The following is a 63,459-nucleotide window of genomic DNA, read 5'->3' on the forward strand; positions in this document are numbered from 1 at the left end:
CACTGAATTCCCCATCAAAGCCCCCGCGGGTTCTCTGCCCTCTGCCCCCGCGGAGTCGGGCCGGGGGTCCTGGGGGTCAGGGGGTCAGGGGCCGGGCCGGGCGACCCCCGCGGCGGGGGGCGTTCGTTCAGGGATAAAGGGGCTTTATGGCCGGAGCCCCCGCGCCGGATGCCTTCGCTATGGAGACGGTGGTGACGGTGACCCCCAGACCCCCCACCCGGGACCCCCCCATCCTCACGGAGGGACCCTCCGCGCCCCCGGCTCCGTCCCCAGCCAGCCGGGAGCGGCAGACACCGCTTAATTAGCCCGTTAATCACCGTTAGCGGGGTAATGAGGGGCTCCCCGAGCCCGGCTGTCTCGGCGCGACCCCCGCCCGCGGGGGGGGCACCGGGGGGGAGGAGATGGGATGGGAATGTTGGGGGGGGGGAGCTGGAGCCGGGCTGGGACCCCCGAGTGATGCAGGTGGGGGTCTGCACCCCGTGAGCCCCACGGCTGGGGGGGACAGGGATGGGGACAGGAATCCCACACAGCCCCATGTCTTGGTCCAGGTGTCGATGGCACAGCCACCCCTGCAACCCCAGGGGGGATGGGATCCCCCCCAAACCCCACAGGGCAGGAGCCCCCACAGCCCCACAGCTGGATCCCATGGGGTCAGAAACCCCCACAACTGGGTCCATAGGACCAGGGACTCCCACATTCCCCCAGCTGGATTCCATGGGGGCAGCCCACATCCTCAGGAGCATCCCAGGGACAGGATCCCCACCCCCTTAACTGAATCCCATGGGACCAGGAGCCCCCACAGCCAGATCCCATGGGGTCAAGACCTCCCACATTCCCCCAGCTGGATTCCATGGGGCCAGCAGTTCCCACATCCCTCCAAGTGGGTCCTATGGGGCCAGGAACTCCCATAAAATGACCCCACAGGGTCAAGAGGCCCCATATCCCCCCCAAGTGGGTAAGGAGACCCCACAACTGGATCCCATGGGGTCAAGAGCTCCCACATTCCCCCAGCTGGATTCCATGGGGCCAGGAACCCCCAGATCCTGAGGGATGAGGGTCCCTGTGTCCCACCCCCAGACAGACCCCCACGGCTGCACCGCGGCCCCACCGAGACCCCCCTGCCCCACTGGGGGTCCCAACCCCAGCATGGGGGGTGGTCCCACAGCAGATCCAGCCCCATGAGCAGCTGTGACGTGTCAGAGGGGTGGGACAAGACCCCCCCAAAGACCAATGTCCTGTCAGAGGGGGGGGTACAATGCGTGACGTCAGAGGGTGTGGCAGACCCTGCCCCAAAGATGCCTTGAGGAGGGGGCTCCAGCCCTGCCCAGCCCATTGGGCCCAGCGCAGCCCAGCAGGGCCGGGGGGGCCGCGCGGGGGGTGATTAATGGGGGGCCATCGCTCACTGTCGGGCGGGGCGGGGCCCCCCCCGCGCTAACGAGCGGCAGGAATAATGAGCGGTGTCACTCGGCGGCCGCCCGTGATGGGAAGTCATTACAGGCGTCACCGCCGGGACTCCCGCTCATGAATCAACCGCTCTGCTATGAAATTAAAATCCAATCGCCCCCCGCCGCCCCCCCGGGAGGGCTCTCAGCACGGGGGGCCCGCTCTGCCCCCTGCCAGGGCCACCCCAAGGACGGGGCCTGGGGGGTTCTGCCATCCCTGGGGTCGCCCTTGGGGGTTCCACCCCCCACCAAAATCCACGTGGAGGAGTGGATTTTGCTTTATTTTTGCTTTATTCCCCCAAATCCACCCCCGCCCACCCACACAGCGGCACCCCCGGGGTGTGAACGGGGGGTCTGGGGGGCAGGAGCCCCCCGTGGGGTCACAGGGAGATGCCCATCAGGTTGACGGGGCGCCCTCCGTAGCGCTTGGAGATGTCGGCCTCGATCTGCAACGACACACCAGGGGGCTCAGGGCGGGCTGGGGGCGAACAGGGGGGTCCTGAGGGGCTCCCCCCTCCTCCCTCACCAGCTTCTGGAGCTCCTTGGTCTTCTCCATCAGCCGGTCCAGCTTGGGCTCCAGGGCCGCCTGCTCTGCCAGGGCCTCCCGGCGCTTCTGGGCCATCACCTCCTTCTTGGCCAGGAGCAGCTCCGCCTGCTTCAGCTTCTGCCTCAGCAGCTCCGACACCCGCTCCACGTACCTGGGGGGCACAGCCAGCACTCAGCCCCCTGGGCACCCTGGGGACACTCCCAGCCCCCTGGGGACACCCCAGGGACACCCCCAGTCCCCCCAGACACCCTGGGGACACCCCCAGCCCGGCACACCTCTAGATCCACTCCAGTGCCATCCCCACCTCGGGACACCTCCCCTTCCTCCTCCAATCCCCCCCCAGCCCCCGTCCCCAGGCGGGGGTACCTGGGCGAGGCGAGGATCATGCAGAGGTGCTGGACGCTGCGGGAGCAGAGCTGTGCCAGCAGGTCCCGGGCCGTGCCCAGCAGGGCACCCACGTGGGCGCTGGTCTGGCCCTGCAGCAGGGCCGGGGCCAGCTGGAGCTGGCTCATGGCCACGATGTCGGCCTCGTCCTCCATCTCCGCCAGGCGCTGGGCCAGGAACAGCTCCAGCTGTGGGAACGGGATCGCTGCGGGGCCAGCCCTGCTGCATCCACCCCACACCCACCTCCAGCCCTGCCCCAACCCCACTGCCACCCCACACCCACCTCCATGGGCCCATTCCACCCCACACCCACCTCCATGAGCCCATGCCACCCCACACCCACCTCCATGGGCCCATTCCACCCCACACCCACCTCCATGAGCTCGTCGATGAACTGGTTCCGTGTCTCCGGGTATTCCAGCACTGTCAGGGCGTCAGAGCCACGGGCAACGCCCTCCTCGGGCACTGGGGGGCAAGGGGGGCTGGGATGAGACCCCCATGGCTCGGTTTGGTCCCAATTCCCCCCCATCTCAGCCCCACCCCACAGGGGGCTCAGGACCCGCCCCGTCCCTGCCCACCCAGCACCCAAAGGCCCCGTCCAGCTCCACGTCCTGCCCTCTGCTCCATCCCCAAAGCCCTCTGTGCACCCCCAGGGGCACTGGGCGGGGGGCACAAGGTGTGGTGGGCACTGCCTGGCCCCCTCTGTGCACCCCCCAGCCCTGCTCACCCTCAGCTCCAGCCTCCAGCACCGTGATCTGCACCTGCTCGTCCCCTCCGTCCCCCCAGTCAATGCCACCCTCCTGCAGGGACACAAAGGTGACCTGGGAGGGGGGCCAGGACGCCCCAAGGCCCCCGGAGCAGGGCAGTGCCACCCGGGGATGGGGTCACACACCTGAGGACCGGGCTCCACCGTGATCCCCCAGTCGATCTCCTCGCCCCCCTCGGCAGCTCCTCCGTCCCCTCCCGGGGGGGAATCCAGCGGGAAATCCCCCCAGTCAATCTGTGGGAAGGACCCCGCTGAAACCCGGAACAGCTGGGCCCCAGTGAGGCCCCACAGAGGAGTTTGGGGGTGGGGGAAGGGGGTCCCCCCAGAAAGGCCTCACCGTGTCCTCCCGGGGCGGCTCCGGGGGCTCCTCCCGCAGCTCCGGCCGCTCCACCCGGCGCGGCTCCCGGCCCGTGCGCCACTCGTGCACCGTGCAGTTCCCACGGGCACACACGTGGCTCAGGAGCGGCACCACCGCCTCCCCGGGGCTGGGACACCATGGGGGGGTCAGGGGGGATCATCCTGAGGCACCACCTCCCCGGCCGACGGGGTCAGGGGGATCATCCTGAGGCACCACCCCCTCCCCGGGGCTGGGGACACCAAGGGGACAGGGGGGATCATCCTGAGGCACCACCCCCTCCCCGGGGCTGGGACACCATGGGGGGATCATCCTGAGGCACCACCCCCTCCCCGGGGCTGGGGACACCATGGGGGGATCATCCTGAGGCACCACCGCCTCCCCGGGGCTGGGGACCCTCAAGGGTTTGTCCCCGGGGGTCTGTCCCCCTGTCCCTGTGCCCACCTGTCACACACGAAGCCCACGCAGGCCCGGTACAGCTCGATGGCCTCCGCCAGGCCCCCCACGGCGGCGCCCACGCGGGACAGCAGCGAGGGCAGGTCCTGCACCAGGGCCAGCAGCTCCTGCCGCACGTTGTCACCCTGGGGCGCCGGGGCACGGGTCAGCTGGGGACAGCACCCCTCGGGGGGCTTCACCCTCTGCTCACAGGGACACAGCGGGGTGTGGGGACACCACGGGGACACTGCTCCCAGTCTGAGCCCCCCCAGCACAGATATGGGGGTGGGGGCTGGTTTGGGATGGGAGGGGCCTGTTCTGGGCGGTGGGGGGCTGTTTGCAGGGTTTGGGGGCTGTTTTTTGGGAGGTGGGAGCTGTTTTGGGGGAGATGGGGTTGTTTAGGAGGGTTTGGGGCTCTTTTGGGGTGGGAGCTATTTTTGAAGGGTTTGGGGGCTGTTTGGGGTGGGTCAGGGGCTGTTTGGGGTGGGTCAGGGGCTGTTTGGGGGTGGGTTAGGGGCTGTTTTCGGGGCTCTCAGCCCCCCAGGCACTCACAGTGATTCCATACTGTTTGCAGGAGGCCAGGAATCGCTCCCTGAGCTCGGCTGCTCCCACCTGACACTCCTCTTCCCGCCGGGAAAAGTCCTGCTGGGCCTGCTGGCACCTCCCGAGCTGCCTCCGCAGGGAGGGGATCTCGTAGCTGATGCTGCGCCCCAGGAGGCTGGACAGCTCGGCTGGGGGCACCCGGGGGTGGGGGTCACCCTGGGGGCCTGGGGCGTCCCACACCCCTCAGGGCTCCCATCCCGCTGGGATTTGGCATTCCAGCACGTCCTGTCCTTCCCCCATCCCGGTTTGGAGAGCACCCCCACCCCCAACACCCACCACGGCTCCCCAGGACCCCCAGAGCCCCAGGCCCCAGTCCCCTGCCTTACCCAGATAGGTGTTCTCCTTCTCATAGAGGGCCACGATCTCCTGCCAGTCCTGGGGGCAGGAAGGAGGAAAAGGAGGAAAAGGAGGAGGAGGAGGGTGAGGAGGAGGGGGGTGAGGAGGAGGAGGAGGGGGGTGAGGAAGGCTGAGCCCCCCCTGCCCTGGTCTCACCTTCATCCTCTGGGACGAGTAACGGCCAAAGAGGTTCTTGGTGGAGGCCTCGGTGCCCTTGAGGATCTCCACGATCCTCAGGCAGTGAAAGTAGTGCAGGTCTGGGGGAGGGAGGGTGGGATCACCCCAGGGAGTCTGGGGGTGTGTCACCCCCTCCCAGCTCAGACCCAGGGCCACCAATTCCCATCTCCTGGCTCAGGGGACACCAAACCACCCCCAAAGCCCTGGGAAGGGGCTCCCAGCCCGTCTCCCGGCTCTCCCGAGGGGTCCAGCCCCCTGCTGCCACTCACAGGATCCCTCCAGGAGCTGTTTGATCTCCTGGTTCTCGGGCATGTCCCGGATGGCCAGGTCGATCCTCTGCCGGATGAGCTGCACCTGGCTCTGCCACCTCAGGCTGCAGTGGCGCCTGTCCACGAGCCAGTCTGGGGACAGGGGCACAGCAAGGCGGGGATGAATTCCCAGCTCCTTCCCAGGCGTGGAGGTGAAAGGGAGGGGCCGAACACCGGGGTGAATCCCCCGCTGCCCTCCCCAGCTCCGGGGGGCACATCTCGGGAGTCCCCAAACCCCGGGATGACCCCCCCGCGCCGTACCCAGGAGTTTGCTGGTCTGGATGTCGATGGGCACGTTCCGGTAGTCCTGGGGAGGGGCCTGCGGGGGGGACACGGCGGGAGCGGGGCTGGAGGGGCCCGACCGGCACCGGGATCGGCACCGGGATCGGCACCGGGAGCGGCACCGGGAGCGGGGCCAGAGGGGGCACCCCCCGCTCCAGGGCCCGGGCACGGCCCGTCCCCGCTGCCCCGGGCCTGGGGCCCTGCCCCGCTCCCCGAAGGCGGCCCTGGCCCCGCTCCCGGCCCCTTTCCCGTTCCCATCCCGCTCCCGGCCCGATCCCGCACCTCCATGTCGCCATCAGCGCCACTTCCGCCTCGCCCCGCCCCAGCCAATCCCCGGCCTCGGCGCCCGCGCCTCTACCAATCAAAGCGCGTTCTCTGCGAAGGGCCCGCCTTCCCACCAATCAGAAGGAGGCGCCCCGGCGGGAGCGCCACGTGCAGGCGTCGCGATTGGCTGGAGCGGGGAAGGGGCGGGGCCAATGGGGCGGGGATCCCGATCCCGGTCCCGATCCCGGTCCCGATCCGATCCCGGTCCCGGTCCCGGAGGAGCCGCAGACAGAGCCGGGAATCCCCCAGGGAGCCCCCACAGCCGCCCTTCACGGTCCGTGCGCGGCTCCCAAGCACACCCCAGACCCAGGAGGGGTCCCCAGTTTTCCCCAGAGCTGATCCCGGATCCTTCGGGGATCCCTTGGGAAGCACTGGATGCCCCAGCACAGGACCAAGATCCCCTTGAGATCCCCAGGAGCCAGGGCAGAGCCCAGTGCTGGGGATCTCTGGTGAGCTGTTCTAGAGCAGATCCCAGATCCCTCAGGGACCACTGGATGTCCCAACAAGGGACCCGGGATCAGCTCTAACTCCTCCCCACGGATCCACGAGGGATCTGGGACCAGTTCCAGATTCTCCACAGGGATCCAGAAGGGACCTGGGATCAGTTCTATCCCCCCCTCAAGGGGTCTCAAAGGACCTGGGCTGCCCGACCCCCTCCGTGTGCCGCTCACCGGGGCCACCGGGGCGGCGACACCGGAGCCCCCACGGCCAGCCCGGTGCGGTGGCGGCCACCCAGAGCCACCCGGAGCCACCCGGGGCCACCCGGGGCCACCCCAGGCCACCCAGGGCCACCCGGGCGGCGCTGGCACCGCTCCCCGTCATGAATATTCAGCCGTGCCTGGCCCGGCCCCGCTGTTTGCTCCGGCGGGAGGGGTTTGGGCGCGGGTTCACCTTGACGGGAACACCGGGACGGCGGCAGGTGAGCGGCACCTGCCCGGGACCGCCGGCCGGGACCCCCCGGGACACCCCCGGGACCCCCGTGGAGGGGGGTGGGAGCAGCAGGTACAGGACGGGGTGTCCGAGGTGGGGACGGGATGTGAGAACCCCGGGGACACTCCGGGGACAGCAGGCGGGGTTGGTCCCACCTGGCTCTGGCACAGGGGGTCCGTGGGGGGACACGGGGGCCACCACCCCGCTGGTGGCCCTGATTTTGGTGACCTCGTCGTCATTTCCAGCGTGGACAAGGGGGTTATCCCCCCGAATTGATGCCAGGGGGTGAGCCCGGGGAGGGGCCGGGCAGGGGGCGGTGGTGGCCCAGCCCCACGCGTGGGGGGACACGGAGCTGCGCCGACCCCCGGGACGGACACAGAGCGCCGGGAATCCCGTCCCTGTCCCTGCCCGCGGCCAGGGAAGCCTTTGGCTCCTCCACCTTCCTGGGTTCCTGCCCTGGAGCTACGCGCGGCTCCCAGAGCCTTCCTGGATCGCTGGAGCCTTCCTGGAGCGTTCCCGGAACATTCCCAAGCTCTTCCAGCGCTCCTGCCCGTCCCCTCTAGCGAGAGGCAACCCCAACCCCGGGGGGTGACCCCGGCCCCTCCCCAGCTCCCACCTGCTCCCAGTTCCTGTTCCTGTTTGCTCTCTGGGCTCCCTCCCTGCCCCGCTACACGTGGCTCACAAGGCACCTCCCGGGCGCTGCCAGCGGCCTTTTCCCGGCGCTCCGGAATTCCCAAGCCATGGAGCATCCCCTCCTGGTACCCGCGGGGTGCTCCCCCATCCCCGATCCCACACAGATCCCCCCGGGGAAGCACCTCAAGCAAAGCCGGCACCGGCTTCCATCCCTCTGGAATCACATCCCGGGGGGTCCAAGGAACCCCCCCGAATTCCCGTTCCAGGATGGCCGACAGCCACGGCTGGTGGAAGCTGACGTTCCTGAGGAAGCGCCAGGCAGCGCCCACCGTGCTCTACGAGACCCCCGACGGCCCCGCGGCCCCCGGCGGGGACCCCCAGGAGGGCACCGGCCCCGAGGGACCCCCCGGCTTCGCCGCCCGCCTGGAGAAGATCGTGGACAAGAGCACCAAGGGGAAGCACGTCAAGGTCTCCCACTCGGGGCGCTTCAAGGAGAAGAAGAAAGTGAGGGCCACGCTGGCGGAGCACCCGAACCTCTGCGGGGCTGCCGAGAAGGAGGAGAAGTGACCCGGCGGGGATGGCACCCGCCCGCCGCCCCGGGAATGCCGATCCCGGCAGGAGGCAGGACTCGGGATGGGGTTTGTCCCAGGGATGGATAATCACGGACCGTGGATGGCTGAGCCCGACCCTCCCAGGCTGACTGGCTCGTCCTGGGATGAGGACACTCCTCCAAAGCCCCCCCAGCTCTGCCCCCAGCGCATTCCCAATCCCGAGCCCCCCCTCGTCCCCCAGTCCCCGGGGGCTGCGTGGCAGAGCCACCCGCGCCGTGACCTGGCCAAGTCACCCCCAAAACGCGGGATGTGACACTTCCCTGCCTCCACGGCGGGCTCCGGGGGGAGCCGCGTTCCTCAGGGAATCGCTCCCTGCTGCTGGAAGGGGGGAGCCGACCCCGGGGGGCTCCCGGGGGTTGCTGGGGGCGTTGGGAGCTCCGGTACCTGCTGCTAATTAAGTGCTGTTAATAAACCAGGGAGAGCTCAGCACATCCCCGGGCCCGGCCTGGCAGGGTGGGAGGGCTCGGGATCCCTGCAGGACCCCCGTGGGAGCGGAGCCATCCCGGGGAATCCCTGACCCCGTGGAGCAGGGACACGGGGGGGTGCCCGGGGTGCCCTCCCTGCCCCGCAGGGCGCGGCTGTGCCCGAACTCCGCAGGCTCCAAGCTCTGACAAAAGCCCGGAGGGTGCCAAGTTCCCGATTCCCGGCACGGGGGCAGTGCCAGGGCCACCCCCTCGGCAGTGTTTGCTCTCCACCTGCTCTTTGTCCCGGGAAGGGAGGGACGAGGCAGAGGAGGGAGGAGCCCGTGGGATCGTTAACGCCCATCCCGAGGGGAGCCTGGGCTCGGGTCCTGCTCCTCCTGCCGGGAATTTGGAGGTCTCCAGAACCTTTGAAGGGGTTTTTTTGGGGGGGAGTGGAGGGTTTGAGGTCCTTCAGGTTTGGGGTTTTGGGGCTCCTTAGGGTGGTTTGAAGATCTCCAGATGATTTTTAAGGGTGATCTGAGATTCTCCAGGGACTATTCTGAGGGGTTTGGGGGCTATTTAGGGGTGGTTTGATGTTCTCCAGCTCCATTTTGGGCTGGGTTTAGTGGTTTTTACCCCATTTTGGGGTCCCTGACCCCTCTTTTCCCAGTGATACCCACATGGGGGAGCGACACCTCTTGGCACGATCCAGAGGCTGGGATGGCAAACACGGAGCAGGGAAGGTTATCAGGGACTGGTTTCCCTGGGATGTGACCTAGGGCCGGCATTCCCGGCTGTTCCAGGAGAGCCCGGCCCCGTGTGGGTAAAAATTAACCCAAAACCTCCGGGACATCCGGCTGTCATTTTTCCAAGCTCAGCTGGAGGAGGGGACAGGGCGAGGGTTGTGGAGGATGAGGGGGGGTTCCCACAGTGCTGGGACAGAGCCTGGGGTGACACCGTGGTGACATTAATGAAACAAGTCAATTAAACAAGAGCAAGAATACAGCGGGAATTGAGCACATTCCATGATTCCGGTTAAAACGATTCCAGTTAAAACACGATTCCAGTTAAAACACGGATGGTGGCAGTGGCAGGACTGGGGAGGGGGGGTATCACTGGGGTCACAATTGGGGTCTCTCCACGACCATTAACACGATTAATCAACCCCCAGCAGCACCGTGGGGAGCGGATGCAGACGAGAGGGCGACGAAGGTCCCACAAGGCATTCCCGGAGCTCGGGATGCGATTCCCAGCGCCCCCCGGGGGGCCGGGAGGATGGGGGGGTGGCATTCCAGGAGGATGAGCGGGATCCTCAGGGGGAGAGGCGCTCGTAGACCCAGTCCCCGTGGCCGGGGTGGGTCATGGCCCCGAGCGGGGCCGAGCGGTCCCGGAGCCTCCGGAACACGATCCGGTCGTGCAGCCGGTTGGTCTGGCCCTGCCAGAACTCCACCACCTCGGGCTCCAGGACGTACCCACCCCTGGCAGGGGCACGCGGGGCTTTAGGGGGGCTCAGGGGGGGATGGACCCCCCACCCCCAGCCCCGCGGGACTCACCAGTACTGCGGTTTGGGCACTGCCTTGTCCCGGAATTTCTCCTCCAGCTCCGCGTTCCTCTTCCTCAGGTCCTGCGGGAGCGGGGAGGGGTGAGGGGGGCGGAGGAGGACGGGGCAGCCCCTGGTGATCCCTCGGGAAGGGCGGGCTCACCTCGCGGTCGGGGATGACGGAGCTCTGCCTGCTCACCACGGCCCCGATCTGGCTGCTCCGGGGCCGGGAGCTGAAGTAGCGCTCGGATTCCTCCTCCGGGAGCCGCCTCACCGAGCCCTCCACCCGCACCTGGGGCGGGAACGGCGGCTCAGACCCGGGGAACGGCTCCGAGGGGGCTCCCGAGTGTGGGAACACCCCATTCCCCCCAAAACACAGGCACCACCATCACCCCGGCTCCAGCCAGCAGCTCCAAGGGGGCTCCTGAGCATGGAAACAGCCCATTCCCTGACCTTCCCACCCCATCCCTGACCTTCCCACCCCATCCCTGACCTTCCTCCCCCATTCCCTGACCTTCCCACCCCATCCCTGACCTTCCCACCCCATCCCTGACCTTCCCATCCCATCCCTGACCTTCCCATCCCAACCCTGACCTTTCCACCCCATTCCCTGACCTTCCCACCCCCCATCACATCTCCCCCTCAGGGGCTGGGAGCCATCCCAGTGTGACCTCCCCCATGCTCCGTGTGACCCCCAGGGTCCCCCACCACCATTCCAAGGGTCCCTCTGTGCTCCCCCCACGTCCCAGGGGATCCCCCCTCACCTGCCGGCTGAGGGGCTCCCAGTAGAAGACGAGGGAAGCGAAGGGATTGGACTCCTGGGGGGAAGGGGAGGGAGCTGTCAGCGCTCCCACATCATTCCCAGCTCCAGAAATCCAGGATACCCCGGGATCTGCTGCAGCAGGAGCTGCCCCCACGGGGCGGGCACGGCCTTGACCCCAAACGGGGCTGTTTGGGTCACAGGGACAGTGCAGAGGGGCTGGCAAGGAGCTGCCACCCTGGGGAACCCCCAGAGCCCCCTCAGAGCTCCCCCAGCACCCCCAGAGCTCCCTCAGAGACCACCCAGCACCCTCAGCACCCCCAAACCCACTCAGCACCCCCAGTGTCACCCCAGCACCCCCAAAGCCCACCCAAAACCCCCAGAGCCCCCCAGCACCTCCAAAGCCCACCCAGCACCCTCAGAGCCCCCCAGCACTCCCAGAGCCCCCAGCACCCTCAGAGCCCTCCAGCACCCCAGAGCCCCAGAGCCCCCAAGCCCTCACCAGCTCCCTGCCCTTCCTGCTCTCGTGGTTGGTGAAGAAGCGGAACCCGTCCTGGCCGAAGCCCTTCAGCAGCACCATCCTGGCCGAGGGCTTCCCGTCCCTGGGATGGGCACAGGGAGGGGGGTGAGCACAGGACAGACTCCCCTCAACCCCCCGTGTCACCCCCAGCCCCCGGTGTCACCTGGAGCAGGTGGCCAAGCACATGGCATTGACCTCGCCGATGTCCGGGCACTCCAGGGCCTCCTGGAACCAGGCTCGGAATTGTTCTATGGGATCGAGGGACACCAGGTGCTGCTCCTCGAAGGCCTGGGGGACACGGGGGACAGGGTGAGGCACGGGGGGACACGCCCTGGGCTGGGGGGACACCGGGGGGGGTCCCACTGGGTGCAGGGGAGGGGGTGACACCGACACGGGGGGAGCTGTGAGGGGATGGAGGGGGAACCCCAGGGCTTTGGGGACAGTCTGGGGGGTCACCAGGGCTTTGGGGACACTCTGGGGGGTCACCAGGGCTTTGGGGACAAGTTTAGGGGTCACTCAAAGTCTTGGGGCAGCTTAGGGGGTCAGCCCAGGCCTTGGGGACAGCTCGGGGTGGGGGGCCTGGTCCTGGGGTCACTGCCAGCACGGTGGGAGGGTCCTGAGGGCCTTGGGGACATCCTGGGGGGGCGTCACCCTGGCTGGGAGCGGTCCCCGTGCCTTGGGGACACCCTGGGGGGGGTGACCGAGGAGGGAATACCCCGGCTGGGGGGTGTTCCCCGGGCCCTGGGGACACCGTGAGGGGTGCCCCCGGCCCAGGCCCCCCGTGTCACCCCTGTCGCACCCCCGTGTCCCCCGGCCCACCTCGGTGTCCCCCCGGTAGTCCTTGCGCAGCCCCTGCAGATCCATCGCGACACAACGCGGAGGGGAGGCCCCCCCCGCACTGGGGGCGTGGTCAGCACAGACCACGCCTCCTCCCATGCGGCCAATAGAGAGCGGTGGAGCTCGGAGGGCTGGAAAGCGATTGGAGGAGAGGGAGGGGGCGGGGCGAGAGGACCCGGAAGAGGCGGCCGGGGTTGAAGGGGGCTCTTAAAGGGACAGAGACCGCGGGGGGGACGACAGGGGGCTGGGGGACACCAGGATTTGGGGACACCGGGCAGAGGAAACCTTGGGGACAAACCCACACTCCTGGCCTGGCAGTTCATGGGAGCAGCAGCTCCAGGGACGTTTTCCCGTAAATAAATCAATTTCCACCAGTATTTGGGATTCCTGGCAATAAACCCCACTTTCCTCCTGCCCTCAACTCCCTCCCACATCCCACCAGATCCAGAACATCCCCAGCCCAGGAAAGAACGGAGCCTCGGTGGCACAGCAAGGATTTGCCTCTGGTGACTAAATTTATTTAGCAAGGAAAAAGCTCCTGGGCTGTCTCCAGGTACAGTTCAGAAAACAGGAACAGATCCGATCACATAATCCAGGGAAAACACCCTCGGGCTCGTTACAACTAAAAAATAAAGTGGATTTTTTCGTCTGTTTGTTTAATTTAAAAGCTCCAAAGCAATATAATCTATGATACAATGTACACTGTACACAGAAGGGGGCACGGGGAAAGGAGTCCCAAAATTCCAAAGGAAAACGTTTCCACGTTGCTTGGGAATTAAAAAGTCGGGAGAGAGAAATTTTTAAGAGGGGGGGGAAGGAAAAAAAAACAAAACAAAACAAAAACAACAAAAAGCAGAAAATTTGAGTTTTGGGAGAGAAAAAGAAACAGAACAAAACAACAAAATAAAGCCTTGAGTTTTTGGGAAATCTGAGGAGGAAGAGGGGGTTAAATAGAGATTAGAAAAGCACTCATGATCCACAGGGTGGGAATCGGGAGCGTAAGGCAACGATCTCCATAGAAAAGGGGGACCTTCCAAAGGGGGCATAGAGATATTTATAGCTATTTATAGATTTAAATACAAAGGAGGAATGTGCTGTGGGGCCTCTCCCCCGTGCCCTGGCTCCTGGGGGGGCTCCTGGGGGACATCCCAGGGAGGGCTCCCGGCCCTGCTGGGCCACCCCCCGACCCCGGGGGCGTCCCTGGCACCTCTGGGGGCTTTGGGGACGTCCCTCGGGGTCCCCCGTCCTGGGGGGGCTCTGGAGTGCTCCTGGGCCTGGCCGTGGGGTGGGGGGTGGGGGGTGGGACCCCCCCTCAAGGCCCTACAAGTTCTTGGTGACCAGGTGGGTCTTGTAGTGCTTGGTCAGGTGGTCGGAGCGCATGAAGCGTTTCTGGCACTGGGCACACTCGAACCTCTTGTCACCTGTGGGCAGAGGGGACACTCAGGGGGTGGCACTGGGATGCTGTGCCTGGCTCCCCGTGCCAGGGCAGGACAGTGGGGACATCCCCAGGGCAGGACCCCCTGATCCCCCCTGCCCCCTCCCGTGACACCTCCATCACCAGGACAACCCCAAAGCAGCAGAGACCCCCCAAATCCTCCCAGGCCCTCCTGGGAACTCCAACCACTTGGGGGGGGCTGGGGCAGGGTTTGGAGGGTGGCCCAGGGGTGCTATCCCAGGATTTTGGGGGTCCCCTGACCCATGTGTGTGTCCCAGGATTCGGGGCTATCCCAGGGCTGACCCATGTGTATCCCAGGATTTGGGGTTACCCCAGGATCTGGGGGTTATCCCAGGCTTTGGGGTTATCCCAGGCTCTGGGGGCTATCCCAGGCTTTGGGGCTATCCCAGGGCTGACCCGTGTGTGTCCCAGGATCTGCGGGTTATCCCAGGATCTGGGTTCTATCCCAGGATTTGGGGCTATCCCAGGCTTTGGGGCTATCCCAGGGCTGACCCATGTGTGTCCCAGGATTTGAGGGTTATCCCAGGCTTTGGGGTTATCCCAGGCTTTGGGGCTATCCCAGGCTTTGGGGCTATCCCAGGCTTTGGGGTTATCCCAGGCTTTGGGGTTATCCCAGGATTTTGGGGTTATCCCAGGCTTTGGGGTTATCCCAGGATCTGGGGGCTATCCCAGGCATTGGGGTTATCCCAGGGCTGACCCATGTGTGTCCCAGGATTTGGGGCTATCCCAGGCTTTGGGGCTATCCCAGGCTTTGGGGCTATCCCAGGATCTGGGGGTTATTCCAGGATTTGGGGTTATCCCAGGATTTGGGGGCTATCCCAGGATTTGGGTTATCCCAGGCTTTGGGGTTATCCCAGGGCTGACCCGTGTGTGTCCCAGGATCTGGGGGTTATCCCAGGATTTGGGGCTATCCCAGGCTTTGGGGTTATCCCAGGATCTGGGGGTTATCCCAGTGCTGACCCGTGTGTGTCCGCGCGTGCCGCTGCAGTTCGTCGGAGCGCGTGAAGCGCTTCCCGCAGAACACCCAGTTGCACACGAAGGGCCTCTCCCCCGTGTGCAGCCTCACGTGGGCCCTCAGCAGCGACGTCTTCCGGAAGGTTCTGCCGCACTCGGGGATGTGGCAGATGTGCTTCTTCTTGCCCGGATCCCCCGGCCTGCGGAGCAAGGCAGGGAAGAGAAGGAAGGGAATGTCGGTGATCTCAGCTCCCAGCGCCTCTGAGCTCCAGTTCCCAGGGATCTGCTGCTTCCCACTCACCTCTTCTCCCCATCCTTGCAGTTGGGGCAGGTACAGGCCATCCTCCTCCTCTTCTCCCCCGGCTGGATCTCTCCAGACAGCGCCTGCTCCATCTGGAGCTGGATCTGGGTGGGGCTCAGCCCGCTGATGGTCAGGTTGTTGCCGGACACGTTCTGCACCGTCAGCTGCTGCTGGCCTGGGGGAGGAAAAGGGGGATGAGCAGCCAGCCACGCTCCTTCCAGGGCTCCTGCCAAACCCTCTGCAGGGGCTGGCTGGAGGGAAGATCCCCCAGGAGCACGGGACACCCCAAAACTCACCCCACCCCGCCCCACATGCAGCACAGCCACAGCTCCACCCCACCCCGCCCTCCCACTCCCCTCCGGGTAAGTCCCTTTTTCCTGAATATACTGTGCGGTTTTTCAAAGTTTTCGGTTCGACCCTTCCAGGAAAAAACGGGCTCTCAGAGGAGGAAATAAAAAAAGAAACTTTGAAAAAACGTGCAATATATTGAGCAAAAGAACGGGACTTACCCCGGGCCCTCAGGGGCCGCTCCAGGCCCCGGCGCTCGCGGACGAGGCGGCACCCGGAGAGCCGCGGCGGGCGCTGGAAAGAAGAAGACGGGATCGGCGTCAGCAAAGCGGGATCGCTGCTCCCAGGGTGGCAGCAGCAGCAGGAGGAGCGGGAGGAGGGAAAGGAGGAGTGGGATTTGGCAGCAGAGCAAAGCAGAGGGGCGATGCCGGACAGGGGAGCGCCGGGCCGGGGGCTGGAGCAGCTCTCTGGTGGCTCTGGAGGTGGGAATGTCCTCGCTGAGACCCGACTCAGCTCCTTACACAGCCAGCAGGTCCTACCAGTCCCCTCCACATCTGCCCACGGCATCTCCCCCATCCCAATTAAATCCCCCCCTGGAAGCCAATCCTGGGGGAACGGCGGCCAAAGGCGGAGCGGGAAACCACGGCAGGCCGGGTTTTCTGCTGACACGGGCTTTAGTGGAGCAAGAAGGAACAGCTTCCCAGTGCCAAACCGAGGTGCTGCTGGCACAGGAGCCGCGGCCAGGCAGCAGGTCTGGCTGGATCGGGAGGGAGATGGAATTCCCACAGACACAGCTCCCTCCCCTCAGCTCCCCGGGGAGCTCTGGGGGCAGGAGCAGGGACACGGTGGCTGCAGGGACATCACTGTCCTGGAATGGGGGCCTGAGGTGCACCAGGGCTCTCTGTGGCTCCTGGGCCACGTCTGGCTGCTTTTGGCTCAAGGGAAGATCCCAGGAGGTGAATTCACTCCCTGGGAATGGTGATCCCTCGTTATGGAGCTGGAAGGACAGGACTGTGGGAATTCCCTCTGCTGGGTCAGCTGCTGGAGCCCAAACCAGCAGCCATCGCTCCCAGAGGACGCAGGGAGATGTCCCAGCACTGAGATTGGGATTTGGAAGCGTGATCCATGGCAGGGGAGGCTGCAGGAGGGGTAATCCCATTGCACCACATCCCTCTGCCAGGCTGGGTCCTGGCTCTCCAGGAAAAAAAAAAAAAGACCTCCAAAAAAAAACCTCAAAAAAAAGACACCTTAAAAAAAAAACCAAGAAAAAAAGACACCTCAAAAAAAAAGAAATTCATAAAAAGACACCCCAAAAGAAAGACCTCTCAAGGCCTTGGGAACAGCTCAGTGTTCCCATGCAGAGCTCCGAGGGGATGGAGCTGGGCTGGGATCCTGGGAAGCCTCCGATGCTCCTGCTCCTCTGCCACCCGCCCTCCCTGACCCAGCCAACCAGGATGGGCTTGGGACCACCCAAAATCCACCCCAGGAATCACTCAGGGAGCCACGGGAGCTGCTGACGTGGCACAGCCACCTCCAGCCTCGGGATGTGCTCCAGGAGGGGGTTCCCACCGCGTGTCCCTGTCCCTCCTTCCCAGCCCGCTCCGGGGCGGATCCCAGCCCACCTCCGGCGTTGGTGATGGTGACGGGCACGCCCTGCACCTGCACCCCGTTGATGTTGATGGTCTGCATGGCCTGGGCAGCAGCTGCCAGCTGGGCAGCGTTCAGGCTCAGGATGCCCCCGGCCGGGGCGATTTTGGGCAGCGGGCGCTCCTTGCGGGTTTGGGGTTTCCGGGAGCCCCCCGGGCCGGGGCTGCGGGACACGGGGCTGCTGCACGACGATCCCGACGGAGCCACGGCCATGGCCGAGGCCTCCTGGAGCACCACGGTCTGCAGCTCCCCTGAGGGGGTCTTGAAGTAGACCTGAGGGGGGCAGAGAAGGGGGGTGAGGTTGGGAATGGTTCCTCTTCCCCCCACACATCCACACCCACACCCCCCAACCCCAGGGATCATGGAATCATGGATGGTTTGGGTTGGAAGGGATCTTAAAGCTCATCCAGTCCCACCCACCCAGGGACATCTTCCCCCAATCCAGGCTGCTCAGAGCTCCATCCAACCAGGCCTTCAACACTTCCAGGGATGGGGCAGCCAAAACTACTCTGGGTTGGAAGGGATCTTAAAGCTCATCCAGTCCCACCCCCTGCCACGGGCAGCGACACCTTCCCCCATCCCAGGCTGCTCTGAGCTCCATCCAACCAGGCCTGGGACATTTCCAGGGACGGGAATCCTGCGATGAGCCCAAAACCTTTTAGATCCTCCTTCAGAACCCTCAAAAAAACCCCTTCAGTTCCTCCTCCTTCGAAACCCTCACGAAACCCTTCAGCTCCTCCATCAAAACCCCTTCAGCTCCTCCATCAAAGCCCTTTAGTCCCCAAACCCCGAGGCCGAGGGGAAGGGCAGCGGGCGGAGCGGCCCCTCGGGAGGGGGTACCTGGGTGGGCGTGGGCTCCGCCGCCTGGATCTGGAAGTTCTGGGAGGATTTCTGGGGCACGGTGGGCAGCGTGGCCGAGGCCGCCTGCACCACGCGCAGGGCCTGCTGCGGGATCTGCACCACCTGCGACTCCTGCTTGGGCTGCTGCACCACCTGCACCTGCTGCACCACGGCGGGCTGCCCCGCGCCGGGGCTCTGCACGATCAGCAGGTTGCTGCCGGCCTGGATGATGTTCTCGGCCGTCGTCTCGATCAGCACCGTCTCCACCTGCTCGGCCACGGCCACGGCGGGCGGCTGGGCGGGGGAGGCCGCCTTTTTGCGGGGCTTTTTGCCCGCCTTGGAAGGGCTGTCCGCGAGCAGCTGGGCCGGGGCGCCCTGCTCGGGGCACACCACGCCGCTGCCCGCCAGGCTCAGGGTCACGTTGCCACCACCCGGGAGCTTCACCACGCCGGCCGCGCCCGGCGCCGCCGCCTTCTGAGCCGGGGCCGGTTTGATGGGCACGGGCTTGTGAGAGGAGGAGGAGGAGGAGGACGAGGAGGAGGACGAGGAGGAGGAGGAGCAGGAGGAGGTGGAGGTGGAGGAAGGCGCCAGGATGGCCTGGTTGGTGCCGGGGATGATCTGGATCTGGTTGGCCAGGTTGGGCTGCACCTGGATGGCCTGAGCCCCGCCGGGCACCGCCTGGTACTGCAGGCTGGAGGAGGAGGAGGAGGACGAGGAGGGCGAGGAGGAGGACGAGGAGGACGAGCGGGAGCCCTTGCTGAGCACGGCCGGGTTCTGGATGGCGAAGACCAGCTGCCCCCCCGGGTAGGAGGTGCCCACCTGGGAGCCCTGGATCTGGAAGAGGTTCCCTTTGGAGGACAGGATGCCGATGCTGCTCTTGGCGGCGCCCAGGGGCAGCGGGGCGGGTTTGATGGGCACCAGCTTGCGGGGCGTGGGCTGGGGGGGAGCCGGGGGCGTCACGGCGGCCTCCACGGCGGGGGGGCCGATCTTGCTACATGTGGCTGCCAGGAGGGCCAGGGGAGAGGGCTGGGAGTCCTGGGAACGGGGAAAACAGGGACGTTAGGGACGGGACGTCGTGCCAAACGCCCCGAAATCCACCCGCCCCCGTCACACCCCCTCAGCTCGGATTCCAAGACCACCTCGCGATATGGACCTGAGGGATCCTCCAGGGAAACAGAGAGGAGCCCTGCGCTCACCTGGGTGCCGGAGGCCGCGGGCTGCAGGTACTCGCTGGGGCTGACGGCAGCAGTGGCGGCCATGCTGGCCCTGGAGCTGCTGGGAGAGCACATGGATCAGCACAGGGATCAGCACAGGGATCAGCACATGGATCAGCACATGGATCAGCACATGGATCAGCACATGGATCACCACATGGATCACCACAGGGATCAGCACAGGGATCACCACATGGATCAGCACATGGATCAGCACATGGATCAGCACATGGATCAGCCCAGGGAGCCCATCCTGAGGCTCCCCAATCCCAGGGGATGCTCCTGGGATCCCTCCTGCACTCCCCAGGCCTGTGGAAGGGCCGTGTCCAAGGGGCTGCACCAGCCCCTCCCCATCTGCCCAAGGGAATTCCCAAAGAGCATTCCCAGCATGTTTTCTTCATTTTCCAGACCCTCATTTTCCTGCATCCCACTCCTGAAGCCACCCCCTTCCCCTAAAAATAAAAGGGGATCCTTCAAAGCAGCAGCAGGTTGGTGCCCACAGAGCCAAAATCCACCCTGGTTTTCCAGCTCTGGGAATCCAAAAGGACAAGAGTTTTCGGGAAAGATTCCTGTTTTGTTTTGTTTTTTTTTTTTTAACACAGTTTCTTTTTAAAGGTTTAAACCAAAGGAAAGAGGCCCCCAAATCCTCCCAGACTGGCTGAATCTTTTGCTCTGGATTTGAAGAGGTCTCAGCTTTGACGTTTCCCTCGGAGAATTCCCCATCCAGCAGCTGCTCCAGAAAAAAATTCCCTGGATAAGGTGGCAGGGAGGACCTGGAGCCTGGGAATGTGGAGCCTTCCCTGGGCCAGCACCAGCTCCAAGGCTCCTCTCCCACAGCACAGGAATCCCTGGGAAGAGCCAGGTGGGAGTCCCAGGCTCCTGGAATGGCCTCACTCCTTGGCAGAGGAATTCTCGTTCCCTTGTACCCTCCTGGGGATGATGGAATGGGAGCCCAGCGCTGGCCTGGGATGAAAGGGAAGGATTTTCCCGGAAAAGGGGGAGCTTTCATCCCAGAAAAGCCGGGAGCTTGCAGGGCTGCACCCTCCCTTTGAGCAGGATTAGGGATTAGCAGCAGGGCAGGGACACAGCCCGGCCCAGATCCCATGATCCTGGAGAAAGAACGAGGGACAGGATCCAGGGGGATCCCCCCGTGCAGGGAATCTTGGAATAATCTGGGATTTGGGAGGAGTCAGTTTAAATCCTGGGACACCACAGGATTCCAGGAACTTCCCGACATCCAGAGGTCGATTTTTGAAATTCCCGGGTGTTTTGAGGAGGAACAAGAGGGGAAGTTGGAATGGAGGGAGCCAGGATGGTTGTGAGCAGCTCCTGGCTCTGGAAAGGGTTTCCCAGGAGGGGATCGAGGGGATCAAAGCCACCCCAGCCCCCTCCCTGGGAAATTCCAGGGGCACCAATCTGGGTTTTCCTGAGCGGCCCAGACCCTGCTGTGCTGCCCAGCCCGGGAATCCCAGCGTGGGATCCTGCCCAGATCCCACCAGGGGGATGAATTCCCCCCCTGAACCAAGACCTGACCCCCCCATCACCAGAGACCCCCTCGCTGGTCCCGAGACCCCCAGCCCGGGGACCCCCAGAACTGCCCCTCCCACCCCCGGGGACCCCCCGAGCATCCCGGGCATCCTCGGCCCGGGGACCCCGGACCTGACACACCCCCTCCATCCCCGGGTGACCCCACGACCCCGCACCCCCTCCCCATCCCGGGCCCCTCCGGCCCCTCCGGGCGGGTCCCGGGAGGCGGGTCCGAGGGCCCGGGCCCGCCCCCGACCGGGCCGACGGCGCCGGAAGCGCGGCCCTCCCGGCCGGGCCCTGGGTCTGGGCGGGCCGCGGGTCCCGCCGGGGGTTGCCGGACCCCACCGCAGCCCCCCCGGCCGCCCCCCGGCCCCGCCCGGCCCGCACTGACCGGGGGGGCGGCGGCGGCTCCGACCCGCTCACGGCGCCATCTTCGTCCTGCGGGCACCGCCCTGCGCGCCCCGCCCCGCCGCGGCCTCGCAGCCAATCCCCGCCCGGTGCTCCACAGGGCTGCCCAATCGGAGCGGAGATGGCGGTCGGCCGGCCAATCCGCTGCGGGCCGCGGGTTGATGGGCAGCTCCGCTGTGCAATGGGACGCGGAGCGCAGGGTGACGGACGGAGGCGGGAAGCCAATGGAAGGGAGGGTTTTGATTGACAGGTCACGGAGCCAATGGGGTCAAGCCCAGGCCGTGCCGGGCCGCTGGTTGAGTGACAGCAAGCGAGGGGGGCACAACTTCCTCGTGGGCGGGACCAGACCGAAAGACGCCTCTCGATTGGTCGAAGGCACTTGATTGACAGCAAGATCGGGCAATGGAAGGCGCGAGGATGCAGAACAGCGCCTGTGATTGGTTGGAGGCTGGGGGGGAGCTGTTCGGGGCTGATGACGTCACGGGGTCCCCCCGAGGGTGGGGGGAGTCCCGGGGAACCCCCGGGGGCGGCCTGGACCCCCCTTTCCCCATCACCGATCCCGGGGGGCACCCCCAGACCCCGCGCCCAGCACCGACCCCTCGGGGAGCGCCTCAATCCCATCAGAGACCCCTCAGGACCCCGGACCCCCCCACCCAGCACCGACCCCTCAGGGGACCCCCAAACCTCATCACCGGCCCCTGGGGCACCCCCAGACCCCCTCACCCATCACAGACCTCTCGGGACCCCCCCACTCATCACTGACCCCTTGGGACCCCCCCACTCATCACTGACCCCTCGCAGGATTTGAGGGGGGCCCGGGGGATCCCCAAATGGGTGACGCCCAGCAGTGGCTCCTGAAGGACCCCCAACTCCCCCCGTGGGGATCCAGTCACAAAGATTTGGGGTTCTTGGAGGGTTTTGGGGTGTTCCATCCCCTTCAGGGCTCCAGAGGGCTTGGGGGGGTCCCCAGCCCCTCACAGAGGTTGGGGTGCTCGGGGGGCGAATTCAGGGTGCCAGAGGGGGGTCAGGGGTGCCCAGTTCCCACCTCCACATCTCTCCCCCCGTCCCAGTGTGCCCCCCACTCACCCCACAAACCCTCCCGAGGGGCATCCCCCCCATTCCCACCACGACCCCCTGCCCGGTGCCAGCGCTGCCAGCCCGGGGGGTGCCCAGCTGGCTCTCCGGCCCCCCCACGGGCCCAGCAGCTCCCAGTGGAGCCAAATAATTGCCCGGTGCTTTGTTGTGCCGTGTCTGTGGCCGCGGGGCCTCCCATTTGTGGGAACCTGGTGCGGCGGGAGCGCCTCCCATTAATTGCCCTGCTCCCTCCCTCCCTCCCTCCCCGCTTACTCACCGCCTGGCACCGCCGCCCCCGAGCCCCCAGACCCACCCGGGGGTCCCCCGGGGCGCAGCTGGGGGGGTTGGGGTCGGGCAGACCCCCCCTCACCCCGGGGGTTCCATCCCGGGGTGGAAGGAAGGGGTTGGGGGCATTTGGGGGTGGGGGACACCCTTGGCACCCCTGGGATGGGCTCTGGAAAGGCCCCGGGAAGCAGCACAGGCGTCCCCAGGGACACGGGGATGGCCCTGTGGGGGATGTGGCACCGACCCCAAACGTGTCCCCGCACCCCAGAGCGGGACCCAGGGGACACCCCAGGGGGCACTGGGCCAGGGGACACCCAGCAGGGCACCAGGGAGACCCCAAAAGCTCAGCTCAGGCTGTCAGGGGACATCCTGCATGGCACTGCCACCTTCCAAGCAGGGACACACAGGTTGGCACAGCGAGGCTGGGATGGGCACACGGGGACATGGGGACATGGGGACACACACTGAGGGCCACGGTCAGACCTCACCAGGGGGTCCTGCAGGGCCCAGAGGGCCCAGAGCTGTGACAGGGGGTGAGGACACGACCCCCCCTGCGGTGCCCAGCCCTGCTGTCCCTGTCCCCAGCCCCTGCCACCCCCCCCGTGCCCTGAGCCAGCGGGATTTGTGCCCAAGCCCACGCTCAGTTACGGGAATTGTGGCACCTCCTCAGTGCCAGCCTGGCCCTGTGCCCGGGCCCCTTCCCAGCCCTGATCCCTGTCCCTGGAGCAACCACGTGTCCCTGTCCCCAGTCCAGCCAGGAATTGTCCTGCACGTGCCTGCATGATCCATGTCCCCAGAGCAACCCGGTGTCCCTGTCCCCATCCCTGATCCATCCCCATTCCATCTGCATCCCCATTCCCCATCCCCAGCACATCCCTGTGCCCCATTCCCAGTGCAGCCGTGTCCCTGTCCCCAGTGCAGCCGTGTCCCTGTCCCCAGTGTAGCCATGTCCCTGTCCCCAGTGCAGCCGTGTCCCTGTCCCCAGTGTAGCCGTGTCCCTGTCCCCAGTGCAGCCTTGTCCCTGTCCCCAATTTAGCCGTGTCCTTGTCCCCAGTGTCCTCTCCCTGTCCCCAGTGCAGCCATGTCCCTGTCCCCAGTGTCCCCTCCCTGTCCCACCCGCGTGTCCCCGCGCTCATCCCTCCCCTCTCCATACCCACGCCCCCATTCCCGCTGCCTCCACTCTCCCCATCCCGGTTGGGCGCTCCCCGCGCCGTGCCAGGCAGGTTTCCCCATGCCCTGAGTGACAGCCGGGCCGGCCGGCAGCAGATACGGCGGCGAGATTAACGCGGGGCTAATTAAACCCCAAATTAGGGCTCCCATTTAACCCCGCTCCCAGCCGGCAGCTCCGTCGCGGAGAGGTCGAGTCCCGACAGTAATTCCTGCTGCCGGGGAGGAAACCGCTCCCTCCGGGCACGCCGTGACCTGGCACGCACCGCGGGCACGGGAATCCCGTCGCGATAATCCCGATAGGAATCTCTGCCAGGCAGGCAGGTGCCCTTGTCCTCGGGGAGCAGGTGGGTAGCGCCGTGCCACCTGTTCCCGGGGGTGCCAGGCATTCCCGGGGGTGCCAGTCCTTCCCAGGGACACCACGGCTGGCACGGGGCTGGGTCCTGGTCCCCGTGATGGCACAGCCTGGGGACAGGGATGGGGTTGTGTCCCACCGTTTACTGGGAGCACTCCAGGGGGGGGGTGACACCCGCGTGGGAAGTGGGATCACTCCGTGGGGCTGTGATCACCCCACGGGGGCTGTGACCACCCAGAGCCACCCCTGTCCCTGACCCACCTGGCATCGTGCCCACAGTGCCACCCCCAGCAGTCTCGGGGTCCCCCCCCCCAGGTTCCCGTCAGCACCTCGAGGGGGGGTTCCACGTCACCCCAGAGTCACCCCCTCGGGGCTGTCTGGGTGTGGGGCCCCCCCAAAACCTCCGGGGAGGATCCCGGAGTGTCTCTCCCCGTCTGAGGCCCCGGGGCCACCCCAGGGATGTCCCCTCGGGACGGGGCGACCCAGACGGCGCAGCCCCGTGGCAGCCGCTGCAGACCCCCCCGGGGTTACCCCCCCGGGATCAGCACCCACGTGTGTGGGTGGGTGCACAGGGACGTGCTCACAGGCACGCGGCGCACGGGGGGGTCACACGCGTGGATGTGACCCCCCCACACACACAGACCCCTGCACGGACATGCCCAGACCCCACTCCCCCGACCCGCTCCTCCCCCTCCCCCCAATTTGTTTTATGGCAGAGCAGGAAATTGCGGCCCTTTCCGGAGCCGGGAGCGTTTGAAGTGCTCGGCCCCCAGGGCTGGGAGGGGGCTCGGATGTCCCTCTGTCCCCCCCTGGAACCTGGGGGGACATCCCTGCTCTTCCATCCCTCCCTCCATCCCCCTGCTCCTGGGGGACTCTCCTGCTCTCTCCCTCCATCCCTCCTCCATCTCTTTGTCTCTCCATCCCTCCCTCCATCCCCCACTCCTCTTTCCCTGGTGTCCCCAACCCCAATCCTGCACCCCCCCTGCCCCGTGCCAGCCCTTCCACCCCCCTCCACCACCCACGGGGCACACCGAGGGTCCTGTCCCCCCTTCCCTGGGCAGGACTGGGGGCAGCTCTGGGGGGTGGGGGGGTCGCTGCTGCCTCGTGCCCACCCGCACAGGGGGTCCCACTGAGGTTTTGGGGAGCACCGACCCCTCCTGCCCCACCCCGGCTCCTGCAGGACCCAGAACACCCCCCCAGTCACCCCTCGGTCCCCCCCCATCCCTTCCCGGAGCGGCTCCTGCCGCCTGATCACTGCGAGGGATTGGAGGCGTTTGCCTCTTGCCTTATAATTTATGCAAATGAGCTCTGTAATTAGGCTGTAATTTCAAGGCACGGCTCAGGGTTGCAGACAGAGGAGATCCCCCCCGGAACGCTCCGGCATCTCCACAATTCCTTGCCTGTTTGTGGTCCCACCTGAGGCTCCAGCTCTGCTTAGGGGGCTCCAGGACCCCTCCAGACTCCCTGCCCCCCCAAATCCCTCCCCCCACGGTCCCCACAGCCCTGTGCCACTGCCCCATCCTGCCACAGCATCTCGGCCCCCCACGGTCCCCGGGCACCTCCCGGCATCTCCTGCCCCCCCAGCCCAGCAGGGATGTTTTGGGAGGGGTCTGGAGGGTCCCAGGGAGGCCTTGGGGTCCGGTGCCAGTGGGATGAGGGGGGTCGGGGCCTTCCCAGATCTCTGTCCCTGGAGGAGACACACCGAGTGTCCCACATCCCTCCCTGGAGAGGATGGGAATGGCTGGGATAGGAGCCATCCAGCAACTGGGATCCCTGGCCAGGGACACGTCTCCCTCCCACCAGCCCAGTCCCTGCAGCACTGGGGACACTGGGAGGACACCTCGAGGGGAAGGGACAGGGGACGTGCCACATGTGCACGATGCACTGGGAAGGGAACAATCTGGCAAGCAGAGGGGGCAGCCAGGGAGCCCAGGGCCACCATCCCGGCCCCAATAACACTTGGGGGTCCCCCTTCCTCTGGATCCCTGGGAGTGGCCCCTGGATCCTCCCAGGATGGCAGTGAGACCCTGGAACTGTGCCCCCCAACATCCCCCCCCTGTGCCCCACGTGCCCTCACAGAGTACTTGTGTGTGTTCCCCCTGTCAACCCCCTCAGCCGCTTGTCCTGCCCCTTCACACCCCAGGGGTCCCCATCCCAGTGTTCCCATCCTGGGATCCCCACCTGGACACCCCATCCCGGTGTTCCCATCCCGGTGTCCCCATCCCGGTGTCCCCATCCCGGGAGCTCCATCCCTGTTCCTGCCCCAGCCCAGCCGTCGTGCCACGCTCACCCCACCGGCGGCCGCGTTTTGGTGGCGGCGGCGCTGGAGCCATTCCCTGGGATGATGAAAACCAGGAGAGTTTTCCCCGGGGCGAAGGAGTTCCCCGCACCCTCCGCCCGGCCGGGCGCTTGGCAGGCTGGCCGGGGGGTGTGGGCACGCCGGGATCGCGGCGCTGCCGGCCCGGTCCTGGCTCTGGAGAGGCACCGGAGCCTTTTCCCGTGGGATTCCGGGCAGGGTGGGCTTCCAACGGGGGGTCCCCGCGCAGCTGTGGCCGCCCCCGGGCAGGCCCCGGGGGGTTGGCTGTGGAAATGGGGACACGACGCGCCGGTGATTAAGTGGCTCCACTGGTGTTGTCACCCGGCAGTCCCGGGGTTTCTCGGCAGCCTCGGGGGGGACGGGGAGGTTTGGACATCCAAGGCTGAGCAGGGATGGGGTCGTCCAGCACCTCCTGGACCCTTCTGGGGTGCCCCAAATCCCATCTGGGTCATGGTGGGTCCTGCAGCGATCATCCCACTCCCTCCTGCCACGGGTCCAGCTCTGGCCCCAAAACTTGTCCCCTGTGTCCCACAGCGGGGGGCACTGAGCCCCCCATGGGGACAGGTGACGCCCCTGGGGGCAGGGGCAGGTGTGACGCCCCCGGAGTGGGGAGACAGACTGGGGGACCCCAAAAGGGTGGCAGGAGGAAGGTGGGCACCTCTGTGTGTCACCCCCGGGTGGGGAGACAGCTGGGGTGCCCGGGGATCTCTGGGGGGGTGGCAGGAGAAGGGCCGCCTCTTTGTGTCACCCCCGGGTGGGGGGACAGCTGTGGGGTGCCCGGGGGGACTGGCAGGAGGAGGGCGGCCACCTGCGTGTCACCAACAGCAGAGAGGGGACAGCTGCGGGGTGCCTGGACGAGGGGGGGGACAGGAGGGGTGCCCGGGGGTCCCCGGGGTGTGGGGGGGTGGCAGGAGGAGGCGGCCACGGGCGCGGGAGGGAGGCGGTTGTTTCTTTCTTCTTTAATTACCCCCCTGTTTGCGGTGTCTGCTGCGAACTTCCCGTCCCCTCCCTCCGCTTTCATCCGCCGGATCCTGGGACCGGAGCCGGCTCCTGTCAAGCGGCGGGGCTGGGGCTCTGCCTCCAAGGGTTAAAATCACCGGGGCCGGGGGTGGAGCTGGGCGGGGGGGCGGAGGGAAGAGCCGGCGGCCGGGCTGGGACCCGGCCATTCCTGCTCGCCCGGCCCAGTGGGTGCCCCGTCCCTGGGGAGCCGCGCGGGTCCCTCGGGGTCCCCTCGGGAAGCAGCGCCCACGCCACGCCGATGAGGACGGACCCGCCGGGACCTCGCTGCCGCCGCTAGACCCGTAGGTACCCCCGCCATCGCGGGGACCCCCGACGGGACCCCCCGGGAGGGTCCCGGCTGCCCTGACCGACGGCTGGGAACGGGCTGCGGCGGCCCCGCCGCCCGCTCCGGCCCCGGCCCCGGCAAGTCTGTGCTCGCCGCCCCGCCGCGTCCAGCGGCCACCGAGCCCCGGGGCTGCCGGCCCCGCCGCCTCCCGGGACGCCCCGATGTGTCCCCCCCACCCCGCTCCAATTTACAGCGCGACCGCCCTTCCCGCGGGGCTGAGATCCCTTCCCGTGGGGATGAGACCCCTTCCCGCGGGGCTGAGACCCCTTCCCGTGGGGATGAGACCCCTTCCCGTGGGGCTGAGACCCCTTCCCGTGGGGCTGAGACCCCTTCCTGAGGGGATGAGGTCCCCCTCCTGTTGGGTCGAGCCCCCACCGGCCCCGCAGGGACCCCGCGCCGGTACCGAGCCCCGGTGGGTGCGAGGCGGGGGGCTGGACAGGCTGGACCCCCCGCACCGCTTTTTTGGACCCCCCCAAAAAAAGCCCCCGGGGAGTTTCGCTGCGGCTTCGGGGCGCGTTGCTGCGGGCTGGCCAGGGAGTGGGGAACCCCAAACCCACGGCATCCCCCCAAAGCTTCGGCATCCCCCCGAACCCACGGCATCCGCGTGACCCCGCAGCATCCCCCCGAACCCACGGCGTGGCCCCAAACCCGCGATATCCCCCCGGATACCCACAGCCCCCTTCCCACCCGTTGGGGCTGCCGGTGCTGGGGGGCAGCGGCGCCCGCCCGGCCCCGCCGCGGGGCGAGGCAGCGGCGGGGCTGGGAGACGGGCCGGGCCGCCTGTGCCCAGCCCGGGCCGTGACTCACGGGACGCTTCACCCGCCGCTGCCTCAGTTTCCCTGCGGTGAAATGGCCAACGCGTCGTCGGGCCCCGCCAGGGAGGGAGGGAGGACGCTGGGGCCCCCCTGGGGATTTTTGTCATCCTTCCCGCGTGGAAAAACGTCCTGGGAAGGCTTCTCAGGTGGCTGGGGCAGACTCGTGGCGGGGGGTCCTCCCAGTGCTTAACCCCCCCCATCCCAGTAGTGGTCCTTGTTCGCTGGTTTTGGAGCTGGGAGGGGGTGTGGGGATGGTGTGACTGGTGGGAGTGGGGCTGCCCTAGGGGGCTTGTGGGGACCCCCGAGCCGAGGGGACTGTGGGGAGTGGGGTCAGGAGAGCCATGGAGGGGCCGTCCTGGAGCTGTGTCAGGGGGACCTCCCCGGGACCCCACAGAGGGTCCTTTCCCCTCCTATCACTGCTGGGGGCCTGGGGGATGTCCCTGCCATGTTCCCTGTGTCCCCAGACTCAGGGGGAGCCTGTGCCTTCCAGCTGCCACCCCAAAGCCCCCTGACAGGCTGTCACTGTGGGTTTTTGTGGGTTTGGCCCCAATTTTGCACCCAGAGGGAGCAGGGGGTTGGGGGGGCTCAGGACCCCACTGGGGACTGCTGTGGGAGGACGTGATGGACCCTCTTGGTGCCTTTCCTCTCCTGACACCCCCAGGATGGTCCCCAGGGTTGGGGTGGGCAGAGCTGAGCTCCAGCTGGGGAGCAGGACCCCAAAACCTGCTCAGGCTGCCACCCCAGCACCAGCTCGAGGCTGAGCCCCCACAGGTGTTGGTAGCACAGGTAAAGATGGGTTCTGTCAGGGGGATTTTGGGACCCCCCCTAATTCCCACCCAGATCCTTGGGATCCTTCTGGCTGACACCTGGCAGGGGAAAACGGTGTCCCCACACAGCTGGGGGGTCTTCCCGGGAAGCCTCCCTGCCCCAGACTCAGTACCAGGGATCAGAGGGCTCTGGGGGTCCGGCCCCTTTGTTCGGGGGATCCCCCACCCCAAAGCTTCCAGCGCCTCCCTGAGGGTCTATCCCTGTCCCACAGGGGCTGGGGAGTGTGAAGGGCTGGGGGGAACAGCGTGGGGGGAACTGGGAGAAGGAGATGGTGGCGAGAGGGTTTTTTGGGGAGGGGGAGGTCTCGGCCGCCCCTCACCGCGGCGCCGGTGGGAAGTCGGGGGGCGGGAGCCGGTGGCGGCAGGTGGATTTCGACACCGGGGTGGGGCCCGTCCCCAGTGGGGTTTGCAAAGCTCCCGCTGAGTCACGGCCGCCCTGCCAGGGAAGCAGCGGCCGCCCGGGGGTCTGGGGGTGCAGCGGGTGCCCCCAGGGGGTCCGGGGCCGCGGGCCAAGGCAGCCCAGAGCCCGCCTTCAAAGGGCTGCCGCGGGCCCTGCCCGGGGCGCTGCCGCCTCATCCCGCTGCCAACCAGGCCCCCAAAACGCCTGGGGGCTGCCAGCCGGGCTTGGGGCAGGAGCAGGGAGGGGGTCGATGGTTTCCCAGCCCGGCTGAGGGGCGGGAGAGCCAAGGTGGGCTCTTGGGTGCTGTCGGGACATGGGCGTGGGGATGGCACGCAGGTCCCCTCGGGTGTTGGGGGACACCGTCTGGGGGGTGACAAGGCAGGGGCTGCCGGTTTCCTTGGATTTTGGAATTAGGCACCGACCCCTCTGGGCCACAGACGTGACCCACCGGCACCACCAGGGGCTGGCACGGGGTCCATAAGGGGCGGGTGCTAAGGGGTGGCTCCCCCCCAGTCTGGTGTCACCATCCTGGTGTCACATCGGGCTGCAGAGCAGCGAACCCTCCTCGGTTTGGTGACCCCCAAAAGGCGGGTGATGGGCATGGGAGTCGCTGCCGGTGCACGCTCAGGGGCGGGGAGGGGGTGTGTGGAGATGTGCCCCCCTCCTCTTCTCACACCTCTTCTCTCCCCCTCCCCGCCCACCCCTCCTCGGCCCCTGCAGGTCTGTGCGCGCCGCCTCCCCGCGATGCTGACGGCGGTCTGCGGCTCCCTGGGATCCCAGCCCTCGGACGCGCCCCGCGCCTCCCCGACCCACCTGGACCTGCAGCCGCTGCAGCCCTTCCAGCCGCACGCCCCCGCCGCCCCGGGAGCCCCCGACTTCTCCTCCCCGCTGCCCCCCCCGGAGCTGCCGCTACCGGGGCCCGACGACTCCGCCTTCGCCGCCCCCGGCGCCTACGAGCCCCATGGCCCCCCGAGGTTAGAGCTGCCCCGCGACGGCCCCGCCGCCCCCGGCGCCTACGCCAAGCTGCTGCCGGCCCCCCCGGACATGGCGCACCCCTACGAGCCCTGGTTTCGGCCCCCCCACCCCGGCGCCCCCGGCGAGGAAGGGGGGGGTGTCAACTGGTGGGACCTCCACGCCGGGGCCAGCTGGATGGAGCTGCCCCCCGGGCAGGGCGGGGGGCTGCAGGTGCCCGCGCATCCCGGGCTGCCGCCGGCCCTGGGGGGGTACGGCCCCGGGGGGGAGCACCAGCTCTGCGGGCCCCCCGCCCACCTCCTGCCGCCGCCGGCGCAACATCTCCTGGGCACGGAGGGGGCGAAGGCTCTGGAGGGTCCCCCGGAGCCGCGGGGTCCGGAGGCGGAGGGCGGGGGGCGTCCCAAAGGCGCCCGGCGGGCCGTGCCGAGGGGCGGGGGGCAGGCGGCGTGTCGCTGCCCCAACTGCCAGGAGGCCGAGAGGGGGGGGCCGTGCCCCGAGGGGGCGAAGCGCAAGCACTTGCACAACTGCCACATCCCGGGCTGCGGGAAGGCGTACGCCAAGACCTCCCACCTGAAAGCCCACCTGCGCTGGCACAGCGGCGACCGGCCCTTCGTGTGCAACTGGCTCTTCTGCGGCAAGCGCTTCACCCGCTCCGACGAGCTGCAGCGGCACCTCCAGACCCACACCGGCGCCAAGAAGTTCGCCTGCCCCGTCTGCGGCCGCGTCTTCATGCGCAGCGACCACCTGGGCAAGCACATGAAGACCCACGACGGGGGCAAGGACGGGGCCGAGCCCGAAGGGAAGGGCGCCGGGGACCCGTCGGCCGCCAAGGGAGGAGGCAAGAGGGAGCCGGAGGGGGGCAACGCAGCCGCCCCCACAAACTGAGCCGCTGAGCCCCGGGGGGGGGACACACGGATGGAGGTGGGGAGGACCGGGGGGACCCTTCGGGGCCGGTCTCCGAAGGGATTTGGGGGTGTGTGTGGGGGTGGGCACAGGGCTGGCACCTTGTGCCGGGGGCGGTGGCGAGGAGGAGGGGACAAGGCTGGTGGCACAGCCCCGGCCCCTGCTGCGGCGTTTGGGGAGCGCCGGAGCCGGAGCTGCCCCGAGGCGGTTTCACTTGTCCTGCTCCTGCTCTCCTGCCCCGGTTCCCCCACCCTCCACCCCTCCATCCTCCCCCGGCTTCCCAAATCTTTTTTTTCGGGAGGCTGCTGGCAGGCGGCGGGGCTGTTTGGGAGGAACATCAATGGGAGCCGAAGGAGCGGGCGCTGCCCGGGCACGTCCAGCCCAAAGGGGAGGAAGGAGAAGGAGAAAGGGAGAGGAGAAACCCGGGAGCCGCCGCTCGGGGAGGGTGGCCGCAGCCCCCCGGCCCCCTCCCCGCGGTCCCCTCCAAACTGTGGCACGGCGGGCTCAGCCCCCGGCCCCGTGCCAGCCCCGTTTTCTGATCACTCCACGGAGTTTTTGGCACGTGGGGGACACGCGGGGCGGGACGGGGGCTGCCCACAGCCCCCCGCCCCGGCTGGGGATGCTGGGCCGGCGTGGGGTCCCGCACCCCTGGGAGCCCCGCCTTGGCCGGGAGCCTGAGGATGTGAAGCCCTATTTTTGTGGGGTTTTTTTTGGCCCGAATGGAGGCTAAAACAGGGAAAACAAAGAAGTCCTGCGTGAATGTGAGCCGCGGGGAGCTCGGGGGCCGCGGGGGCCGCGGGCGCGTGGCGGGGCCGTTGCCCAAGCGCACACCCGCGGCTTTCCCACGCCCACCGCCGCGGCCCCGGGCGGGAAGCACCGGGGCGGCCGCGGGCCCGGGAGAGCCGGGGCGGCCGCATTCCTCGGGCCTGGCACGGCCGCGCTGCCCCGCGACCCCCGCCCGCCCCCGGGCACCGCGGGGCCGGCCCTGCCCGCGGACCCCGGGACTGCGGGGCGAGCTGTCTGTCCCCGCACCTTGCCGTCCCTTCCTGGGGACAGCAGCCACCCCCCTGGGGTCCCTCGGGGACCCCGCACCCCAGGGGACCCCCGCTGTCCCCCCGTGCATGCAACCTGTCCCCCCGTGGCCCTGTAGCCGTCCCTCCCCGGGGTCCCGTATCTCCAGGGAATCTCTGCCTGCCCCCGTGCATGCTGCCTGTCCCCACGGGGACCCCAGAGCTGTCCCTTCCCAGGTCCCCCTATCTCCCGGTGGGCATCCCCCCAGCAGGGACCCCATGTTTTTCCCCCCCTGGGGCCGACACCCTGTCCCCAGGGGGCCCCGTGTCTGTCCTGCACCCCTGGCTAGGGGTCCTCGAAACTCGGTTTTTAGACCTTCGGGGTCTCACCCCCCGATTTTGGCAGAACCCCTCGGACACAGAAGGAGACGCTGAAACCGGGACCTGAGGGGGGGCGGTTTGGGGGAGGGCAGTGCTGGGGTGGGAGTGGGAGGGGTTCGCTGGCTGCTCGAGGCACCCGGGGGTTCCACCCCGGCTCTGCCCCCCAGCCAACACCAGTTCACACCAGTTGGGAGTCTGGGGAGGGGGGGAATTTGGGGGGAGCTGATCTCCCGGCATGGCCCCATCCTGGGGGCTCTGGGGGCCGTGTCGGGGGCTGCCTGGCTCAGAGCCCCCGAGGTCTAGGGGGAAGGGGTAGAGGTGAAGTCGAGTGGGGTCCGTGCCCAGAGGGCGCCCCAAGACCTTCGGTTTTGATTGTTTTATTATTATTATTATTAATTATTATTATTATTAATTATTATTATTTTATTAAGGTGAAGCCAGGCTTTGCCACTCGGGCAGAGTGAACGTCCCAGGCCGTGGGCTGCGGGGATGGGGAGGAGGGGGGTCGGACCCCTCAGAGGGTCCCATCCCTGTCCCCATCCCTGTCCCTGTCCCCACCGATGTGGGAGGGGCTGGCAGCAACCCCCCCGCGCCGTGGGGCAGGGGCGAGCCGTGGGGCTGGAGCCCCCCAGCACGAGGTGAAGTCTCGCTGGGGGGGTCTGCGAGGACGTGTCCCCAGCCCTGGCACGGCCACCACTGTCCCCCTGCAGGACTCGGGTGACCTGGGCTGCCCGCAGCTCTCGAAGGACGTCCCCGACTCCGGCATTTGCCTTTTCCAGCACAAAATTTCCCCGAGGTGCCCCCTAGATGGGATTTCATCTCCCCGGGGGGGGCTCAGGACCCTCCCGAAGGTGCCACAGTGCTGCACCCGTGGGGTTTTGGTGGCTCCAGCAGCAGCCGGGGGGGCTCTGGCCTGTTGGGGCCCCCGTGCTGCAGCCACCGGAGCAGATTTTGGGGGGAAGGTGGGGGCTACAGCAGGGGCACCCCAAGGGTGGGCTGGGGAGGGAACTGCCGAGCAGGGGGGTCCCACTGTGACGCCGGGACTCGGGGTTCAGCCTCACCTGTCTCAGAGTCGGGGGGGGCTGCGAGGAGAGGCCCCAGGTGTGCTGTGCCCCCTCCTCAAGGTGTGCTGTGCCCCCCCCTCAAGGTGTGCTGTGCCCCCCCCTCAAGGTGTGCTGTGCCCCCCCAGGTGTGCTCAGCCCCCGCAGCCCCGGGGCTCTCTGCCTGCCGCGATGGGGCAATGAAGGCTGTAAAACCGGGTGGGGAGGGCCGGCGGCCGGGAAACCAGTCCAGCCTGCTGCGGCGTGGGGATCCCGGCCCCGCGCCCCGAACCACCGCGTCCCCCACCCCCGGGGCCGCCTCCCCGGGGCAGGGAGGGACCGAGGGACCGGCACGGGGGGCGGGGAAGAGGGAGCGGGGTGGCCCGAGTGGGGGCTGCAGCCCTGGGGGCAAAGGGGTGCCCCCCGCCCGGCGAGGGGAGTGTTTGTGCTGTGAAGAGGCTGCGGGACTGTGCGTTGGGGTTTTTGTACTGAAATAAACGCCGCGTGTTTTCCACGCTCCGGCTCTCCCGGCTCCGTCCCTGCCAAGAGACCCGGGGGGCTGATCTGCGGCCCCAGAACATCCCTACCGAGGGATTTAGGGTTCAACACCGCGACCTTCCCACCCATCCCCACCAAGAGACCCAGGGGTCTGACACTGCAGCCCCAAATCATCCCTGCCAAGGGACCGGGGGTCCAGTACCCCCAACCCCAAATCATCCCTGCAAGGGATCTGGGGGTCCGGCACTCCAAATCCAAAATATCCTGAGGTCCAGTACCCCAACCCCAAATCCACCCTGCCAAAGAGTCCAAGGGTGCAGCACCCCACCCCCCACCCTGCCTTTGGGCCTCCGGGGCTGCTGGAGGGTACTGGGTGGGGGGTGACCGGGCTGAGGACCAGCTGAGCCCCCCCTGAGGGTCCCGTCCCTCACCCCCCCGCGCCGGGCGGGCGCTCGGGGTCCCCCCGCGGGCAGGGCGCTGCCCGGCAGGTCCGCCCGCATAGCGTGGGGCGGGCGGGGCGCTGCCCACGCGGAGTGATGCCCACGGGGGTACCGCCCACGGGGAAGGGGGGGTTGGTCTGCCCCACGGGACCCTCTCCAGATCGTACCCGGGTGCCTCGTCCATGCCCTGCGGGAAGGGGAAAACTGGGACCCCCATCCCCGGGGTCCTTTGGGGTCCGATCCCTCCCCATCCCACGCGGATGGCTGTGCCGGTGTCAGTGCCCTCTCCACACGCGGGTGTCGGTCCCGGTCCCGGTGTCTGTCCCGGTGTCTGTCCCGGTGTCTGTCCCGGTGCCAGTCCCCGCCGTTCGGCCTCCGACCACCGGGCGCCGCCGTCGCACGGGCGGTGCGGGACGGGACCGGGAGGGCGGGACCGGGAGCGGCGGGGGCGGTGCGGGAGCAGCGGCAGGTCCGTGGGGATGGAGGGTCCCGGGGGTCCCGCGTTACCGGGGATGGGCGGGAGGGGGTCCCGTCCGCGGGCGGTGCGGGGGGGTCCCGGTGACCGGGAGGGGGGGGTCTCCGGCCGCTGCGGAGCTGCGGGGTCCCGGGGGGAGGTGTCCCCAGTGCCCACCCCGCCATGGGGTCACTGATGTGTCTCCCTGGTTTCACGGACGGCGTTATCCCACAGACCCCCCCAATTCCGGCCCCAAAGGGACCGTGGGGACACATCCAGGACAGGCACAAGGGGGTGACATCCCCTCGGTGTCCCCCTCCCACCCTGGTCCCTTCTGCCGGGTTTAGGATGGCGGGGCAGGGTCCTGTTCCCTCGTCCTGCGACTGCTTCGTGGCCCTGCCCCCCCACACCGCGTCCCCCGCCGTCATCTTCGCCAAGAACGCCGACCGCCCGCGCCACGAGGTCCAGGAGGTCGTCTATGTCCCCGCTGCCACCCACCAGCCCGGGGACAAAGTCCAGGTGAGACCGTGCTGGGGCCAGGGTGGCTGCAGGGACGGTGGGTGGGGTCTGAGGCCATCCATGTGTGTCCCTCCCCCCCCCGAGTGCACCTGCCTGGGCCAGGGTGGCTCTTGGGGTCAGTGCACTGAGTGTGCCAGGTCTCAGCCCATCTGTGTGCCCTCCAGAGCAGCCTCCTGGGCCAAGGTGACTGCAGAGGGAGGTGCACTGAGTGTGCCAGGTCTCAGAGCCCCTCCCATGCCCTCTGGAGCACCTTCCTGCGCCAGGGTGGCTGCAGGGGACGGTGCCCTGAGTGCTCTGGGTGCCAGCCCCCCCGTGTGCCCCCCACAGTGCACGTACCTGGAGGTGGAGCAGGCAGAGCACACCCACGCCGTGGTGCTGAGCCGCCCTGCCTGGCTCTGGGGCGCCGAGATGGGCGCCAACGAGCACGGCGTGTGCGTGGGCAACGAGGGCGTGTGGACACGCGAGCCCCTGGGCGAGGACGAGGCACTGCTGGGCATGGACCTGGTGAGGTGAGGATGGACCTGGGGAGGTGAGGATGGACCCAGGGAGGTGAGGATGGACATGGGGAGGTGAGGGTGGGCCAGGGGAGGTGAGAACAGCACCATGTCCCTCCTGCCCCGGCTCCTGGCGCTGGCTGACGGGCACTGCCCGGCACAGGCTGGGTCTGGAGCGGGGCAGCTCGGCCCGGGAGGCCCTGGAGGTGATGACGGCGCTGCTGGAGCGTTATGGGCAGGGCGGGAGCTGCAAGGAGGAGCCGGTGCCCTTCGTGTACCACAACACCTTCCTGCTGGCTGACCGCACCGAGGCCTGGGTGCTGGAGACTGCCGGGCGCTACTGGGCGGCCCAGCGGATCACCGGTGAGCGGGCACTGGCTGTACTGGGAGCACAGGGAGCTGCGTGCCCCCTGCCAGCCCCCAGCTGACCCCCCTGTCGCAGAGGGAAGCCGCAACATCTCCAACCAGCTGAGCATCGGCAGCGAGATCACGGCGGAGCACGCGGGGCTGCGGCAGCGGGCGCAGAGCCAGGGCTGGTGGAGCGGGCACGGCGAGTTCAGCTTCGCCCAGGTTTTCTCCCTGGAGCAGCAGCCCCCGCGCATGGAGGCTGCCAAGGCCCGATTTCGAGCGGGGAGGGAGCTACTGAGGCAGCACGCAGGTGACAGGGACGGGGGCAGGACAGGGAAGGGAGGGCGACAGGGAAGGGGCAGGGGGAGGGATGGGATAGGAACAGGAGCTAGAACAGGACAGGGACAGGGACCGGCATACGGGAGGGATGGGGAGAGGACAGGGATGAGTACACAACAAGGACAGGGACTGGGATAGGACAGGGATGGGACAGGGACAGGGACAGGGACGGGGACAGCAGTGCCATGTCCCTGCGTGTCCCACCAGGTCACATCACGGCGGAGACGCTGATGTCCATCCTGCGGGACAAGGGCAGCGGGATCTGCGTGGACTCGGAGGGGTTCCGCACGGCGGGCAGCATGGTGTCCGTGCTGCCCCGCGACCCCGCCCTGCCCTGCGTGCACTTCTTCACCGCCACCCCCGACCCCTCCAGGTGAGGCCTCTGGGGGGGCCCAGCCCTGCTCCTGGGCCAGGCATTCCCGGGAAGCAGCCGCCATCCTCCCCCGTGCTGGGGCTCCTCTCCTCCAGGTCCGTCTTCAAGCCCTTCGTGTTCGTGGCCGGCATCAAGCCCGTGCCGCAGGTGAGGTCCCCGACCTTCCCCCAGGACCCTGCCAAGCTGATCCCGCGGTTCCAGAGCTCGGTGGATCGGCGGCACGAGCTGTACCGCCGGCACCAGGCAGCCCTGGAGCTCATGGAGCAGGACCAGGTACGGCAGAGCCCTCCCCACAGCTGCCCCCTTGATGAGGATCAGATTCCCTGAGCTCTCCTCCCTCCCCAATCCCACCAGGAGTGGGGCCAGAAGCTCCTGGAGACGCTGCAGGAGCTGGAGAAGCAGGGCCTGGAGGGGATGAAGGCGCTGCTGGAGGGGACAGAGACCCCCCACCCAGAGGAACTGGCTGACCTCTTCTTTGACTGCGTGGAGGCAGAGCTGAAGTTTTACACATAAACCCCACACAGGTGCGTGGGCTCGGCTTCCCCCTGGAATTGCACCTGGGTAGGGAATGAGAAAACATTCCTGGTGTCCAGCCCTGGCTCCCCACCTCCCCCAGCCCTGCCTGGGGGTGTGGAACCTCCAGCCCCTAATTTACCCTGGAGAAAAGCACTGAGATGTGCCCATGGCCTGGGATGAGGTGCAGGGGGAAGGAGAGGGATATGGGATGGGATTTGGAGCCCTGCCTTTGCCAGGGCCCCGGGATAGCTGCAGGGTGGGGGATCCATGGCATCCACATGGATTGGGGTGGGAATAAAACCTTTATTCCTGGCCTCGCGGTGCCGCGCTACCTCGGGATATTCGGGATAACTGTCTTTTCCCTGCCCCTTTGGCTCCAGTCTCCTTGTCCAGAGCTTTGCTCTGGGACTGGACGCCACCAGGAGCTCGCTGGGACCCGCTGGATCCCAGGAGGGGTGTCCCTGGCTGGGCCTGGGGCCGGGGGTGGCCCTGCAGGGGCTGTGGGGCCGTGGGGCTGGGGCCTCCATCCCGACCCGGGCTCAGCAGCAGATCCCGGCGTTCCTGCAGCTCCTCCATCCGCGCCCGGTGCTCCTCCAGCACCTCCCTCCGCCTCCGCTGGGAGCGCCCGGCCAGCTCCCGGCGCAGATCCGAGAAGAAACCTGCCAGGGATGCGAGGAGGGAGGAGGATCAGGGGGATGTGGCACTGCCAGCCCTGTCCCCAGGAGTGCCACGTGTCCCCTTCCGCCCCCTGGGCACCTTTGTCCACTGTGAAAGGGCCGCTGGGCCTGGGGAGCAGCTCATCATCCTCATCCTGGCCACGGGAAGAGCCTCCTCCCTCCTCTTCCTTGCCACGGAGGGGCTGGGCATCCAGCTGCAGGAGGTGGGGCAGCGCTCCCAACACCAGCTCCCTGGAAAAAATGAGGGAAGAGCCAATGTCCCCGCCCCTGGCACCGTGTCCCCCCTGCACAGCCCACCCCCAGCCTGGGCACAGGGCAGGGATTCACATCCCTGGGCTTGGGTGTTTGTATTTGATGTCTCATGGAATTGTTTGGGTTGGAAGGCATCCCAAAGACCACCCAGTGCCACCCCCTGCCACGGGCAGGGACACCTTCCACTAGCCCAGGTTGCTCCAAGCCCCAGTCCAACCTGGCCTTGGGCACTTCCAGGGCTGGGACAGCCACAGCTTCTCTGGAAAATCCATCCCAGCACCTCCCCACCCTCCCAGGGAAGAATTCCTTCCCAACATCCCATCTATCCCCCTGGCAGTCGGAAGCCATTCCCCTTGTCCTGGCACTCCAGGCCCTTGTCCAGAGTCTCTGTCCATCTTTAGGCACTGGGAGGCCACAATTGGGTCACCCCAAAGCTTCTCCTGGTCTGGGGGGGCTGTACCCTGCCGAGAGGCTCCTGTGGTTTTTTGGGAGGGGTTTGTTCCTCCCCCTGACCCACCTGTATCCGTGCTGGCGGGTGCACTCGTTCCCCGTTAAATCCAGGATTTGGAGGCCCCGGGGCAGCTCCTCTGCCAGGACAAAAGGAAGCACAGAGGTGCTGAGGTGGGACCTGAGCCCCCACCCCCCACCCCCAGCCAAATTCCTGCTCCCCCAAACTCCCACAGCTCTTCACCCACTCCCAAGGCGACTCCCAGAGCAGCCCTGACACCTCAGAGCCGGGAAAACTGAGGCAGGGAATGTGGGAATGGGTATTCCACTCACTCACACACACACTGGCAGCCCCCAGCATCCCTTCCTGCTTCCCACCTGTGTCCAGCACCTGGATGTGGTTGTGGGACAGGTCCAGGGCACGCAGGTGAGGCAGGGGCTGCAGGTTCTCCACCCTCTGGATGCGGTTTCCAGCCAGGCAGAGGAACCTGGAGAGCACAGGCAGGGTGGGGGATGTCACAGCTCCCAGGGGCTGGAATTTGAGCCCCCTCCCTGGCCAAGGGAAGGTGGGAGCCCGTGGAAAGCCATTTCCCTGGGAGCAGGAGCTGCTGTACCTCAGGTTGGGAAAACAGCCCAAATTCTCGATCCTCTCAATTTTGTTCTGGAAAATAAAAATGGAAAATAAAATAGAAAATAGGAAAAAAATATATAACAACTTGTTTTTCTATGGCATGAAACAGTTTGGGATTTGGGGAGCATCCTGGGGGGTGAGGACATGGAGAGACCCCAAAATTCAGGAGGACCCTGAGGCTCCTCGTGTGGGTTCGGAAACACCAGGTGGCTGATCCCAGACCCTCACTGGAATTCCAGTGGGATTGGTATCAGATGGGAGGGAGACTCTTTTCCTTCCCCTCTGGACTTTGGGGAGGGGAGACAGGAGCAGATCTGGGGGGTTGTGTGTCCCCCCCCAGGCCCAGGGCGGGTCTCAGCTGCCCCACAGCTCCGCACCTGCTGCAGGTAGAGGCTGTGGATCCCTCCCTGATCCTGGAGCTTCCCGATGGAGGAGATGTTCTCCCGGTCCAGGCGGATGGTGGAGGGGGGCAGCAGCTCCATGGATCTGGAGGAAGAGGATGGGGTTGGGGGGGATGTGTTTGGGGTGCCCAGAGCCCCCTCCCTGCCAGCCCAAGGTCCGGGGGGTCCTCACCCGCTCCTGGTGAGGATGAGGCTGTCGCTGAGGGTCACTCCTGGGGATGTCCCCTCACGGTCTGTGGGATATCAGGGTGAGGGGCCAGGCCAGGGGGTGCAGCCCCTCCCCATCCCCTCCCTGCCAGGGAGGAGCCCCCACCCCACAGTTTCTCTCTCACCCCCACAAAGGGTCTCCTCCTGCTCAGCCATGGCAGGGGATGGCCTGGGGAGTCCTTGTCCCCTCCTCGTGTCCTCGGGTGGGTGTTGGGGAGGCCTGAAAGGGGAACGGTCTGAGGGAAAGGGAGGGGCAGAAACCTGCAGAATGGGAGGGGTCAGTGGGGACAGGAGCGTTGGGATGGCGGGGAATCAGAGCTGGGACCCCCAGGTGGGGCAGAGGGTCCCTGTAACCAGGGGGCTGTGGAGTCACCAAAGCGGAGCTGGGGGATCACGGGGACCAGGATCCCCAGCCTGGGGATCTCAGAGACTCCTGGGGGTCTCACCCATCCCCCGGGACCGGTCCCGGGGGTTCGGGGGCTCCGGTTTGGGGCTCAGGGACCCCCGGGCCGCGCAGGCCGCGCTGTGGCGGCGCCGTTGCCATGGAGACCGGGACACGGGAAGCGCGCGGGCCTCCAGCTTCCCACAAGGCCCTGCGCGGCACGGCCAAGATGGCGGCGCTGAGCGGAGGGACCGGGCTGGCTGCGAGGTGAGGGAAGGGCAGCGGGAATGGGAACGGGAGCTGGAAAGGGGCTGGGAATGGGCAGGGAAGGGGAATGGAGCGGGAATGGGGCAGGGAAGGGGAATGGGGTAGGGAAGGGGAACGGGAATGGGACAGAGGAAAGGGATCGGGAATGGGACAGGGAAAGGGAACGGGAACGGGGCTGGGAGTGGGGCAGGGAATGGGAACAGGAGTGGAGCTGGGAATGGGAACGGGACAGGGATCGGGTATGGGGTAGGGACTGGGATCGGGTATGGGGTAGGGAATGGGATCGGGTATGGGGCAGGGACCGGGAACGGGGCTGGGAACGGGAACGGGGCTGGGAATGGCAATGGGAATAGGGCAGGGAATGGGAAAGTGAATGGGGCCGGAAATGGGGGTGGGAATGGGAATGGGACAGGGACCGGGAACGGGGCTGGGAACGTGAACGGGGCAGGAATCAGGATTGGGAATGGGGCAGGGAACTGGAATGGGAGTGGGACAGGAACAGGCACTGGGGAACAGGGACCTAGACTGGGGCAGGGATTGGGAATGGGGCAGGGAGTGGGAATGGGAAGGGGGCAGGGAGTGGGAATGGGAAGGGGGCAGGGAGTGGGGAATGGGGCAGGGGCTGGGAATGGGAAGGGGCTGGGAGCAGGAATGGGAAGGGCTGGTGCAGGGTGCCCTGGCCCAGCCCCGCTCCCCCCAGGCTGGCTGCCCGCGCTGCGGCTGGTCCGGCGCGGCTCCAAGGCGGTGACGCGGCACTGGAAGGCCATGCACTTCCAGCGGCAGAAGCTGATGGCTGTCACCGAGTACGTGGCCCCCCGGCCCGCCGTGCCCCCCCGCTGCCTCCCTGCGCACAGGGACGACCACCAGGAGGTGAGGAGGGGCCCACAGGGTCTGGGAAGGGGGGGTTCCCTCCATCCTGGAACACCAGGGACAGCCTGGCTGGAGCGGGTGTGACACCTTCCCGTGGCGGGTGATCCCCTTTTTTGGGATGCTGTGGGTGGCTGGGAGATGCCCCATCAGGTGCTGGGAACCAGGTGAGTCCCCATCCACCTCGAGATCCACAGGAACATCTCCTGATCCATGGGAGCACCTCGAGATCGGTGGGATCACCTCCCACCGGGAGCTGCCGGTTCTGGGTTGGGGTGTCCCAGCAGCCGTTCCCCACTCCCTGCATCCCTGTATCCCCGTGTCCCCTGGCCAGGAGGACGGCTACGTGCGGCTGCTGCGGCGGCAGGTGGAGCAGGTGTTCCGGAGCAGCCGCATGGTGGCCGTGTGCCAGTACAATTCCATGCCGGACGAGGACGTGGCCACCATGCGCCACTACCTGCGCAGGCACAACATCGAGGTCAAGTTCGTCTTCAACGAGGTGGGGCCCGGCCCCGGCGGGAAGGTGGAGGGGCACAGGTGCGCCCTGGGCTGCTCCAGGCGTCATTCCAAGGGGTTTTCCAGATCGTCCGGCCGGTGCTGGAGCAGTCCAAGTACAGGAACCTCCTCCCGCTCTTCGTGTGCCGCAACATCCTGCTGGTGAGCCCGGAGACACGGGCCAGGGAGATGCTGCGGGTGCTGAAGGGAATCCCTCAGGTCAACCTCCTGGGTGAGGCATTCCCTGCTCCCCAAATCCCAGTGCTGGGGTCGGGGGGGTGCTCCTCCAGGGCTGGGAATGACTGCCCACACTGATGGATGGGATGGGATGGGATGGGATGGGATGGGATGGGATGGGATGGGATGGGATGGGATGGGATGGGATGGGATGGGATGGGATGGGATGGGATGAAGGGTTGGAGGCCTGAAGGAGCAAACAGTTCCTTCAGGAAATGCTCTGTTATCCCATATCCTGCTCTTTCCCAGGCGCCTGCATCGACGACACGATCCTGAGCCGGCAGGGAGTGGAGAACTTCGCCCGGCTGCCGTCCCTCGAGGCTTCCCAGGGGCAGACTGTGGGAGCCCTGGCCCTGCTGCCCTCCCAGACCTCATCCCTGCTCCAGCGCGGCCCCTCCCTCCTCACAGCACTCCTGGATGAGCACATCCGCCGGCTCCGGGACACGGGGGCGCCCGGGGAGCCCCCCCAGGAGCAGGGAAAAGGGAACCATTGATGCAGGGCCCTGGGACCGGCTCCTTCCCCCCTGTGGGAGCCCCTCAGGGCACAGGGAATGGCTGGCACCGAGCCCCAGGAACTGGCTGCTTCCCTGGATGTGGGACATGGGGGGAACCTGGGGAGCATCCCCCCAGCCTGGAATGCGGGAGATCAGACCGTGGGAATTGGCTCCTTCCCTGACTGTGGGACATGGGGGGGCCAGGGAGACCCTTCCAGACTAGGACACAGGGAATCACCAATGCTGGACCCCAGGAATCGGCTCCTTCTCCAGCTGCAGGACACAGGGAGCCCCCAGGGAGCCCCCCAGGGCACAGGGAATCACTGACTCTGGGCACTGGGAATCGGTTCCTTCCCTGGCTGTGCAGGAGGGGTGGATCAGGGATTTGGCACTGGGGCGGGACTGAGGGTCCTGCAGCCCCCCAGTCCCAGGGGGGGAGCCCTGGCCCTTCCCTTTGAGAATATTCCTGGGAATATGCTGGGGGTGTGATGGAAGGTCTCAGGATTGGCCAGAGGAGGAGGAGGAGCATGGGAGAGCCCCACAGGAGGGTCTTGAGCACTCCAAGCCCCCCAGAACAAGGATGAGGGGGAATGTGCTGTAACACTGATCCAGTGCCGTGTCCATTAAAGTGTCTGTGTGGAAATGCTGAAACCTCTCTGGGATTTTGGGGGAGGGGGGCGGTTCCTGCTCCTCGAGAGTGTGGGGGGAGGCTGGGGCTGCTTGGGGGGTCTGATGGAGCAGAGGAAAACAGAGCTGGGAGGGCTGGGTGAGGGAAATCCTGGGGTGGGAATGCCCTGGGACCCCCTAGGATTGGTGATCCTTGGGGACCCCCTAGGATTGGTGGTCAGTCCCGAGACCTCCATGGGCTGGTGGTCCGTGGGACCTCTGTGGGGTGGTGATCCCTGAGACCCCCACGGGATGCTGAGCCCCAAGACCCCCACGGGATGCTCAGCCCCAAGACCCCCATGGGATGCTCAGCCCCAAGACCCCCGTGGGTTGGTGATCCCCGGGACCCCCGCGAGGTGCTGCCTCTCCTGGGGACCACCCCACCCCCCGTGGGCCGCCCCTTTTCCCGCGGGCTGGTCCCGGGTGGGAACTCCGGGGGTCCGCGACCGGAGCTGCCCCAGTCCCGTGCGGGGACCGCGGCTCTGCCCGCGCTCTGTGTCCCGGCGATCCCGGCGGCTCCGGTCCTCCACGGAGCAGGGGGCAGAGCCGAGCGGCTCCGCACCGCCCTCCGTGTTCCGCTTCCTGCTGCCAGCGGGCAGGATGCGACCGGTCCCCGCCGCCCGCCCGCCGCCCGCCCAGGTGAGCCCCGGGGGTGGCACCGGGGATGGAGACCCCCGGGGGCACCGGCACGGCCCCGGTGCGGTGCGAGGGGTCGGTGCTGACCTCCCGCAGCACCTGCGGGGCTGGGCAGGGGAGGGGATGGAGCTGCGGGGGAGACCCCCGGTGTCCTCCCCTCCGAGCTGGGGGGCGCGGAGCCGCGGTCACCCGTGCCGTGGTTATGTCTCGGTGCCGTGGTTATGTCTCGGTGCCGTGGTTATGTCTCGGTGCCGTGGTTGTCTCTCGGTGCCGTGGTTGTCTCTCGGTGCCGCAGCTAGCGGTGCCACGGTGGTCTCCAGCACCGGGGCTTGGCCGCCCTCCCAGGGTTATCCCAGGATCAGCAGCAGCCAGGACAGGGTGCCCTGTCAGGGGCAGCGCCAGGGGGGATGGCAGGGCGGGGGGGAACTTCCCTGTGGCTCAGTAAGCGGGAAGGGCAAAGGGAACACTCTGCCGGGGTTTGCAGGGGTCATGGCCTGGCTCGGGGGTGCCAGGACGGAGCGGGGTTGATCCTGGTCTTTGTACCGGTGTCACCCTCCTGGCTGTGCCCCCGCTGTGGGGTTGCCCCGTGGTGCCCAGTCCATGGGGCGTCGGGGCTGGACTCTGAACCCGGAGCGGGCGGCGGAGCCGAGATAAGGCCGGGGGGGGTCAAAGGCTCCGTGTCACGCAGAAGTTTCTGGGTGCCCGTGGCAGTGACATGCAGGACTCCCTGCTCCCGGGGGGCAGGGGGACCCCCACCACCCCTTGACCCCACGAGGGCCGGGCTGAGGAGGGTGCAGAAGCCCCCCTGGGATCCCTGACCTGCCTTCCTCCCCTGGCAGCGGCTCCCGCCGTGAGGGCCGAGCTCGGACCCCCATCCTGCAGGACGGACGGGAGGGGGGGCTCAGCCCGGCCCCCCCTGCTCAGCAGCCATGGGCAGCCACGAGAAGGACCCGTCCTCCCCAAAAAGAGCCCTGTCCCGCTCCAACAGCACCGTGTCTTCCAAGCACAGCAGTGTCCAGCAGGTTGGAGGGGTTTGGGAGGGGCTCAGTGGTGCCCACGGGCTGACCGGGGGTGCTGTGAGGCCTCGGGGGGCTTCTCAGTGTGACCCCCAGGCTGACCCCCATCCCTGCAGGGCTCAGAGAGCTGGGAGGTGGTGGAGGAGCCTCGTGCACGGGGCAGCCCAGGGCAGGAGCTGCAGAGGCACGAGGGGTACCTGCTCAAGAAGAGAAAATGGCCCTTGAAGGGTTGGCATAAGGTAACGGGCAGAGCTGGCACCAGGAGCCGTCACCTGGCTGGTCCTGGCGCGATTTGGGCCCCTGGGAAGTGGGGCTGCAGGGACTGCTCTCTGCTCCCCACCAAAAACCTTCCCTCTCCATCCCCAGCGGTACTTTGTGCTGGAAAACGGGATCCTGAAATACTCCACCACCCGCCAGGACGTGAGTGTGTGCTGGGGCTGTGCCCTGTGGGCCCAGGGCAGGGGAGACCCCCGTGGACCCCCTCAGGAAGGGGGGTCTTCCCCCTGACAGGCGTCCCTGGGCTCCCCCAGGTCCTCAAGGGCAAACTGCACGGTGCCATCGATGTCCGTCAGTCCGTCATGTCCGTCAACAAGAAGGCGCAGAGGGTCGACCTGGACACGGAGGAGAATATTTATCACCTCAAGGTGCCGCTGGGGGCCAGGGTGGGCTGGAAACAGAGTTGGTTGTGTCAGGTTCTGTCCCCCCACCAACTCACCCGTGTCGCCCAGATCAAGTCCCCGGAGCTGTTCTCCAGCTGGGTGAGCAGCCTCTGCAGCCACCACCACGGGGACAAGCCCTGTCCCATGGCGGGTCCCGGGGGCAGGACCCCCACCAGCACCCAGGTGGGTGACACCTCAAGGTGACAGCACGAGGCAGGGTCTGGGGGGGGCTCCTGATGGCAGTGCCCCCTTTTCCCTGCTTGCAGGGCCAGTGGACGAGGATCCTGCCCTCGGGCAGTGCCCCTGCCCTGTCCACGCTGGCCAGCTCCCAGGACAAGGTGAACGCCTGGCTGAAGGACAGCGAGGGGCTGGAGCGCTGCTCGGCCGGTGAGCGGGGCAGGAAGGGGCGTGCAGGGCAAGGGGGGGTGCCCTGTGCCCCCTCCCTGACTGTGTGCCCCCTCCCTGACTGTGTGCCCCCTCCCTGACCCTGTGCCTCTGGCAGAGCTGTCGGAGTGCCAGGCCAAGCTGCAGGAGCTGACGGGGATGCTCCAGAACCTGGAGGCCCTGCACCGCATCCCCTCGGCCCCGCTCATCTCCGGCAGCCAGGTGAGCTGGGATGGCAGCACATGTGGGGCCTGAGCATCCCCCCCTTTCCTGCTCCAGCCCCCTCCTCTCCCCCACAGCCCTCGGCCGCCACGGAGAGGCCGAAGAAGGGCCGGAGGACCACCAAGATCTGGTGCACCCAGAGCTTTGCCAAGGACGACACCATCGGCAGGGTGAGGGTGAGCTGGAATCCCACCGAGCTCCGCTGCTGCTGCTGCTGGGGGGATGGACCCCCCCAATCCCCAGTCCCTCGCTGACCCCCGTGTCCCCCCCAAGGTGGGCCGCCTGCATGGCTCCGTCCCCAACCTGTCCCGCTACCTGGAGTCCTCGCAGAGCCAGCTGCCCTTCGGCCTCCCCCCGGAGTACACGCAGCTGCAGCGCAGCTTCTGGGTGCTGGCCCAGAAAGGTGGGATGGGGCTCAGCCCCGCCGGGGGGTCCTGGCAGGTGTTGGGGTGCCGTGACACAGCCTGACCCCTGCCCGTGTCCCCCGGCAGTGCACGGCTCGCTCAGCAGCGTGGTGGCCGTGCTGGTGGCCGAGAGGGCCCGTCTGGAGGAGATGCGGCAGGCGCTGGACCGGCAGGGCCCGGCCCCGCGCCCCGGCAGCGCCGCGGTGAGCAATGAGGGGGCCGGGCAGCGCTGCCCTGCTCGGGGCAGGGCTGGGGTGCTGCTTTTGGGGTGCTGTGGGTGCAGGGGGGGTCTCAGCCTGGCGCTGGGCTGGTGACCCCCTGACTGTCAGCCCCGTCCTGGCTGGAGGGGAACATTTGGGGGGGGTTGGCTCAGCCTCCCCCTCCCTCCACAGCCCACCCTGCGCCGCTTCCACTCCCTCTCCGTCTCCTCCGACACCACCCTGGATTCCTTCGCCTCGCTGCACTCCGATGAGGTCAGAGGGGTGGGATGGGGTGGGGTGGGGGTCTGGGCAGGCCCCCCCAGGCTGAGGGGCTGGGCTGAGGTGGTGGCTGTCCCTGCAGCCCGACGCGCTGCCCGCCAAGGGCCGGGAGCAGCAGCTCTCCAACCGCAGCATCGTCTCGCTGGCCGACTCCCACACCGAATTCTTCGACGCCTGCGAAGTCTTCCTGTCCGCCAGCTCCTCCGAGAATGAGGTGGGGGGTCTTGGGGTGGGCTCTGCTGGTGGGTGTGCTCTGCTGGTGGGGGGCTCTGTGGACCCCCCTGCCACCTCTCGCTGCTCTGGGTTCATCTCTCCCCTCTCTCTCCCCTGTCCCACCTCATTAGCTGCCCCCCCAGCTCCCCGTAGTGCCCCCAGCCCCTGTATCGCCCCAGCCCCCGCAGCCCCTGGCTCCCCTGTTCGGGGTCTCTGCTCTCTCTGAGCCCGGTGGTGGGGGCCGGGTGCTACCAGAGCCCCCACCACTGGTCCCCCGCCGGCACCACCCCTCCCCATCCCAGGATCCCGGGTCTCATCCCATCCTTCCAGGGAGGCCCTTCCCGCTAACCCCCCTCCCACCCCCGCTGTGGGGCACCCCCAATTCCCCGGGACCCTCGAAGCCGCCGACAGATCCCTGCACCCCCTCAGCCCTCGGACGACGAGTCGTGCGTCAGCGAGGCCCCCACCAGCATCTGCGAGGAGGGCACCGAGCCGGGGGTCTGGGCCGCCCCTGACAGGTACGGGGAGGGGGAGCACCGGGGAGGGGGACAGCGGGGGTGGGAGATGGCTCCATCCCACTGCCTGGTGTGCCCAGCAGGAGCGGAGCGCCCGGGGGCACCGTCGGAGCCGCCGCCACCGCCGGTGGAGCTGCCGGGGCCGGACCCGCGGCGGCGGAGCCGGTTGCCCGCGCCCCCCGCGCCCTCGGGGGACGTGAGCCTGTGGGGGCTCCTGCGGAGCAGCGTGGGCAAGGACCTGTCCCGCGTGGCGCTGCCCGTGCAGCTCAACGAGCCGCTGAACACCCTGCAGCGGCTCTGCGAGGAGCTGGAGTACAGCGCGCTCCTCGACCGCGCCAGCCGCGCCAGAGACCCCCGGCAGAGACTGGTGAGCTGGGGGACACCGGGGACACGCCGGGGATTGGGGGCTCAAGGGATGTGGGGGTAGGGGGGCTTAGGGCCAGGGGGGACTAAGGGGACGTGGAGGGTCTTGAGAACATGGAGGGACTTGGGGAGGTTTTAGGGGACTGAGGGGGCACAGAGGAGCTCGAGGACGTGGGGGGACAGGAGAGGTTGAGAATTTAGGGGTCTCAGGGACATGAGGGAGCTCAAGGACTTGGAAGGACTGGAGGACTTCAGAGGAGCTTGAGGACACGTGGGATCTGTGGGAACAGGGCAGGGCACAGGGCCGGGAGGGAACTGGGGGGTGGGTGGCTGTCCCCGGGGTGGGTGGGTGGCTGTTCCCGGGGTGGTGGCAGCAGCGTGGTGCCTGTGGTGCCAGGTGTACGTGGCCGCCTTGCCGTATCTGCCTACGCCTCCACCTACTACCGGGCGGGCAGCAAACCCTTCAACCCCGTGCTGGGGGAGACCTACGAGTGTGTGCGGCCTGACCGGGGCTTCCGCTTCATCAGCGAGCAGGTGGGCACTGGGGGGGGCACAGGGAGGCTACGAGGGGGACACGGAGCTGGAGGGGGCACTGGCACATCCCTCTTGTCCCACCCCAGGTCTCCCACCACCCTCCCATCTCCGCCTGCCACGCCGAGTCCGACAACTTCATCTTCTGGCAAGGTGAGCACCCAGGAGGATGTTGGGCAGTGGGAGGTCTCCTCCCTGAGTGTGGGGATCCAGGGAGGGTCTCACCACCTCCCACCCCCTCCCCAGACATGAGGTGGAAGAACAAGTTCTGGGGCAAGTCCCTGGAGATCGTCCCCGTGGGCACCGTCAATGTCCAGCTGCCCAGGTGAGATCCCGGCCCCGCTGGTGGGCCCCCACACCCCCGGGACCCCCTGCCCTCCCTCCCTCCCTGTCCAACGAGGGCGGTGCCCGCAGGACCGGGGACCACTACGAGTGGAACAAGGTGACCACGTGCATCCACAACGTGCTGAGCGGACCCCGCTGGATCGAGCACTACGGGAGGTGCTGATCCGCAACACCCGCGACGCTCCTACCACTGCAAGCTCACCTTCTGCAAGGTGTGCCCCCTGCCCCTTCGCCCCCGGGCCCCACCCACCCCATAGCCCCACCCTCCCACCTGCCCTGGCTCCACCTCTCTGCACTGAAATGGCCTGGCCCCGCCCCTTCACCTGCTAATTAATATTAATTGTGTTATTGCTCCACCCCTTTCCTGGTCCTACCCCTGCTTGTGGCCCTGCCCTTTCCCAGTAGCTCCACCCCCTTAGTGCCACACCCTTCTAGGACCCCTCCCCATCACTCGTGGCCACACCCTTTCCCAATAGCCCCCTTTCCCCCAGTCCCCCCGGCCCCCTGCCCACCTCCCGGTGGCCGCAGGCCCGGTACTGGGGCACGGGGGCCAACGAGGTGCAGGGGGCCGTGCTGAGCCGCAGCGGGGCCACCGTGGAGCGCCTGGCCGGGAAGTGGCACGAGGGGCTGCACCGCGGGCCCGCCCCGGGCCAGTGCGTCTGGAAAGCCAGTAAGGACCACCCTAGGGGGGGGGGGGGTTGGTTACCCCGCACCAGGGGGTGGTCTCAGCGCCGTGCCCCCTCTCCTGCACAGACCCCATGCCCCGTGAGCACGAGAGGAATTACGGCTTCACCCAGTTCGCCCTGGAGCTGAACGAGCTGACGCCGGAGCTGCGCAGGGTCCTGCCCTCCACGGACACGCGGCTGCGCCCCGACCAGCGGTGAGTGGGCCCTCCCGGCGCCGGGAGCGGGGCGGGGGGGATGCTCTGAGGCCACCCAGCTGGTCACAGCCCCGTCCTGCCCCTCCCACAGGTACCTGGAGGAGGGGAACATCCCGGCGGCCGAGGCGCAGAAGCGGCAGATCGAGCAGCTGCAGCGGGACCGGCGCCGCGTCATGGAGGAGAACAACATCACCCACCAGGCGCGCTTCTTCAGGTCTGGCTCAGGGCAGGGGGCTGGGAGAGTCATGGGGGAGCGGGATGCCGGGCTCTCAGGGAGTGGGCAGGGCCCCTGGCAGTGCTGAGGGCGCCCTGTGGCTCAGAGGAGTGCGGGGCTCTTACGGGGTGAGGAGGCTCCTTTCGGGATCCTGGGGACACCCCGTGGCTCAGTGGGATGTGGAGCTCATAGGGAACTGAGAGAACCTCTAGGAATGCTGAGGGCACCCCATGGCTCAGGGGGTCTCAGGAAATGGGTAAAACCCCATCAGGAAGTCCCAAGGCCACCCCAAACACGCCCCCCCACCCCATCCCCAGGCGGCTGACAGATGCCAGTGGCAAGGAGTCGTGGGTCACCAACAACACCTACTGGAAGCTGCGCCTGGACCCCGGCTTTGCCCACCTGGACAGCGCAGTGCTCTGGTAGCGACCCCCCCCAGGGCTCTGAGACTCCCCCAGCTCATCACAGCAGTGGTGCCCAGCAGTGGGGCTGGTCCCCCCAGCACTAGGGGGGTGCAGTGTCCCCCCCCACCCTCTCCGAGCCATTTTGCTGGTGTTTAAATAAAACTGTGATATAAAAGGGGGGGGGTAATGACCCCTACCCCTCCCCCTGACCCGGGGCAGAGCCTTGGGGACAGCTGGGGCACTCTGGGGCAGGGGCTGGCAGTGCCCCCCTGCCCTGGGAGCACAAGATGCCTGGGGAAGGGGGGAAATGGGGTGCACCCGCAGGCGGGAAGACCCCTCTGCCCCCCTCTCCCCCAGACTGTGCCCAGGGGCTGCTCTAATAAAGGCTGTGAAGAGTTGGGGTGTGCAGAGAGCTTCCTTCCCCCCCCCACCCCGAAACACCCCCCGGGGCTCAGGATCCCCCTACCATCCCAGGAAGGGGGAGGGCACCCTTAGCCCCCCCTCCCCGTGCCTCAGTTTCTCTCCACCACACACACACACACAGAGCTGAGCAGGGTCCCCACAGTGCCCCCTTTATTGCGATATGCTGCTGCCCCCCCGCCCCACGCCGGGCACGGGGGGGGGCTCAATAAATACTTCAGCATTACCCCCCCAACCCCCTTGCCCTTAAAAACCACCGACAACAACAACAACAAAAACTCCTCACCATCCCCCTGCTCCTCCTCGCCCGCCCCTGCGGCCCCACCGGGGTGGCACCAGGGGCTGATTGTCTGGTTGAGCTCCCTCCCGCTCGAGCCTGCCCAGGATATGGGTGTTAAATAGCGGGGGGGAGGGAGGGTGGTGGGCACACAGGACCCCTTGCAGTGCCCAGGGAGGGGGGCTCAGTTGCCATAGAAGCCGTAGTAGCCCCCGTCGGCGAGCGGGTCCTTGTCGTAGAGGTCTCCGTTGCGGGGCGGGGGGGAGCTCTCGGTGCTCGAGGGGTAGGGGGACACCCTGCGCCGTTTGCACTCGTACAGCCCCGAGTCCGACGAGTCCCCCGAGGCGGGGGCGGGGGGCTCGGGGGCCCAGCCCTCCACCTCCTTGCCCTTCTCGTCGCGGGGCTCCCGGTACCAGCCCAGAGCCCCGGCGCTGCCCTTGGGGCCGTACTGCCCGGGGCTCCAGCCCCTGTCACTCGAAGCCCCCCGGCCCCTCGGGGTAGTAGGGCAGGGGGTGCGGGGTGGGCGGCAGGGCGTAAGGGTCTCACCCGTGAGGGCACCAGTTTGCCCCTCCCGTAGCCCCCGCCGCAGCCGCCGTACTCAGCGCGCCGGCGGCGGGGGCTGCTGGGGGAAGTACCAGTGGGGGGTCCTTGGGGGCAGGGGCAGAGGGGGAGCCCCGGTCCCCCGAAGAAGCGGCCGGGGCAGCGGGTACTGCTCGGGCAGGAAGGGCTGGAAGCGGGGGGCTGGCAGGAGCTGCTGGCAGCCGGGCCCCTCCGGCGGGGACGGGGTGAGGCGGTCGCTCTCCGAGGCCGTGTACATCCTGGGGGGCACATGGGGGGGGCTGGGAGGTGCCCTGCTGCCAGCTGGGGCAGGGGGGGCACCGGCTGGAGGGTGGGGGGACACTCAGGACACTCACGAGTCAAAGTTGTCCCGGAATCCTTTGGCGAAGGGGTTGTGGTCGATCTTCAGCTGGGTGATCTGGGGGGGTAATGTGGAGGTGGGGGGGCTGCTGACAGGCTGACCCCTGCCAGGATGTCCCTCCCGTCCCTCTCCCCTCGAACAACCCCCACTGCACCAGAATCCCACCCTTTCCCAGCACGGGGGGTGCCGGGAGGGGGCTACTGAGATGCTGAGGGGGTTCAGGAGTGGGTCCTGGGATGCTGAGGGGATCCAGGGGATGCTGGGAGGGTTTCTGGGATGCTGAGGGGATCCAGAGGATGCTGGGAGGGTTTCTGGGATGCTGAGGGGATCCAGGGGATGCTGGGAGGGTTTCTGGGATGCTGAGGGGATCCAGGGATGCTGGGAGGGTTTCTGGGATGCTGAGGGGATCCAGGGGATGCTGGGAGGGTTTCTGGGATGCTGAGGGGGCTCAGGGGGTGCAGAGATGCTGCAGACAGGAGCGTTGGCGGATGGGGGGCCCTGGGGGGATGCCCTGGGGGTTCTGCTGATGCTGAGGACACCTCAGAGGGTGCTGGGGGGTCACCAGGGCCTGCTCCTGGCGGGTCACTGGGATGATACGGGAAGGTGTCCCTGGTTTCTGCGACCCTGGGAGGGCGCCGGGGAGGTCGCTGGGGTTCCTGTGCTGCTGGGGGGCCTTTTTGGGGGGTGTCCCCAAGCCGGGGACCGGCAGGGGGGTCTCGTACTCACATCAGCGTTCTGGTAGGCCGTGACGGCGATGAACTGCGTCTCGGGGAAGGCGAAGGTGTGGGTGTGTGGGGAGGGGTACCCGTCCTCCCCCTCCCCTTCCTTCACCTCCGTCACGTGCAGCCGGGGCTGGTACTTGTGCAGCGACTGCAGCACGATCATCTGGGGGGCATAAAGGGGGGCAGTGGGCTGTCAGGGAGGGGTCACGGGGGGGGATGTGGCCCAGCCTGGCACGGCGGCGGGACCCTCACCCACCTGCCCGACGTTGTTGGACGCGCCCTTGTTGTTGGTGAGCTTGAGCTTCCCGAAGGAAACCTCCTGCCGCATCCAGTGCGCGCCCGTGTTGGGAGAGTCCGGGTGCAGGTACAGGCGGTTCCCTGCGGACAGGGGGGAGCGGGGAGGGGGTTACCCTGCACCGTGAGGAGGATGAGGAAGGGGATGACGGGGTGGGGGGGGCCGTACCTGGCATGTTGCCCTCGGCTTTCCCGCACTGCACCCACTTGCCGCCCTGGTAGCGCCAGTGGTGCTGGTCCACCAGCACCACGTCCACGCACACGCTGTAGTGGGCCACGGGGTTGAGCCCCGACAGGTTGAAGCTGAGGAAGGGGAACATGCGCCTGGGGAGGGGACAGAGGCACAGAGACACCGTCACCCCCGGCCAGGCCGCTGGCTCACGGTGTTGGGGGGTGATGGGGAAACCGAGGCAGCGCGATGCCCACCCCCCCCTTCTGAGCCCGGCTGGGTGCCCGTGAGGAGCTGAGTGACCCCGGCAGCTGGGGGATGCTCTCGGGGCCCATTCCCCCCCTCCCGGTATCTTCCTCCCCCTCCCCAAGCACCTTCCGGATCGGAAACCAACACCGCTGCTATTTCGGGCTGGGCGCCAGCCTGCGCCAAGGGCAGGAAGGGGACAGGATGGGACGGCTGGGGGGGACCCTGTGGTCACGGGGCTGCAGCTGCCACCCCCCCAGAGGGGCTGCACCCCCCTGTCCTCCCCCAGCCATCCCCCCAAATCCTGGCTCTGGGGTGGGAGATCTCCCATCCCCGCTCCCTGTCCAGTCCCTCACGTCCATCACTGACCCCGTCACCCCAGCTCGGGTTCACAGTGGGACCTCCACCCATGGGGAGGGGGTCGTGGTTCAACCCCCACCCTCTCCATAGAACTTGGCTCTTAGACCATGGAATTTTGGCAACTTTTGGAGTCTTAGTGGCCAGAGCTGGAAACCAGCCCCGACCCCGCTGCCCGACCACGCCATTAATGTCACCCACGTTAATGAACCACCACTGGAGCCCCCTCAAACACACGTGGGGGGAACGGGGACCCCCAACTCTGCCAGGTGGGTGAGATACACGTGGGATGAGACGGGATTCATCTGCAAAGAGGGCAGAACCTCTCCCCAGGAGCAGAGCGAGGGGCTGGGGGCACACGGAGCTCCTTGAGCCGGGCAGGAGAAGGGGGGGGGATCCAGCGCTGCCCCCGCAGGAAACGGGGCTCGGGCAGTGCCACGGCACCGGGGAAGTGGAATGCAAAGGGTGGCGGAAAGAAAAGTCGGCGGGTGCCGCTGACTCAAAGTTGCCCTTGGGGGAGAGGAGGGGAATAGAAAAAGAAAGAGAAGAAAAAGGGGGAAAGAGAAAGAGAAAGAAGAAAAGAAGAAGAAAAGAAAATGAAATAGAAAAAGAAAAAAAAAAAGAAAATCAAAAAAAAGAATGAAGATTAAGATTAAAGTTAAGATTAAGGTTAAGAAAAAGAAGAAAAACAAGAAGAAAAATGAATGAAAGAAAAAGAAGAAGGTGAAGAAAAAGAAGAAATTAAAAAAAGAAGGATAATAAGACAGGAAGAATAAAAAGATAAAGAGGAAGATAAAGAAAAAAAATAAGAAAAAGAAGAAGATAAAGAAAGAGATTAAGAAAAATAGAATGAAAAAGAGAAAGAAGTAGAGAAAGCAGCGCTCGTGCTGAGGAGCTGCACACGTGCTCCCCAGGCCCGACACGGGCGATGGTCCTGCACATTCCGGGGTCCCTCGGAGCCCTCACAGACCCCGTCCCTCCTTTCTGTATGCCTAAAACTCCTCGGGAGCGGGACAGCCGCGGCTGTGCCGAGGACCGGGCGGTTCCTGCCGCTGACAAAAGCTGCAGCCGCATTAAAAACCACCTCGGTGCCGCCGCGCTCCGGGCACCCGAACGCCGAGCCCGGGGCTGGTTTGACCGCGGGGCGAGCCCCAGCCTGGGCGCTGCACCAGCCCGAGCTGCTGCAAGGAGCAGGGAGGAAAGAACCGGCCTTTTTTCAGTTGTTTTTTTGTTTTTTTTCTTTCTCTTTTTCTTTGCTCCGTTCGGAGCCCTCGAGCCCCCGCTGGCAGCGCCGCAGCGAGCGCGGCTCTGTGCTTCACACACCGCGGGGAAACCGCACGGCCCGGCCGGGCACGCCAGGGTGGGGGCAAGGCCCGAAACCGCGCTCGCCTCGCCTTTATTTTTAAATCCCCCAGCTCTCGAGCTCCCGGGGCTGCTGCTCGGGCAGCACTCGGCAGTCCTGGGTTTGGTCACTGCGGTTTGGGAGGTGCCCCAAACCCCATTCTAACCCCCCCCCGGGCCCACCCCAAAAGCTGATGGGCACCGGGCTTTTCAGCCTTTGTACTTTTGTTTCTGGGCTCTGGGCGCGCCCCGAGGTTTGTCCCTGAATGAACCTTCCCCACGGGGGGCCGAGGGGCACACGGGGACATAGGGATGGAGCCAGGGGACACAGCGGCACATCCAGGGTGTCACCTGGTGACACGGGGATGGAGGCACAGGGAGCGAGTCCGGGATGACCCCAGGTGGAAGGAAAACCTGGAGGTCCAGGAGCACAACTCCCCAGACAGTTGTGCCTCTCCTACCTCCCCCCACAACCCCTGGCAGCGCATCGAGGGGGGGCTGCGGCTTCCTGAGCCGCCTCCTCCCCCCCGACGGCAGCGCCGTGACCGCAGGAGCCGCCACGGCCGCGTGGGAGATGGAGCAGCCCCCGCTGCACGGCTGGGTGGCACGGTGGGGTGGTGTGGATACTGGGCACGGCACAGTGACACGGCACAGGGGTGTGGAACGGCTTCTGGAAATGGCACGGCTGCATGGCTATGCGTGGCACGGTGACACGGAATGGTGGCACAGCAAAGCACGATGCGGTGACATGGCACAGGGGCACAGTGGCACGGCCTGACTGCTGGACATGGCTCAGTGGCACAGAAATGGTGGCAGCGTGGCACGGCTGCACAGCAGTGGGTGACATGGTGTGGTGGCACACCAATGCATGGCACGGTGACAAACCCAGCCTATGTGTCCCCAAAGCTGTCCCGTGTCCCCTTCAAAGGCAACACCAGCCCCGCATCCCCAGAGCCCTCCCCGTGTCCTCTCCGAAGGCAAGGCCAGCCCTCGTGTCCCCAAATGCAAAGAGAGTCCCTGCACCCTGCAAAAACATCACTGAGCGCCCTTCAAATGCAAAGGCAGCCCTTATGTACCCCCAAAAGACAGGGCCACCCCCTGTGTGCCCCCAAAATGCAGAGCCAGCCCTGGTTTCACAGCAGAGCCCCACGGTAGGAATTCCCCGGGCCCGCTGCAGTCAGGGCACCGGCGAGTCCTTGGGGGTTTCCAGAAATCCTGCCCTGGCTGAACCCCGAGAGCCGTGGGGGCCTGGGAAGGATGGGGACCCACACGGAAAACCAGTAGGAAATTATCTTTGGGGGAAAGACTGGGGGTGGGATGGCGTGGCAGGGGGTGGGATGGCATGGGATGGTGTGTTGGAGCCGGGGTAGAGGGGCAGGAGAGGGCAAAAAAGACACCAGCAGGGTTAAATCCCAGCGCCTGAGCAGGTTCATCCCAGCACCACCATCTCCCACCCACCCTCAGCTCTCTCTGTGGGTCCAAGAAGGCTGCAGCCCAAGGACATCGGTGCTGAGGGACCAGCGTAGCCCGGAGAGATGAGGCACCTGCACCAACAGCAGGAAGAGAGCGTGATCCCTGCCCTGCCCCAGAGCCCCCAGCCTGGCAGATCCCCACTCTAGGGGGCTCACATCCCCCTGGGGTCCCCATTTTGGGGCTCCCGTCCCCCTCGAGCCCCACACTGGGGTTTTTCCTGTGTCTCAGCAGGGCTGCAGCCCGGCCCTGCACGCCGAGTTTTGCAAGAGCAGCTCGGGGTTGGGGGAAACGGATGTTTTGTGGCTCTGAGTTTGACACCTCCACAGGCTGGGTTTGCCATGAGCCCCCTTGAGCACAGAGCAACCCACCCTCCCCATCCCCTGCACCTCTGCAGGTGCCCTAGGAAGGGATGGAGCTGGGAACAGAGCCCCCAAATCGCCTGGTTTCAGGCTGGGAGCCGGTGGCAGCAGGACAGAGCCGGTGGGATTTCGGGGCTCACCCCATTCTCCAGACCCTCAGCACCAGGTCCTGATGCTGCCCCAGCACCCGCCACAACTGCTGGGGCAAGAGAGGAGGGAAGAACGGGAATTTCAGGCAGTGTTTCTGGAAGAACTGGGGGATGGCATGCTAGGAACAACCATTTGGGGTGCCCTGCCACCCCCACCACCCCCTCAGCCGGCGCTGGGGACACGTCACCCGCTCCGTGCTTCGCTCCGAGCAGCCCCGAGCCCGGCGGGGGAAGCCAGGCCTGGGCAGGGCCGTGGCAAACCAAGCGGCCCTAACGTGTTTAGACTTCCAACACATTAAGCAGGTTGGTCTCAGCATCGAAGTGACACCATCTGTCTCGGCCGAGGGAGGGAAGGGGCGAGGGCGCTGCCGGCGGCCCCGGCGCTGGCCAGAAAGAGCCCCCCTGGGCGGAGGGATGGCAGCGGGAGGGGAAGGGGGGGGTGTCAGCACGGCAGGAGGGGCTGGGGGAGTCTCTGCCAGCTGCTGAGCTCACAGTGAGGGGTACTGCCCTGCTTTCCCCTCGGTGTGCATTTTTGGCAGCCCCTCGGGTGGCTGAAGCCCCATGTGCGGCCCTGCCGTGCTCCTGTTCCCCTCCTCACCCCAGCACGATCCCACTGAGGCCCCCAAACTGCAGCCTGGGGCCTGGCTCCCCCCACCCACGTCACCCTGTGGGGCCAAAGGATGGGCTCAGCATTTTGGGCTCCCCTTGCTCCAAGTTGCAGCAACTCCACGGCCCCAGAGGGCCTGTGTCACACCCGGCCCCTTCCAGGCCCCCCAGACAGAGGTGGGGGGAATTTTCATCCCCCAACCTTGTCCCAGTCCTCCAACTCACACCCTGTGAACATCCCAGGCTGGAGGCAGCACGGAGGGGACAGAGGATGCCCAGCCATGGCATCACCAAGGGTGCTTTGGCACCCAGGACGTTGCCAAAATGCTGCCCCTTCCCCGGGCACATGGGGGGCAGTCAGCCCCTGCCTGCCCCACTGAGGAGGGGGGCATTTCCAGCATGGAAATGAGTAGAGGGGGTGTCACCCACCCACCCACAGTGCCGTGGGATGGCTGTGGGCTCTCACTACTTGTTGCAGTGCCGAGCTCCAGATCCGGCCCGTGGGTTGAGGCCGGATAAGCGCTGCCTCCAGGCCCCCAGAACTGGCACCATCTCTGCCAGCTTCCTGACATGGGGGGTCTGGACCCCCCTGTCCCACCTGATAGGGGTGGGGACACTCCCCAGCCCCCTTTCTCCTTCCAACAAGCCTCAACTTCCATGGAAAACAAGACCAGGGAAGTCTGTTCTGCTTTGCCCCTCACACCCCATTTTTTACCTCTGCCCACACAGCAAGATGTCACCTCCCCAACCCACAGGGACAGGGGGGGCCCCTCTTACACACTCCACTCCTCCACTGCGCGGGCAAAGAGGGACCCCCAGACCCACAAACACCTCCCACACCTTTGGGGACATGAGGCAGAAACCTTCAGCCCCTCACTGTGCTGGCTCCCTCCCGGCCCATCCCATGGCCCCCCCTGGCTGTCCCACCCCCCTCTCTGCACCGCTGTGCCCACCCCGCATCCCCCGTGCCCTTATCCCTTTTCCTACACCGGTCCCTCACCATCTCTGGGGTCTTTGCGGGTCCCACTGCAGCTTCTCTCGGTCCCTCACCCTGATCTCCCACTGCTCCTCCTACAGTCCCCTGCCCCGCTCCCCTGCTCCCGGTCCGTCCCGGTGCGCTCCGGTCCCCTCCAGTCCCTCCCAGTGCCCCACCGGTCCCACCTCCCGGTGCCTCCCGGTTCCCGCCGCTCCCCCGGCCCGCTACATCCCCTGGATTCCCCCCCGATCCCACCCGGTGCCCCCGCTCACCTGCCCTGCTTGGTGATGATCATCTCGGTCTGGTGCTTGTGGAACTTGGCCCAGAGCGGGTAGTTGTTGAGCATCACCTGCACCTTCCCTGCCGCGCGGTACCCGGGCAGGGCGCAGAGCGGGGGGCACAGCGGGGCCCCCCCGCCGCCGAAACCGCCCTCCGCGCCCGCGAAACCCTCCACCGGGGCGGCGGGAGGCGGCGGCGCCCGGTAAGGCGGGCACGGCCCCAGGAACCTGCCGCCGAAGCCGCCGGGAGCGCCGTAAGGGAGCGGGGGGGCTCCCGGTTCCGCTGCCCCCCCATCACCGTAGTACGAGGCGGAGGTGTCCCGGGGGCCCGGCGGCTCCTTGGCGAAGGTGGCGGCGGCGCTGAGCATGGGGGCGGCGGGGCGGGGGGCTCCGGTGCCCGGCTCCAGCGCGCCCATGGACGGAGCGGGGGCGCCGGCCCCGCTCAGCCGCTCATGGGGGTCCCCGGGACGCGGAGCCGGGCGCCGCTCAGCGCTGCCCGCCTCGCCGGGCTCCCGCCGCCCCCTCCATGCCCGGGGGTCCCGGGGGGGTCGGCGACCCGCGGCGTCCCCGGAACGGCCAAGGGAAGAGGGTTAAAACACAAAGCCCTCAAAAAAACAGCCCGAAACTCCCGGAAAGCCCCAAAAATGCCGTCGGGGGTTGAGGGGCCGCCCTGTCCTGCTGCCGCTGTTGCCGTTGCTGCCGCCGGTGCCCTCACACGCTCCACCTGCCCATCCCCGTGGCACCCGCGCTTCTTATCCAAAGAAGCGGCTCCGCGAAGGGGAGCTCCGCCCTCCCCACCCCCACGGGGCGGCTCCCACCGGGGCGGGACGGGGCCCACGCGAGAGCGGGACACGCGGGGACGCGTGGGAAGAGATGCGGGACACGCTGGGGGACGCGGGGCACGGGGGAGTGGGGAGGTGGCAGGGATGGGGGGCGCCGGGGAGCCGGCACTGTGGGACCGTGGGACGTTGGCAGGGGAGGGGACAGGGGAGGGGACAGGGACACTGTGGAGGGCCGCGGGGACAGGGGATGGAGTGACCAGGGGGGTCACCTTCCCCCTCATGTTTTGGGGCTCTGAGGGGACACAAGGACTGGTTATTTCAGGTCCCCCAACACACTCTGGTGTCCCCACGGTCACTGGAGGGGTGGCACACTTGGGGACAGAGGTTTAAGGCTCGATCCCTTGTCCTTCCCTTTCCGCCTGTGCTGGGTTTGGGGTGGTCCGAGTTCCCTGGGGAGCCCGGACAGGCCGTGCCCACCCCTGAGCCCATTCCCATGCCCACCCCCCGTGTGCCCACCCCGAGGCCAGGCCTTCCCGGCACCTGCCCTTGACCCCACTGTGCCCGGGGAAGTCCCCGTGTCCCCTGGAGCCGTCACGGAGGCATTTGGCTCTGGAGTGGCCGCTTCCCCTGGCACATCCCCAGCTCAGCTCCCGTCAATACTTTCCATTCCCAGTGTGGCAGAGCTGGGAGGGTGGGGGACGGCGGGTGCCACCTCGTGCCCGTCACTCCCGCACCGCCTGGAAGGATGGGGACACTGCCACCCGCCCATGTGTCCCCTCCTGGGGTCCGGGCTCCTTCCCAACATCTGCAGGGCCCCTCTGGAGCTGGGGTTGGGAAGGGGAGAAAGGGGGATGTGGGTGTCTACCAAACCCACAGCTAAATCCCTTGGGATCCGGGGTCACGGGTGATGGTGCTGCCCGGAGGCAGTGGAAGCTGATGGGGACAGGGATAGGGATGGGGTCAGGAATAGGGATGGGTACAAGGATGGGGGTAGGAATGGGGACAGCTCTGCTTCCCCCACGGAGTGCTCCAGCTGTAGGGCAGGAGGAAATGGGGAGTTAAGGATGCCCGGGGTGGCCGTGGGGGGTGGATGGACAGAAGGACCCACATCCCCACGGTGGTGAGTCAGGCCCGGGCAGGCCCGGGGGTCTCTCAGGGGGTTGTGTATTGGCCCAGCAGACACAGCTTAGCAGCCACTGGGGCCAGCTTTTCACCACTAGCATCTCTCTGAGGGGTCCTGCCCTTCAATCTCTATGCAAAGCCCCCCCTGCTGACCCCCAGCACTCCCCCTCCACAACACCTTTCCGGTTCCCTGCCAGCTCTTCCCAGCCCCTAATCCCCTGGGAGTTACTGAGGGAGAGGCCTGGTGGGGGCTGGGGGGGTTATCAGTGGGGACAACATCCCACCTTTCAACTACCCCCACCTCCTTGGGCACCCCCAGCCTGCCAGGGCACTGCCAGCCTCTCCCAACCCATCCAACAGGAATCCTCCCCCCCCACCGAGTTCCCCAGCCAGAAAAAGAAGGAAAACAAGGAAATTTCCAGATTTTTTTTTTTTCACAGAGGAAAAATAAAGGCCAGAGGGGGGTTATGGTTGGGGGATGGGGGGAGAAGCGACTCATTAACAGGGGTTGGGGAGGGGAAGCAAGTGCTGCAGCTCATGTGCTCCCTGACGTCACGACGTGCTAATTCATTCCTGTTATACCATCGCCGGCGAGGATAAATTCACAGGGACACCCCCCCCGCTGTGGGATCAGCCAGCACGGCCACCCAGACGGGTGTCAGGCTCGCCAGTGTCCCCACTGCCCCCACAGCTGGGGACCTGCCACCTCCACCCCACGTGCCCCTGGCCCTGGCGGTGCCAGTCCTGGGTGGTGCCAGCAGCGGGGCCTGCCGGGGTGGGGGAGGAGTGTGACCCTGTCCCCAGGATGTCACGCCCTTGAGCGTCCCCCCTGCCAGGGTAAAGTGACACCAGAGACACTGGGAGACACGGCAGGACTCCTGGGGAGGTGGCTGTCACAAGTGTCCCCTCGCTCAGGGCCGGGAGGGACAGGAGGGCTGGGAGCCGTGTCCTGACCGTCACCTTGAACAGCCTCCAACAGCCCCGCTGGCCGGGACAGGGATGCTCCAGGACATCCCAGACACCTCTGGGACGTGGACAGTCCCTGAGCCAAGCGGCCTAAGCTCACCCCTCCCCAGCCAGGGGCATTTGGGGTCCGACCCCCTGCAGCAGCTCCGCAGCAGCAAAGCCGACCGGGTCTCCCCACCCGCAGGGCCCTTCCTTGGGGGCAGGAGCGCCGAGCCTTCCTTGGGGCCAAATTCCCCCTCCAAGCCGCGTGCCTCGGTGTCCCCTTCCACAGCTGGCTGATGCCAGACCCCACCTGGGACATCCGAGTGTCCCCGAGCGCGTGGGGCTGGCGGGGGCCGAGGGGCAGCATCGTGTGCCCACCGTGCCCGGTCCCTCCCGACCACCGCTCTGGTTTCCGGCACTCGCCCAACCCTGTCGCCCACAGAGGGCATGGGAGGAAGTGGCTCTGCGGCAGGATGTGCCCCGGGGCTGGGGACACACTTGTCACCTCACAGGCCACATCCCTCCCGAAGCCCCCGCGTCCCTCCCGTGCCCATCCCCGGCAGGATTCCCAGGCTTCCGAGGATCCCTGAGACAAGACCCGTGCCTCAGTTCCTCCTCCTGCAGCTGCAAGATGGAATATCCCCATCCCTGGGGTCTCCAGTGCTGGCATGGGAGTGGGGTTGGAGCCTTCATTGGGGGGATTGTTCTGGACACCCCCTGCTCCATGTCACCATCCTGCATCCCACTGCTCCTGGGCATCATCCTGCTGATCCTGGGACTGAATTCCCAGCAGAGATACTGGGCAGGAGCCCAGGGTGCAAGGCTGATGTCCCTAAACTGTCCCCAAGCTCTGGTGTCCCCACACCTCCCTCCAGCCCAGACCCCAGGCAGGTACCAGTGCTGCTGGGGAAGGATGAGGCAGGAATTTGGCTTCTGGGGACCGAGGGGAAACTTTTGGGGGTAGTTTTCTTAGTAAATGGCATTGTTCCTGTTTTCATTCTTAAAATGAGCACGAGGGCACCGGGCACCCACGGG

The 63,459-nt window shown here is 67.0% G+C and overlaps 10 protein-coding genes across 18 annotated transcripts; 5 read left to right on the plus strand and 5 right to left on the minus strand.

Annotated features, from left to right (window-relative positions):
* Positions 1-1,714: 1,714 nt before the first annotated feature.
* CDK5RAP3 (CDK5 regulatory subunit associated protein 3) lies at positions 1,715-5,965 on the minus strand. Its single transcript, XM_050330752.1, has 14 exons — positions 5,918-5,965; positions 5,615-5,672; positions 5,315-5,446; positions 5,025-5,125; positions 4,859-4,907; positions 4,482-4,660; positions 3,939-4,075; positions 3,477-3,624; positions 3,266-3,373; positions 3,101-3,173; positions 2,747-2,838; positions 2,356-2,561; positions 1,969-2,140; positions 1,715-1,888 (listed from the first exon to the last, which is right to left on the minus strand). Exons 1-14 carry the CDS (start codon positions 5,921-5,923, stop codon positions 1,823-1,825), a joined length of 1,527 nt encoding a protein of 508 aa, XP_050186709.1. The 5' UTR covers positions 5,924-5,965; the 3' UTR covers positions 1,715-1,822.
* Positions 5,966-6,828: 863 nt separating this feature from the next.
* PRR15L (proline rich 15 like) lies at positions 6,829-9,474 on the plus strand. 2 transcript variants are annotated; one of them, XM_050330828.1, is made up of 2 exons: positions 6,829-6,878; positions 7,789-9,474. In XM_050330828.1, exon 2 carries the CDS (start codon positions 7,790-7,792, stop codon positions 8,087-8,089), a length of 300 nt encoding a protein of 99 aa, XP_050186785.1. In that variant the 5' UTR covers positions 6,829-6,878; position 7,789; the 3' UTR covers positions 8,090-9,474. The 2 variants fall into 2 exon arrangements, with proteins under 2 accessions (XP_050186785.1, XP_050186784.1); XM_050330827.1 differs by having other exon boundaries at positions 6,844-6,961.
* Positions 9,475-9,546: 72 nt separating this feature from the next.
* Positions 9,547-12,257, minus strand: PNPO (pyridoxamine 5'-phosphate oxidase). The gene is made up of 7 exons (XM_050330825.1): positions 12,174-12,257; positions 11,518-11,642; positions 11,337-11,436; positions 10,839-10,892; positions 10,238-10,366; positions 10,088-10,158; positions 9,547-10,012 (listed from the first exon to the last, which is right to left on the minus strand). Exons 1-7 carry the CDS (start codon positions 12,216-12,218, stop codon positions 9,847-9,849), a joined length of 690 nt encoding a protein of 229 aa, XP_050186782.1. The 5' UTR covers positions 12,219-12,257; the 3' UTR covers positions 9,547-9,846.
* A 425-nt stretch (positions 12,258-12,682) lies between these two features.
* On the minus strand, positions 12,683-20,880 carry SP2 (Sp2 transcription factor). 6 transcript variants are annotated; one of them, XM_050330819.1, is made up of 7 exons: positions 20,810-20,880; positions 18,874-18,949; positions 17,678-18,712; positions 16,813-17,110; positions 14,903-15,077; positions 14,608-14,801; positions 12,683-13,612 (listed from the first exon to the last, which is right to left on the minus strand). In XM_050330819.1, the coding sequence occupies exons 2-7, from the start codon at positions 18,934-18,936 to the stop codon at positions 13,512-13,514; spliced, it is 1,866 nt and encodes a 621-aa protein (XP_050186776.1). In that variant the 5' UTR covers positions 18,937-18,949; positions 20,810-20,880; the 3' UTR covers positions 12,683-13,511. The 6 variants fall into 6 exon arrangements, with proteins under 6 accessions (XP_050186776.1, XP_050186777.1, XP_050186774.1 ...); XM_050330820.1 differs by having other exon boundaries at positions 18,874-18,952; positions 20,810-20,850; XM_050330817.1 differs by lacking the exon at positions 20,810-20,880 and adding an exon at positions 15,412-15,484 and having other exon boundaries at positions 18,874-20,401.
* A 9,275-nt stretch (positions 20,881-30,155) lies between these two features.
* On the plus strand, positions 30,156-31,268 carry SP6 (Sp6 transcription factor). Its single transcript, XM_050330746.1, has one exon. It carries the CDS (start codon positions 30,156-30,158, stop codon positions 31,266-31,268), a length of 1,113 nt encoding a protein of 370 aa, XP_050186703.1.
* A 3,814-nt stretch (positions 31,269-35,082) lies between these two features.
* Positions 35,083-39,779, plus strand: SCRN2 (secernin 2). Of its 3 annotated transcripts, none has more exons than XM_050330745.1 (8): positions 35,083-35,124; positions 35,457-35,628; positions 35,956-36,137; positions 36,286-36,485; positions 36,565-36,780; positions 37,017-37,182; positions 37,278-37,455; positions 37,537-38,072. In XM_050330745.1, the coding sequence occupies exons 2-8, from the start codon at positions 35,458-35,460 to the stop codon at positions 37,693-37,695; spliced, it is 1,272 nt and encodes a 423-aa protein (XP_050186702.1). In that variant the 5' UTR covers positions 35,083-35,124; position 35,457; the 3' UTR covers positions 37,696-38,072. The 3 variants fall into 3 exon arrangements, with proteins under 3 accessions (XP_050186702.1, XP_050186701.1, XP_050186700.1); XM_050330744.1 differs by lacking the exon at positions 35,083-35,124 and adding an exon at positions 38,079-39,779 and having other exon boundaries at positions 35,284-35,628; positions 37,537-37,706; XM_050330743.1 differs by lacking the exon at positions 35,083-35,124 and adding an exon at positions 38,266-39,779 and having other exon boundaries at positions 35,284-35,628; positions 37,537-37,706.
* On the minus strand, positions 38,002-40,945 carry LRRC46 (leucine rich repeat containing 46). Its single transcript, XM_050330749.1, has 8 exons — positions 40,439-40,945; positions 40,279-40,339; positions 40,083-40,191; positions 39,689-39,735; positions 39,453-39,562; positions 39,145-39,214; positions 38,455-38,606; positions 38,002-38,357 (listed from the first exon to the last, which is right to left on the minus strand). The coding sequence occupies exons 1-8, from the start codon at positions 40,467-40,469 to the stop codon at positions 38,002-38,004; spliced, it is 936 nt and encodes a 311-aa protein (XP_050186706.1). The 5' UTR covers positions 40,470-40,945.
* Positions 40,946-41,594: 649 nt separating this feature from the next.
* On the plus strand, positions 41,595-43,698 carry MRPL10 (mitochondrial ribosomal protein L10). Its single transcript, XM_050330747.1, has 4 exons — positions 41,595-41,832; positions 42,164-42,328; positions 42,412-42,556; positions 42,811-43,698. Exons 1-4 carry the CDS (start codon positions 41,614-41,616, stop codon positions 43,053-43,055), a joined length of 774 nt encoding a protein of 257 aa, XP_050186704.1. The 5' UTR covers positions 41,595-41,613; the 3' UTR covers positions 43,056-43,698.
* A 1,506-nt stretch (positions 43,699-45,204) lies between these two features.
* OSBPL7 (oxysterol binding protein like 7) lies at positions 45,205-51,384 on the plus strand. Its single transcript, XM_050330748.1, is given in 25 exon segments — positions 45,205-45,379; positions 45,490-45,612; positions 45,740-45,793; positions 45,904-46,017; positions 46,102-46,215; positions 46,299-46,419; positions 46,535-46,638; positions 46,716-46,808; positions 46,912-47,041; positions 47,130-47,245; positions 47,435-47,515; positions 47,604-47,735; positions 48,164-48,232; positions 48,341-48,616; positions 49,010-49,022; positions 49,025-49,146; positions 49,233-49,296; positions 49,390-49,468; positions 49,558-49,640; positions 49,643-49,666; positions 49,669-49,700; positions 50,017-50,158; positions 50,242-50,368; positions 50,460-50,582; positions 50,900-51,384. Coding segments are annotated over 25 exon segments (2,538 nt in total). The 5' UTR covers positions 45,205-45,286; the 3' UTR covers positions 51,009-51,384.
* A 483-nt stretch (positions 51,385-51,867) lies between these two features.
* On the minus strand, positions 51,868-59,988 carry TBX21 (T-box transcription factor 21). The gene is given in 9 exon segments (XM_050330742.1): positions 51,868-52,159; positions 52,161-52,216; positions 52,218-52,287; positions 52,289-52,501; positions 52,598-52,659; positions 53,329-53,487; positions 53,581-53,702; positions 53,788-53,942; positions 59,567-59,988. Coding segments are annotated over 9 exon segments (1,551 nt in total).
* Between the last annotated feature and the right edge of the window lie 3,471 nt (positions 59,989-63,459).

Source organism: Myiozetetes cayanensis, unplaced genomic scaffold (assembly GCF_022539395.1).
Source record: "Myiozetetes cayanensis isolate MyiCay16 unplaced genomic scaffold, myiCay2020 scf44, whole genome shotgun sequence".
Classification (NCBI taxonomy): Eukaryota; Metazoa; Chordata; class Aves; order Passeriformes; family Tyrannidae; genus Myiozetetes; species Myiozetetes cayanensis.

What these genes read in the sequence shown, in the direction of transcription:
- CDK5RAP3 (XM_050330752.1), bottom strand. An exon ending in ACAGCTCCTGGAGGGATCCT is followed by an intron (nt 5,126 to 5,314) that starts GTGAGTGGCAGC and finishes TCCCTCCCCCAG; the next exon opens with ACCTGCACTACTTTCACTGC. An exon ending in CCAAGGAGCTCCAGAAGCTG is followed by an intron (nt 1,889 to 1,968) that starts GTGAGGGAGGAG and finishes GTGTCGTTGCAG; the next exon opens with ATCGAGGCCGACATCTCCAA.
- PRR15L (XM_050330828.1), top strand. Translation starts at nt 7,790, where the DNA reads ATGGCCGACAGCCACGGCTGGTGGAAGCTGACGTTCCTGAGGAAGCGC.
- PNPO (XM_050330825.1), bottom strand. Translation starts at nt 12,218, where the DNA reads ATGGATCTGCAGGGGCTGCGCAAGGACTACCGGGGGGACACCGAG. An exon ending in ACTACCGGGGGGACACCGAG is followed by an intron (nt 11,643 to 12,173) that starts GTGGGCCGGGGG and finishes CGTGTCCCCCAG; the next exon opens with GCCTTCGAGGAGCAGCACCT. An exon ending in GCAGGAAGGGCAGGGAGCTG is followed by an intron (nt 10,893 to 11,336) that starts GTGAGGGCTTGG and finishes CCTTCCCCCCAG; the next exon opens with GAGTCCAATCCCTTCGCTTC.
- SP2 (XM_050330815.1), bottom strand. Translation starts at nt 18,966, where the DNA reads ATGTGCTCTCCCAGCAGCTCCAGGGCCAGCATGGCCGCCACTGCTGCC. An exon ending in CCGCGGCCTCCGGCACCCAG is followed by an intron (nt 18,713 to 18,873) that starts GTGAGCGCAGGG and finishes CCCCGTTCCCAG; the next exon opens with GACTCCCAGCCCTCTCCCCT. An exon ending in CACCATCACCAACGCCGGAG is followed by an intron (nt 15,078 to 16,812) that starts GTGGGCTGGGAT and finishes TTCCTCCCCCAG; the next exon opens with GCCAGCAGCAGCTGACGGTG.
- SP6 (XM_050330746.1), top strand. Translation starts at nt 30,156, where the DNA reads ATGCTGACGGCGGTCTGCGGCTCCCTGGGATCCCAGCCCTCGGACGCG.
- SCRN2 (XM_050330744.1), top strand. Translation starts at nt 35,293, where the DNA reads ATGGGGTCACTGATGTGTCTCCCTGGTTTCACGGACGGCGTTATCCCA. An exon ending in CTGGGCATGGACCTGGTGAG is followed by an intron (nt 36,138 to 36,285) that starts GTGAGGATGGAC and finishes TGCCCGGCACAG; the next exon opens with GCTGGGTCTGGAGCGGGGCA. An exon ending in GCTACTGAGGCAGCACGCAG is followed by an intron (nt 36,781 to 37,016) that starts GTGACAGGGACG and finishes GTGTCCCACCAG; the next exon opens with GTCACATCACGGCGGAGACG.
- LRRC46 (XM_050330749.1), bottom strand. Translation starts at nt 40,469, where the DNA reads ATGGCTGAGCAGGAGGAGACCCTTTGTGGGG. An exon ending in GGCTGTTTTCCCAACCTGAG is followed by an intron (nt 39,563 to 39,688) that starts GTACAGCAGCTC and finishes TGTGCTCTCCAG; the next exon opens with GTTCCTCTGCCTGGCTGGAA. An exon ending in ACCCGCCAGCACGGATACAG is followed by an intron (nt 38,607 to 39,144) that starts GTGGGTCAGGGG and finishes CATTTTTTCCAG; the next exon opens with GGAGCTGGTGTTGGGAGCGC.
- MRPL10 (XM_050330747.1), top strand. Translation starts at nt 41,614, where the DNA reads ATGGGAAGGGCTGGTGCAGGGTGCCCTGGCCCAGCCCCGCTCCCCCCA. An exon ending in ACAGGGACGACCACCAGGAG is followed by an intron (nt 41,833 to 42,163) that starts GTGAGGAGGGGC and finishes TCCCCTGGCCAG; the next exon opens with GAGGACGGCTACGTGCGGCT. An exon ending in CCCTCAGGTCAACCTCCTGG is followed by an intron (nt 42,557 to 42,810) that starts GTGAGGCATTCC and finishes GCTCTTTCCCAG; the next exon opens with GCGCCTGCATCGACGACACG.